General features: G+C 37.4%; 2 protein-coding genes across 3 annotated transcripts; both read left to right on the top strand.

Annotated features, from left to right (window-relative positions):
• Positions 1 to 751: 751 nt before the first annotated feature.
• On the top strand, positions 752 to 18,357 carry LOC127865904 (uncharacterized). Of its 2 annotated transcripts, XM_052405965.1 has the most exons (9): positions 752 to 813; positions 4,147 to 4,336; positions 5,245 to 5,355; positions 6,467 to 6,629; positions 9,429 to 9,566; positions 10,386 to 10,523; positions 11,444 to 11,494; positions 13,645 to 13,840; positions 14,793 to 18,357. In XM_052405965.1, exons 2-9 carry the CDS (start codon positions 4,200 to 4,202, stop codon positions 14,924 to 14,926), a joined length of 1,068 nt encoding a protein of 355 aa, XP_052261925.1. In that variant the 5' UTR covers positions 752 to 813; positions 4,147 to 4,199; the 3' UTR covers positions 14,927 to 18,357. The 2 variants fall into 2 exon arrangements, with proteins under 2 accessions (XP_052261925.1, XP_052261926.1); XM_052405966.1 differs by lacking the exon at positions 5,245 to 5,355.
• A 4,522-nt stretch (positions 18,358 to 22,879) lies between these two features.
• On the top strand, positions 22,880 to 54,987 carry LOC127866462 (uncharacterized). The gene is made up of 30 exons (XM_052406981.1): positions 22,880 to 23,194; positions 23,420 to 23,572; positions 24,018 to 24,180; positions 24,640 to 27,836; positions 31,367 to 31,417; positions 31,753 to 31,884; positions 33,045 to 33,135; positions 34,152 to 34,283; positions 34,592 to 34,784; positions 35,211 to 35,388; positions 35,808 to 35,958; positions 36,287 to 36,378; positions 37,148 to 37,304; positions 38,322 to 38,497; positions 39,327 to 39,507; positions 39,792 to 39,910; positions 40,186 to 40,416; positions 40,621 to 40,791; positions 41,370 to 41,530; positions 42,131 to 42,476; positions 43,671 to 43,875; positions 44,781 to 44,960; positions 47,640 to 47,779; positions 49,168 to 49,309; positions 50,235 to 50,473; positions 51,370 to 51,547; positions 52,136 to 52,313; positions 53,012 to 53,267; positions 53,557 to 53,815; positions 54,125 to 54,987. Exons 1-30 carry the CDS (start codon positions 22,880 to 22,882, stop codon positions 54,643 to 54,645), a joined length of 8,688 nt encoding a protein of 2,895 aa, XP_052262941.1. The 3' UTR covers positions 54,646 to 54,987.
• Positions 54,988 to 55,223: the final 236 nt, after the last annotated feature.

The following is a 55,223-nucleotide window of genomic DNA, read 5'->3' as shown; positions in this document are numbered from 1 at the left end:
CGTTCTGAGAAAACTGGGCATAATGACTGCGTAAAGTGTCGTCCCAGATTAGCCTGTGCAGTCCGCAATCAGGGACGACACTTTCCGCTTTTATGACATTTTTCGTTTAAATCAAGTCTCTTCTAAGCCAAAATCTAATTTAGGCGGAAAGTGTCGTCCCTGTTTAGCCTTTGCGGACTGCACAGGCTAATCTGGGATGACACTTTACGCACATGCATTATGCCCAGTTTTCTCAGAACACGACTCAATTATGGGCCAAGTGTGAGGTTTGGAGCACCTTACATTTGGCCGATCCAAGGCGGTTTACCGGTAGTTTTAGTTTAGTTTTAGTTTAAACTTATCGGCTAATTTATTTTAGGTCGATTGCATTTTAAGTTCTTGCTACTCATTTGAAACGCTCTCGGGTCAGTCTCATCGGACTACAACCAGTACTAGGTGTCTATCGGGGAGATCTAAAGAACGCTCCCACAGTGGGGATCGAATCCGTGACCTCGCTTGTCACTATGTGGACACCATATCCAAGGCGTAGACACCACATGTGTTCGTTTGTGTTTCTTGTGTAGAGCCGTGTGTATGTTTTGTGTAAATATTTGGTGTGCTTGGTTGTTTGGCAAATGGCTCCAGAGTACACATAAAGTCAATAATTGTATAATAAGGCGCTTTGATCCTCAGCTGGCGACGCTTAAAGTTTGTTATCAGGATCTTCAACAATTAGTATCATGTAACCATTATGCTTTTTGGTGAGAGTAACGTCCCCTAGTATTAACCTTCCATGATTTCAAAACTTGGCTAGTTACTAAATCTACTAAAAAAGTTAGTCTATTGTGTGATGTAAATTTTTTTGATTATCTTAATTAACTTTAAAATGCCAACATCTGGTCACATCCTTTTATATTCGGGCAATTTGTTTTGATCGTGCCAATCTGTTCTTAAACTAGACTAGTTCATTTTTAATTTGAGTAAATTAGACACTTTGTCAAATATTTATACTGATATATTTGTTGGTGAATTTGTTGTTAAAGTTTTCATGCGATAACCACTTGTTTTCTGTAAGCACAGGATTTAATTAAAACTTCTGTTTGGTTGATTATGCAGGATCTCTGACTGTGGTCCATTAATTTGACCTTATATTATAATTAGAGAAGAATTTCCCTCACTCTTACTAAAAAAAGTTCAGGTTTAAGTTTATTTTACTGAATTAGATCACAATTGCAGCTAAGGGTCTCGAGTTTAAATGGGATTGTTTTTAATGTGTCCTAAAGTTTAATAAAAGCAGTTATAATAATTTAAAGTCTAAGGAATTCCTTTACATACACAATGTTTGCATTTCGCATTTAGCATGTCAATGCATAGTATCGGCCCTCGTTATGAATACATTTAATTATTTGAGTCAAAAGACTTAACAATTTTTTTAATGTCAATCTGTAATTAAATGTGTATTCTTGGAAAATGGCAATATTTTGACAAAATACTGGCTAGGCTAAGCTCCCTTTAGTTATCTGTATCAAGTCATGTTTACAGTTTCTTGTAATATCGGCCTTTTTCATTGGTTGCTAAGGTTATATGCATTTTCCTGTTCTTGAAATAAACAGTTTCTTAAAGGAAAACTAAGCTCTCGCTCCTATTGTTCTTAAAATATGTTTACATTTTCTTCACATACATGTATACGCCCCTCATAAAATATTTGATAAACCAAGGACCTAGCCGGTATACATGTATAATGCATAAGTCCCTTGGTAAACCTACTAATATACCATAAACAAACTAACCCAATTATGTGTTACATAATTTTAAAATCATATCATGGAAATCATGAAAATGTTTATTAAAATTGTCATTAATTAACAGCAAATAATTTAACACTTCTAAAAGTTTAAATGTCTTGCACTTAAGTTTTTGAGGTTTTTTTCAAGTGGACTTGTTAAAGTAATGATACAATGAGGAGGGCTAATAATATGAGAATAAGGGATATGTTAACAAATTCATTGACACTTGGACAGCTAATTTAAAACACTCAGTTGGATGTTGTTATTGCAAAATTATCGAGTCCAACATGATTACTTTTCTGAAGTTTTAATTTTTAAAATACATTTGTACTACATAAGGATTATATATATATAGTTTAATTATAAGGACTCTTCCAAGCAAATATTCAAGTGTTTCACATCAAAGAATATTTTCTAATGAAATGATAAACACTTATAATTAAGCAAAAGAAGACAAATATAGGTTAGACTGGAAGCTATGACTTGACAATGACAATAAGTTTTAGCTCGATTATTATATATGAAATATATATATAGTGGAGCTATCCTACTCACCCCAGCGTCGGCGTTAGCGTCTGTGTAAGCGTGCAAATGTTAAAGTTTTTGTACTACCCCAATTATTTTCATTGTCCCCCGACATATTGCTTTCATATTTTGCATACTTGTTAACCAACATGACCTCAACCTATAAACAAGAGCAGACAACTCTATCAAGCATTTTGTCATAATTATGGCCCCTTTTCCACTTAAAATATGCAGCAAATGTTAAAGTTTACGTACTACCCAAAATATTTTCAATGTCCCTTGACATATTGCTTTCATTTGTTGCATACTTGTTTACCATCATGACCCCAACCTATAAACAAGAGCAGACAACTGTATCAAGCATTTTTGACAGAAATATTGCCCCTTTTTTACTTAGAATATGCATATTATTGATAAATCTATGTTAAAGTTTGCGTACTACCCCAAATATTTCCTATATCCTTTGACATATTGCTTTTATATTGTGCATACTTGTTTACCAACATGACCCCAACCTATAAACAAGAGCAGACCACTGTATCAAGCATTTCGACATAATTATGGCCCCTTTTACACTTAGATAATTGAACATTTTGCTTACATTGCCATTTATTTTTAAACATCATCTAATATAATAATTTACCCCACCCCACATCATACCCCCCTCTCACCCCCCCCCCCTATCCTCCCCCCCAATTTTTTTTTTTTACTTTTTTTTTTTTAAAGATCGTCTAATAAATTATTAAATATGAACAATTTACCCATGATGGCTTACGTTACTACTGTCAAGTACTCGAATAGTCGAGCGCGCTGTCCTCTGACAGCTCTTGTTAATTTAGATTTTATTGGCACCATTGTTAAAATGGGATAAGCACTTAATATTGCTTGATTGGTCATTGTCGGCTCGGGTACTACTTGCATGTACCCCGGGTACTCGTAAGTATACTTACATGTACCCCAGGTACGGTAAATATACTTAAACGTTCCCGGGAATTTTAACGCTTAATCGGTCGTTGTCGACTATTTTTGTTTAATTAATGATGTTAACATTCTTGTCAATTTTCTGTTAAATGGCATATATATTGTCGAAACTCATACTCAATAAGCATATATTGATGCAGTTTTTTAAAGAGAAGATAAACAATACCGCTTACGGTAATCGGTAGCGTGTTTTACGACATCGGATTTGAGCGGGAAAACAACTCTGGTACAGTCTAATATTGACCGTGTACGTTTAAGTATATTTACCGTACCCGGGGTACATGTAAGTATACTTAAGAGTACCCGGGGTACATGTTAGTAGTACCAAGCGGACAATGACCAATCGAGCCTTAATATTATCATCCAGAAAAGAATGTTTACATTCACTGTCATTCAGTTTTAGAACAACTAGGAGAGTATTGATAATTTTAAAAGGATACAGTTATAAAGTTTAAATGGTAGCATGTCAGTAATTTGGTACCTTTTAAATGTTTCCTTAAAAAAGAAAATGTGAGACCCTCAACTAGAGCTTCAAAATAATCTTCAGAGTCCTAGTTTTTGTACTAATCTTATATATGGTAACTTTCTGAAAATTTATAATATAACATACAAATGAAAAATATTTGAGCCCCTTTTCTTGAGCAAGTTCTTTATTACTAAGTTCATTTTGTACTTGTTTAAGGTAAATTGTTGAAAAAAAAAGTTATTTGTATATTGAATTAAAATTTAAACACACATTTTCATATTCGTTTATTATTAAAAAGTAATTCCATTGAAATAAATATAATTAAGTGGTGCCAATGTGCCTGTTTTACTATTTAATTGATGTTAGTTGTATGGATTTTATTATTTTGTTTTTACTTCCCATCATAAGCAAGGAAATACAAAGGCCAGGGATGACAAAAAGTGACTGACAATTTTTCAACAATGTTAATCAATGGATGGCCAATCAGGAAAGATGCCAAAATATTCCTAGCCGCTCTGCTGTTGGTGGTATTCATGAATGAATATATTGTATACAAAATACAAAGCTACAGGTGGCCTACATTTCCAGATATTGACAGGTATTAACAAGAATATTTAAAGCAAATTAAAGTAGACTCTAAATCCTTATAACTCTCTTGTCTTGAAGTTCAAATGTATCTTTGAGCGGCAATGCTTAATTTTTATACACATAACTGTATTCTGATTCGTACTGGTATAATTCCTTTGATTTTGCTGTATTTATGAAGATCAAAGCGTCACATTTCTGATAATTTTGCCTTATTTCAAATAACAGTGTTCAACTTGATTATTTCCTGAAAGTTGTTGACATAGATATTAAGTTTAAACCTATTTATTTTATCTCATTTGTATCGAAAGCTCAAGGCTTATTGAAACGCTCTCACGTCTTTCCAGGGTACATTGTAGAACCAGTTCTTTGTGTCATAAAGGTACAAGATAAGAATGCTTCCACAGTGGGGATGAAACCCATGACCTCCCAGTCCATAGGCGGACACCATTATCCACTACGCTACGGCAACCTATATTAAGAACAAATGTTCAACTATAAACATGTAAATACATGTTTAAATTGAACAAAATACATAATTAAAATCTATAGTTGTTTTCAGTAAATAGCAATTATCTAAATTCTCTGCAATTGTTATTTTTAAATAAAATCTAAAATACCGGTAAGCCAGATGGGCCTCTTACTGCCTGAACATGTTCAAATTCTGAAAAACTGTTATCATGGATTTTTTTCCTGCTCACTGTGAATTCAAGCCATTGAAGGTCCATTGTATCCTATAACTTAACATGTACCCATATTTTATTTGAAAACATGTATTTCATTATCATTACTTTTATAAGACCCATACATATATTTTTTTTAATGATTCAATTTAAAATTGATTTTAATAATATTGCACGTATACCTAATAACAATGTGATCAAATTGCTTAGTTTATAAGTAAATATTGTTATTGTTTAGGGACTTAAACAAATGCCAAGTGGCCTTGTTGATAGGAGATCCACAGCTGCAGGGCTATCAAGATGAGTCTTTCTTCCCTTTCGGCATGATCACGCGCTGGGATGTTGACAGGCATGCTTACTTCTCTATGATATGTACTGGTATTAAAGTATATAGGACGTATACAAAATGGAAGGCGCTGTGCATGTTTTGATTCTGTGTATTAGTCCTTCACTGGTTTAACACTGTTCGTTTGGTCTTTCGGTCAGTCGTTCTGGGCCAACATTTGGAGTTTAGGGGTTATTTTTCCTTTGAAAAAAGAAGGGATTTTGACATTTCACAAGTAAGGGAAGCCAGTATTGCTAGCAATACTTCTAAGCCTTGCTATGTACATGTTTAATTGTCATTCTTGATACTCAACTTACAATTTGCTTTTATGTGTCAATTGATCCTTGAACCTTTACCAATCAGAAGAAATGTAAAAATGGCTATATGCAATAAGCATAAAGCCAGACCTGCTTGCAATTTCATTGCAGTCTAAGGTTTCATGCTGTTTGGTACTCATCAGTATCATACTGTTGGAGATTAATTTAGTTAGAAAGGTCTTCCATTTAATTTGATTTGTTAAGGGACTACAAATGCATCAAAGTGCGTATCTAAGTGGTAATAGGTTAACCATAAATGCCTCTAATTGCATAGATGGATTCTTTATTTTTTTCTTTATTACAGATTCGTATTTTTCTTTTTTAATCTTCGCAGCCTTTTCTATTGCTACTTAATGAGTGTAATTTACTGATTTAGTATTATATTTTACCATGGTCCAGTAAATATGGAAAAAGAGTGAAGTTCATGCTGACGGCATATTTGTTTACTGGTATCGCCAGAAAATGCCAACTTCACTATTTTTATCCGAGGCTTACTGTATATGCATGTTTTAATACTGCACATTGGAGTAGGATGAAGCTAAAGCTTTGATAAAATTCAAAGCATGCATTTTTTGCTAGATTTGTGAATGTCGCTCTGCCTTCTTTTACTTCCTTCAAGATGAATTTTTTCTTCATTTTTGATAGAATGATACTTGTGATACGCCTTCAATAATGAGGGCCTCTATTTGTGTGTCCTGTATACGCAGCAAGCGGTGACCCTGATAAGCCTCTGCAGACTGCGCAGGCTAATCTGGGATGACACTTAAAGCAAATGCATCAAGCCTGTGAGTGAGATTAATTTGCCTGTTAAACTTCAGATACCTGTGGAAAACGTTTGCCCATGCATTTGACTACAGCCAGCCAGATGTCATCATCTTTCTGGGTGATTTGTTTGACGAGGGAAGTAAGGCCTTTCCAGAGGAGTATAAGTCCACTCTCGATAGATTTCAAAGCATCTTTCCACAAACTAGTTACATGAAGGTAAAGTCTAGATAGATTTCATAGCATCTTTTCACAAACTAGTTACATGAAGGTAAAGTCTAGATAGATTTCATAGCATCTTTCCACAAACTTGTTACATGAAGGTAAAGTCTAGATAGATTTCATACCATCTTTTCACAAATAAGTTTCATGAAGGTAAAGTCGAGATAGATTTCATAGCATCTTTTCACAAACTAGTTTCATGAAGGTAAAGTCTAGATAGATTTCATAGCATATTTCACAAATTAGTTTCATGAAGGTAAAGTCTAGATAGATTATATAGCATCTTTTCACAAATTAGTTTCATGAAGGTAAAATCTAGGTAGATTTTATAGCATTTATACACAAATTAGTTTCATAAAGGTTAAGTTTTTAACCCTTAACACTTTGGTTTACTGCGCATTATTGTATAACATTTCATTTATAATTTGTTTATTAAAGTTGTTCGATATATGCTTCAAGTTTACATGTTTTGGCCAATGTCTTTATAAGTAGTATGAATTATAATATAAAAGATGTCAAATTGTAAGGGTTATCACTTATTAAACAAAATGTATACTTTTTTGTTAATGAATGAAACTGGGTTCATTTTGGCCCATTTAATGTCATGTCCTTTGAATACAGAACAAAATATTTCTACTCAATAACTTAGGAATAAATGAAGCTGTTTTAATGAATGAAAACATATCAAGACTAATATCCATCCTAGCTGGGTTTGCATTCAGTATGCATGATGTAAAGGTCACTGCTACCCAAAGTAAAAAAAATGACTCTGCTTAGAAAGCAAGCTACTGCATTGTCATGTATTTAGTACTAGATACATAAATGCGTTCCAAAAATTCATTTGAGATTGCAGATGGAGTGAAGGTCACTGTTACTAAATACAGACAAATGGTATCTGCTCAATTACTCACTAAGAAATTGTGTCTGTGTATTGAAACTACGCACATAAGTTACATATATTTACCAGTAGATCTATCATTGGAATAAATATTGGTTGTGTTGGACAAAGGTCAAGGTAACAGTGAGCAAATATTTGAAAATTGTTTGTACATAATGACTTGAAAACTACATGTAATTAAGTTTTTGTAATCAAATTTGATTCATAGATGACCATTTATTTCATTTGGGATGGGTTAGATCAAAGTAAATTGAATCTTAATCAATCATTGTGGGATAAACCCGGATAATAATATTATCTCAAGAATTATTAAGCCCCTAGGATTCAAGCATTTATTATGCCCCCCTTCGAAGAAGAGGGGGTATATTGCTTTGCACATGTCGGTCTGTCGGTCGGTCCGTCCACCAGGTGGTTTCCGGATGATAACTAAAGAACGCTTGGGCCTAGGATTATGAAACTTCATAGGTACATTGATCATGACTCGCAGATGACCCCTATTGATTTTGAGGTCACTAGGTCAAAGTTCAAGGTCACAGTGACCTGAAATAGTAAAATGGTTTCAAGATGATAACTCAAGAACGCTTATGCCTAGGCTCATGAAACTTCATAGGTACATTGATCATGACTCGCAGATGACCCCTATTGATTTTCAGGTCACTAGGTCAAAGGTCAAGGTCACGGTTACCCGAAATAGTAAAATGGTTTCCGGATGATAACTCAAGAACGCTTATGCCTAGAATCATGAAACTTGATAGGTAAATTGATCATGACTCGCAGTTGACCCCTATTGATTTTCAGGTCACTATATCAAAGGTCAAGGTCACTGTGACCTAAAATAGTAAAATGGTTTCCGGATGATAACTCAAGAACGCTAATGGCTACAATCATGAAACTTCATAGGTACATTGATCATGACTTGCAGATGACCCCTATTGATTTTGAGGTCACTAGGTCAAAGGTCAAGGTCATGGTGATCGAAATAGTAAAATGGTTTCCAGATGATAACTCAATTACGCTTATGCCTAGGATCATGAAACTTCATAGGTACATTGATCATGACTCGCAGATGACCCTTATCGATTTTGAGGTCACTAGGTCAAAGGTCAAGTTCACGGTGACCCGAAATAGTAAAATGGTTTCCGGATGATAACTGAAGAACGCTTGTTCCTAAGATCATGAAACTTGATAGGTAGATTGATCATGACTTGCAGATGACCCCATTGATTTTCAGGTCACTAGGTCAAAGGTCAAGGTCACGGTGACCCGAAATAGTAAAATGGTTTCCGGATGATAACTCAAGAACGCTTATGGCTAGGATCATGAAACTTCATAGGTACATTGATCATGACTGGCAGATGACCCCTATTGATTTTCAGGTCACAAGGTCAAAGATCTAGGTCACAGTGACAAAAACATATTCACACAATGGCTGTCACTACAACGGAGAGCCCATATGGGGGGCATGCATGTTTTACAAACAGCCCTTGTTAATTATACAATAGCTTCCTTTTTGTTGTCATAAAAAAATAATATCTGCTAAAATCAAGGTTTTTTGTGTCTCATAAGATATTTTAAACATTAAGAAAGTACTAAAATTACTTAATGGCTAAAATAACTTGCCGACTGTACAATCAAACAGTTGGACATAATGAAACAATAAAGCGAGAAACTCAAACAACAAGTTAAGTCAAGCCTGGTGTCCTCCAACAGCTTTGTTGTGAGAAAAACTGCATGATTTTAAAGATTTTAATTTCAATATTAAGGCATGACACCTCATACGGGTTATTACAATATAATTAAACATAGTCCTGAGATTTAAACCCCGCACTGTTATGTTAAATGAATTGTTTAAGTATGTATTAACTGTGTCAAACACAAGGATGTTTTCCCATTTTCAGACAATATACATTCCTGGTGATAACGATATAGGTGGTGAAGACTATGACATTCCCTTCCAATGGAAAAGAGACCGCTATGAAAGGACCTTTGGAAATGTGTCAGACCTTATCAAGTTTGGATTTGTTGATTATGCAAAGGTAGGAGATGCGTTTTTGTACGTAAAAGTTCTTATAAGTATGTTGAAGTTTGGTTGTCAGTTGTTCAGAGCACATGTTAACCAGTATATGAAAATATTACCATAAAATAAATAATATTTATTGTCAAAACTGATTAAATAATTTTTTAATTATCACTTGATAGCATTTTGTAATTGATTTTTCTTTACACAGTTCCATAAAATGTTGAATGTCCTTAATCAATAGAATATTACATTTTACTCATAATACAGGGAAAGCTAAGTTTGGCCCTGTTGTATAGGAAACATATTCAGACTGGTACACAATGCCTGAATTCTTGTTTTACTATAAAAAAATAACAAAAAAACAGCATATTCTCATCCCTTTTAAGATGTCTGTTATTAATATAAATTCAGCAATCAATGGGAATGCAAACTATAAAGTGGCTCAGTTTAATTGGATATAGTAATTTACCAGTTGCAGGTGTCATAAAGGTTCTTAGCTAAGCTATAGCATGTTTGTTCCTTTTCTATTTGTATAAAAAACTATGAGAGAGGGTAATAGCTATAACATGTCTTCTTCACATTTCATTTGCACCTTCTATCAAATTAGCTGTCAGAGTGGGTAATGCTACAGCATGTTTTTTTCCTCTTTTATCTGAAAATAACATCATACGAGCTTTGAGAGTTGGTAATAGCTAAAGCATGTTTTCTTCCTTGTTGATGTGTAAATAATAACATGCCAGCTGTGAGAGTTGTAGTAAATACGTTACATAATATCATAGCAGCCATGAGAGTTGGCAATAGCTGAAGCATGTTGCAAGTTTTCTTTCTATTCTAGCTTGACATTGTATCATACCAGCTGTCGGAGAGGAAACTCAAAGATGCCCAAGATCTTCAGAAGAAGATCACATCTCCGATCACAGTTATGCTGAACCACAACCTCATGTCTGTGAATGTCAAGCATTTTGTGTATCCAGTCAGTATACATATCATTGATTTAATGTGTCTCCTTTCCTGGCATGTACATTTAACACCTCTAGAAATTGTGCAATGTGCCTTGCATTGGTTGGAAGGTTGAAGGATACTATATTATTGCTTGTAATTTAAGATCTATAACTCAAGTTTATTTTATGCTTTCCGGTGGTTTATAGAGAAATATCAGTGAATTAAAACTGATAATTTCACTGTTTCAAACAATGAAAATTATCAGTGAAAATTATCGATAATTTTCACTGTTTATGTTAAATGACGTCATTTTTTTGACGAAATGACGTCATGTTCCCAACGAAATTCTTTAGTTAAACTCTTTAACAATGTATATAAACTGTGAAATAAAGCATAAAATAAAAAGAAAATTTGTTGGATTCGATGGATTATCGATTTTAATTCACTCGTGATCATAGAAAATATATATTTTCACTCGTGGCTGCGCCACTCGTGAAAATATTATTTTCTATGATCACTCGTGAATTAAAATCGATAATCCACCGAATCCAACAAATATCCTCTATGTTATCTCCACTGGCTAAAGGCAAGCATGTTAAGTGTGGAATCATCAATTTTTGTGGAGTTCAAATGTTAGCGCCTTTTTACTTAGTGCAATTTATGACAACTGAGAATTTTGTTTAATTATAGATGTGACCTTTTTAAATCGGAAGTAAATGAGAGATCAGATGTTCTTAAAATTTTACCATTGAATGGTATGGTTCATTTGTTCTGACAGTCCTTATTTCTTAAGCCAGTTGGGTATGACAGGCACTCATATGCATCTTGGTCTCATGTTACTCAACTTCTTTTTTTCCCCGGCATTTCTCTCTAAAACATCATACTTAACAAACCTATTATAAATGATAAGTTATTGCATGACTTATGCGGAATAATTGGATTTTATTGTAGATCACACGAAGATTGCGACCGAAATTGATATTTTCTGCACATTTTCATACGGTAATGTATTATATATTTGCATATAATTAGATGTTCTAATCGATTCTGTGCTCAGTTCAGCTTACTATTCCTTGGACAAAACATCGCTACCATACCATCATTCACTGCTGCTTTTTGATGATGCTTAGATATCATTTTATCATACCACCGCATTGATATCTGACTGATATAACGTTGCCTCATATATTTTTTTATATCATGGTCAACAGGAAGTTCTTATATCAGTCAATATTTGAAGTTACGTGGGATTTGCAATAAAGTCAAAAATTTCTATCAACATGAATCAGGTTCAACAAAACAAACAATTTGATACCAAGAATGTACATATTTTATTCTAGTTTAAGATCATAAATCATAAAAACCATTTATTTTTAAAAAAATCACAACAGCCCGCACTACAGAAGTTAAATGACGTCATCAATGGGACAATAAATCTTAAATATCGATATAGACATTGCACTCACAAGTGTTGCACAGAAAGTCAAAACAAATGATTACTGTATGCTAATCCTCAACTATTTAAACAAACGATTTAGCACGCTTATGTCAATATTGACACCATCATCAAAATGTTACATTCAATACACATCTCCAAAATGGCGTCTCCAAACTTTTCGATGAAGAGTGTTATTCGATTAGATTTGTCGCTGCAGTCCATTCCTGATCTCCAATTCATGACAGTTTATAATTAAAGCGGGTGTACTCTTCCAATTCGTAGTGCAAAGAACTTGTTTTCTCTATACATGTACAATGTATAAAATAAGCGATTATTCGTGTCGTCTTTTCGAACGCCGTTGCTACATTTATGTCAACGTGTAAAAGCCGGATCAGCAATAATCAGCGGGGATCAGTACATTTTATATATAAAAAATGGATTGTCGTGCAGATTTTTAGGAATATGTGGTATGATAAACAGAAAAACAGGTTACTGTCCCATCGTTTTGTAATATATCAGGCTTGGCATGAATAAAATAACTTAAAATATTATTCTAAGCCACGCCTGATATATTACAAAACAATGGGGCAGTTACCTGTTATTCTCTATATCTTGAATGTATTATAATAATAAACTGTCCAAACATATAGACTTAAAACATAAAATGAACTTAATATATATGTAAAGATAATTGCGTATCCCAAAGATCTTGGTGCATAGCCTGTTTGAATTATATTAAAAAAACAACTTTCTAACCATTGCACTATTTAAGATCAAATTCATATGACTTGTGTGAAAATTATGATTTCAAAAGGATTTATCTACAATCATGTTTGCATTTAAGGAAAAACTTTATGGTGTACATTTACGGATTTCCAATTAATGATGTGCCTAATCATAAGCAAATAATTATGTTTTTGCATTCTTTAAAAAGCAACTAAAAAATACTGATTCATAAACCTATGTGTACAATGTCACTAAAAAGATTATTTCCAAAAAGAAATACATCCTACTTACCTAGGAATTTCTAGAATTTATCAGTGTATAATTTACGCAATCTTTTGAAACTGAATACAAATTATTCTTTAAGTATATAGATTTGTAAAGAAAAATATGCAAGCGCCTTTTTACTTTTTTATGATTTATACCAACAGTTTTGTTAGGGCCTGCTTTTTTTTCCATTGAAATGGAATTTATTTTAATGAATGCATAAAATGCAATTTATTTGTATACATGTCTATTATGGTTTATATTTATAATGTAAATTCTAATGAAGCAGTTAAGCGTGTTTTAAAAAGTATCCATTTTTTGTAAACATAATTCAGATATTTATTGAACATTTAGATTTTTACATATAGTTTATAAAATGTTAATATTTTTTAAATAACCTTTTATACAGAGTACAAATACTCCCTCATAATGCCCCTTTAAACGCACCCTCCCCAATTTTGTTTTAAATAAAATGCAATTTCTGTCAGATATTGCCTCTTTAAAGAGCTTGTGTTGAATAGAGTCTTGCTCTATTAATGCATGTGCCTTAAATGTGTAACACTTTTACCTCCTTATTGCCTAAACTGGAATGTTCACTCAGAAAAGACTTCATTAAAAAAATACAAAAACAGTGAAAAGTGTCGTCCCTGATTAGCCTGTGCTGACTGCACATGCTAATCTGGGATGACACTTTACACACATGCACTGACGTTTCTGTTGTTAGGCATGGCTTCACTCGTGCACCGACTGTCTCCGTGACGATGAGTATAGCTGGGACATAAGCAAGCAGGAGCTGACCTATCTGGACTCCTACCTCACCCTGGACATGACTGCAACCAACTCCATGTTTGAGATCACCGTGCCCACTGCCAGCTACAGAATGGGCACCCCAAATATTGGATACGGTTTGGCAATAATAAGTATGCGATATTAGCCATGGTTCAGCTATATTGTCTGTGATATTGTTAATGTTCTGGCAATATATTAATGGGTCTGTGCTATTAGCCATATTTGGGCTATATAGTCTGTGATATTGTGAAAGTTCTGGAAATAATTGGTCTGTGTTATTGAAGAGTCTGGCAATAAATAGTCAATGGTGAAAGGTATCTATGATATTTAATGCAAGTTGGAAATCAACTATATGTGATATTGTATAGAGTAATGCAGAAATAGGTGTGTGATAGAAGTACATGATATTTGATATAATATGGGATCAATAGGTCTTTGATATTGTTCTGTTATATTTAATGCTGTTTGGCATAAATAGTACTGTGCTATTAGTCTGTGATATTGGATACTGGAAATGCCATGTTTCAGACTAACTTTATTGCCAGTGAGTCTTTTAACAATGCTGAGCATTACTTGTTTATTTTCATTCAATAAATGACTTTAATATATGCATTTCATTTAACTTTAGCAAATTTATTGGGTTTCTATAAATAGTTTTCCTTATGATATCGTTATTTTGGAGATCATGTAAATGCATGATAAATTTATCATATTAATAACTTTATATATACAAATATATTTGGCCTTAAATTGTTTTAACTTTTTTGTGTTGACTTATTATTTATGTTTATTTCTAACTGGAAAATAGAAAAGATGATGTGTTCTAAACTCACATTATTGTATGTGATTGGAAGAGAATCCAAAGGTTGCTGTGGTGTGGTGAATGTGGTGTCCACCCAGCAATGAGGAGGTCATGGGTTTGATCCCCATTGTGGAAGCATTCTTTAGATCTCCTCAAGAGACACCAAGTACACAGGAAATGGACTTAAGAGTTTTAAATAGTCTTAAGCTTCTAATGCAATCAAGCTTAAATAAAAAGGTTTAAACTTAAACTAAGAGAAGATAACCTGTCATATCCTACAGGTGCAGACAAAACAGTGCAGTTCACAGTGCTATGGTCTCCCAGACGATACACGATGTTGATAGCATACCTTATAGTGCTGGCGCTGGGGTCCCTACTGATGTGCCTAACACGATGTTCACGACGTCCCAGATAGCAATTACAGAAGGGCGACTGAATGCCCACATGCTTAGATTTAGGTTGTTTGATCCCATGATATCAATGCATTTCTATTAATGATAATAAATTATCTTGTTGATGGTAAACTTGGATAAGACTTGATTTTATTGTATGAAGTGATGGCTTCATCTTAAAAGTGAAAGTAAAGGTTTCAATTTACACTTAAACTATTATATGAAGGATATTTGTTGATAAAAGGTAGAGATACCTGAATGAAAAAAATGGTGCTACCGGTATACTTAAGTTTTTCTAAATTGTTATCATATTTTTTTAGGAAAATATGCATTTGACTGAATATGTAGATAATTTTTTATAAAAGTGTGAAACAACTATTTGTATTCTAAATCTTTATTAACAATTTGCAAAAATCATTTGTTGTAGTTAAATTGTCTCTGCAGTTAATACTTTAAATTGTATATATTTGATGTTCAACTGAAAATATATACATGTAAAGTATTTGACATTCCTTAAATATGATGACATGAGTTAAATTATTAATATTGTAATTAATAGTTCCAGACAGTTTTTGAAGGTATTAGCCATATTGTCTTTGTGTAACCCAATCTTCTTTATTTTATTTTTGGGTGAAATGTTGGATTTTTAGAGCTTTTTCCAATTAAGTATCGTTTTGACTGAGTATATAATTGTCATCAATTCAATTATTATGATGATAGTTGATGGTGTATAATTGTATCTACATTGTTATGTTTGAAACTAATAATTCCATAGTAATCATCATTTAATTTTTTTATTAATTATCGTACAATTAAAATGAATGGTAGAATATGTTTTATTATGCAGTTTGAAAAGGTCAATGCCAGAAATAACAAGTTAAATATTTGTTGTTGATTCCTTGAAATTATTTATATTGATAAAATCATTAATCAACATTCAATTCAGGAAAGAAAATTGCATTTTATGATGTACAAGCAGTATGTGTATTTTTACCCAGTTAGCTGACCACTGCTTTACAGGTTAATATGGGACAACACTTTCACCTAGACTGTATTGACAACACTTTTACCTAGACTGTATTGACAACACTTTCACCTAGACTGGATTTTTTTTAGAAGGAACTTCCTTTAAAAAATAAACTGAACCATAGTGAAAACTGTTTGCCTTGACTACAGTGTGCGGACTGCAGAGGCTAATATGTTAAGATACTAACGCACAAGAGTTACTGCAAGGTTTGCCCAAGAGGGCTTCTTGTATTGTTTTGCTCACATAGGCCTGTTAGAGGTCTGCATTAATATTTGTTGTTCTTTCTACATTCCCGTATGTTTAAATTGTCATTAGTTCATATTTGTCCTTTCTGTGAAATGTTATGTGAAATATTCACTGGATTGTAGATTGATATTGCATACAATCTTGTGTCTACAGACTCGGGGAATGCATTCATTGCAACGATGCTGTCTGGTAATAAATTGCTGTGGATCAGCATTATTAAAGTTGGCGCAATCATTGTGTTCAATAAAATCCTTATATAGAGTTGATTAGCTCTTTCAATGAAAATCTCAGATTTACTGAGGGTTATTATTTATTTTCAATCTCAACAAGATGTAAAGTACTTGCTTCCTATAATTAATAATCATTGTGTATTCCTTCCTTTTTTATGGTGGGTGACGCTTGTGTGTGTGTTTTTTTTTACATTGATCGCTTTTCAGAGTTGTTATTTTAGTACATATCAATTTTGTATTTTAGTAAAAGTTTGAGAGAACAATTTTCACCATGAATATTAACTTTGTGAGCATCACATGTATTTAATCCCATCAAAGAGGCAAATGTATGTTTTTAAACAAGATTTGTCATTTGGTGATTTATATTTCATGATCTTTTAATGCTTATTTGTACGTTGTAGAATTCTCATATTTTGTGTACGCAGTTGTCGGTATATTTTCTTCACAACCTTATAATCATTTATCGATGTAAACAATATGAGCCTTGTTCTGAGAAAACTGGGCTTAATGCATGTGCGTAAAGTGGCATACCAGATTAGCCTGTGCACAGGCTAATCAGGGACAACACTTTCCGCCTAAACTTAATCAGTAAGGAGGGACTTCCTTGAAACTAAAAATACCATAAAAGCGGAAAGTGTCGGCCCTGATTAGCCTGTGCGGACTGTACAGGCTAATCAGGGACGACATTTTCCACCTAAACGTGATTTTCGATAAGGAGGGACTTCCTTGAACTAAAAAATACCATAAAACCTAAAAGTGTCGTCCCTGATTAGCCTGTGCAGACTGCACAGGCTGATCTTCTGGAGACACTTTACGCACATGCATTATGCCCGTTTTTCTCAGAACGAGACTTATTTAATTTACAGGTGTGTTTTTGCTTAACCAAGCACAACCTGCTGTTGTTAGGCGGGTGATCGCCTTTTGTCCGTCGTTCTTCCTGCATGATTAACCTTTACACTGTTAATGCTGTAGAGTCTTTATTGATTGTACTATCTTCATGGAACTTGCTGAGAACATTTGTTGCTAATTATATCTCAGTGGAGTAAGAAAATATTGCCACCTGGGAGCGAGGAAGTTTTCCACAAAAGGTTATAGTTCAACCTTGTAAACACTCTAGAAATCCAATTTCGTCCAAATAGCCAAGAAACTTGCTCAGGAACATTTTTTTCTATTGAATGATAAACATGCTGAATTAGAAAATGGTTATCTTCGCTGAATTAGAAAATGGTTCTTATTGTTTGAAAACATAGCTGCCTGGGGCCCATCCGATTTCCTATTATGGTTATAATTCAATCAAGTTAACACGCTCTTAGTCACACTGTTTGCCCAATCTTTATGAAATTTGCTCAGAACATTGGTTCTCATTTTATCTCTGCCTAGTTTGAACATCGGGCAGTTTTCCATACAGGGCTATAGTAAACATTTTAATGCTACAAAAGTAATATTTTCTGTGGAATCTCCATACAACTTGCTCCAAATTGTTGTTCAAATAAAAGTTTATAGGTCAAAACAGTCCTGAACATAACTAAGATTGTGAAGGTGGCAGAAGCCAAAAGCATTCAGAGATGGATTGGCGCACATACAAATAATGCCCCTAGTTGGAAGGTCAAGGTCGCAAGTGAAGGTCAAAGATAAACTAAATATTCAGCTGATACTTTCACAAATTTTCGCATAAAAATAGAGTATGTCGGTTTGTATCTTTGTGACAATAGCGCTTTTGTTACTTTTTAAATAAAAATACGCGCTAATATGTGTATACAGTATTTGACGGCATTTTCTACTTGATAGTACCCAGTTGTCTTCAGCATCAAATGTTTTTTCCCGCTTCTTGTATAAGAATAGTAATGTTCCTATGTGGAATGTACACTTTACGAATACCGTACTATACTGTTACATTGACCATGTATGTAAATGTGTATATGAAAGTTAAAGAATTCCATACTTTTGTGTATGCGGTTATTGATATAATTATATTTATTCTACAACATAATAAACCTAAATTAATGTAAATAATAGGAATAATAGTTATTTTTGCTAATCTGAGTACAACCTGCTCATGACGAGCTTGCGATACCGCCTCTTGTCCGTCTTTTGTGTTCGTCGTCAACATTTACTTTGTAAACGCTTTAGTGGTCACATTCTTTGTTGTCTTAACTTCACTAAACTTGCTCAGAACATTTGTTCAAATTATATCTCTGACCATTTGAAAATGGTTCCGGTCCGTTGAACAATTTAGCCGTTAGCGGCGGGGCAATTTTCCTTGCTTGACTTTAGTGAAGCCTTGTTTACATGTATACTATAGGAGCCACTTTTTAGGTCCAATCTTCATGACGCTTGCTCTAGCAGATTTTATTTTGTCCCACACAGACTCGCGTGAACGCCATGCAAAGAAATCCCTAAATCTGTATGTGCATTTTTTTAACGGACATTGGAACAAGCACGATACGATTAATTAAATTGTTGAAGAAAACATGCATTACGAGGTAGCAATTATTTCATTTTATAGATTCTACTTTTTGTGATTAAAAAATAGTTTTTCACTTTGGATTAAAGTGTCAAATCTTTTTTAATTTGAACATTTATGTTCAATGATATTGGCAAATATATAATGCTATTATAAGCCACCTTATTTCAATGCGAGATTACCGGTAAATGACTGATTTTAATTTCAAAAGTTCCCTCTATGTAACGCAGAATGCAGAAGAAACCTAGAAGTATTGTTATGGATAAAAGGCACGATTGACGTGCAGACGCGATATGTATTTGGCAAAAGTCTTCATACAACCCACAAGAACACACCGCGAGCTCGCACATATAAATGAACACATGCACGCGCTTGATCATACGCGCACACCCGAGTTTCGCGCACTAACCACGTACGTTCAAGTGTCTGTATGTTTGTTTTTTTAAATTGTAAGATTAATCTCATTATTCGTTTATTACAATTCTAAACGAATACAGATCCTTGCGGAACGAAATGCTCTGAAAAGTCGCTTACCCTTTGTTCTTAATCAACCATCCTCCGAGGGACTACTTTGACGTCATATAGTCTTGCCTAACAGTGATTGTATCGAATTCTTGGCAGGTGTTTATAGGCATGTTGTTGCTCCTACGATAGTAAAAATCTTGTTTTTAATGCATAATATAGTTTGGTAGAAGTTAGATATCGTTGCTGATGATAAATTAAAATAGGGTTATCTTAGAAATAAACAGCGTTGAAGTGAATATCAAAAACCAAATGACCGTATTTCGCTTTATATATCGCTTTTAGCGAGGCGTGGAACTTTTAAGAAGCTACTTTATAATTATGGTCAGATATCACGCAGGAATTAAAGTTTCGATTGTGCAATCTGTCGATTGAACGGTAATTGAATGACCGTTAGTTTAGGACGAATATTAACTTTGGAAATTTCCCATATGGATCTATTTTTCACTTTAAATCAAGTCTTAACTCTGGTCCTATTTCTTCACAATGTATATCATCGTTTTGCGACAACGACATATTGTGCAGAATCTTCGACACTCTTGTGGCAAAATCGCGCTCGTTATTGGAAATATAGCACGCTAACAGTTGCAGAATCGTTTAAAATCGTATACTTTGCTCTACAATTCTAATGAGATCTCACAACCTTAAACGGCAATTGTTCTTGCTTGAATCAACGGCTTAAGATGTTAAGGGGTAATGCACTGCGTTATGTGATCTGTAACCCACTTAAGACAGTTGAACGATTATCTTATTCATTTGAAGTTTGTGTTTAGCTGGAACTTTGGGACCTTTGTTTTTCATTTGACTACTTCATTGCCCGAATGATTGTATACGAAATTACCTCCGTGCGTGACCAAGGTGAAACAACGTCTTTATTGCCAAAAGCGTTGCTTGGATTTATCGATGCGCGGACCGGTCATAAAATATTCATTACCTATGGATTTTGGACCTGTAATGAGATACTCGACTTATTGCTATTGCTTTCCCATCTCGGTCCCGAAAAAGCATTCCTTATTTGAAGCGGATAGATGTAGAGACGTTAATTAATCAAATCAAGGTAGCTTATTAAACATTTATGACCCCATGGACGTTGCTAAACCCTGGTCCCATTTTGAACGCTTTATACTTCGAAAATAAGCTACTTTCAGAATATTCGAGAAATAGACATGACTTGTGAAAGTGACTTTATTTATAAAAAGTTTTGTTATAATTGATTAAAAATACGGATTTATTATAAATGGAACATTGGATTTACGCTATTTACGCGTTGGCATGTATGTGTCACGGGTATTTACATACTAATTAAGTCACTATTTTGTCATATTGTATATTGCAGATGTTTATATTGATAATCATAATCAGCATCATGAATCGTGGCAGTAGTAGAAGTAAAAGCAGAGGTAGAAATGGAAGTAATGTTAGTAGTAGACGTATTTTATTGTTGTTTGTGTTAATATTTATAATTGCTGATATAATAACGTCTGTAAATAACAAGACAATACATAATTATCATATATAATGGAATAGTAAATTCCGCCATAGTTAAATTATAATGCATCATATAGTGCGTTGGTTTAGTTGGTTTCAACCAACTGAGCTTAAAGTTCCGGTAAGCAATCATATAAAATAAATAATTTCGCTCATAATTCATATAGGATAAATAATTTCGCTCATAATAATATATCGGCTTATTATTTATTCAATCTTTTTGAGTCATAAGCATATATTAATCTCAAACAAATTGTCGATAGAGCGTAAAAGTAAACGCCCTAACATAATATTTACGAGTAATCATATAAACAAATCGGGAGTTCAAAAATTATATCTACTAGTACTATAATGAATAATGTAATGTGTCCTATTTTTTATAACCGTCCAAAGAACAATAGGAAGACAAACTAAACTCATGGAAACGTGGATATATTTATCATTGTGGCGTCATGAATGCTGATTTAATGCAATTAATGGTGTTTAAGCTACGTGTATTCCACTACCTAACATGTCCCCTGTTTACCGGTAGGTAACACTCGAACCTTCAGCAAAGTGACATGTTGCCAACATACGTTGACATGTTTTTTTCAATATAATTTGAATTTGGTATAAAACTTATTTTTCGCCTGAGCACGGGATTTTTGTTTTTAAATATTATTGGTTTAATAACATGAGCTTAGCTCACAAAACTCAAATATATCTTAGACGACCAGATGGAATACAATGCACGTTGGAATTATACCTGATAATTTTATATATTCATCTTTAAAATTGATCGAATCGAATTTAATATCATAAAAATGGCATTTCAATGTAAAAAACTCATTTTTGTTTTTTAGGCATCACTGTTTATAATGTATTTAATAATAGTTCGATTTAGCATGTAAATTCATTATATAAAACTAAATTTTAAATACCCATAGTAAAGTACCGGTAGGTTAGTTGTGTTTATTCAAACAATGAAAGGAATGGTCGTTCTATGGATATAACATTCGTATTGCTTTTTAGTTTTAAACGCATCTATTCTTTACCTAGTTGAATTTGTTTTTTAAGCGATATTAAAAAAAAACACCACACAATAGAATACAATTAGTGTAATTGTTATATGATTGCACCCAAGGATAAAATCCTCCGTTGAAAGTAAAAGAGACATACAAGCGTATGTTTGACAAGATTTACTCTTCTGCGTATTAAAGGGATCTTTTCACGGTTTGGTAAATTGACAAAATTGAAAAAAGTTGTTACAGATTCGCAATTTTTCGTTATAGTTATGATATTAGTGAGAAAACAGTAGTACTGAACATTTACCATAGTCCAATATAGCCATTATACGTATCTTTTGACGATTTGAAAACCTAAAAATTATAAAGCGTTGCAACGCGAAACGATTGAATAATCTGGAGAGTTCTGTTGTCGTTTAAATTTACGAAACTACGAAGATTGCTTATATAAGGTATAAAATACTTAAACTGTGTATTACCGGCGGAATAGCCGATTTAACTTCAGACTAACTCCAGGATTCCGGGGGTCACTGGCTCGAGCCCTGGTACCGGCTACTTTTTTTCCCTTTTTTTAATTTTATTCTTGATTTTTTACTGGAGCTTTTAAGATCCAATGTTTACATTTATCAATATAAAGCATTTATGACACACTTCAAAATATGCCAAAATCTGTGAAAAAGGAATAATAGACCGATAAACACTTCTGTCTAAAATGAAAGCGAACATTAAACAGTCATAAACCATTCTTGCTATGAAGGGATCATACGTTTAAAAACAGTAATGAACACGTCTGTGTACAAAGAAACCGTATGAAAATCGGATAAACTCATTGGGTTATACGTTTATGGGACCTACGAGGCTACGTGCAAACGTCTGCTAAGCCGTTCTGGCTGTTTATGGATCGTGCGTATGAAATGTCTGATACACGCTTCTGGCTAGATATGGATTGTGCGTATAAAAACGTCTGATAAACCCTTTTGTCAACAAAGGTGACGATGTATTCCTTCATGTCTCTGTGCTCTGCAGGTATTTTGGCGCTCAATGGCGAGGGAAAAGCGTTCGAGTTCGCGTACCTGGAGAACGAGCAGGACCCAGTCGCCGTCGCTGACGTTAACGCCTCTCTCGACGGCTCTTACATCAGTCTGGGGGAATGGCCGCACTGGTGCCTTGGAAACATGTCGCTCTGTCTCGATGGGGTGACGGTTGATATGTGGTTTAAATTCGCGGATATTCCCGAGGACTCACCGGAAATGATCGTGTTCAGTACCGGCGGACACAGCTGGTACTCCAACGGCATCTATCTGCTGCAGGTGGGAGTTTCGTTTATGCAACATACAATATAATCCATTCAAGCTCCGCTAGGACTGTTAACTGTGTTAACGATTTCTTTAAAAGAAGACTTATGTGTAAAGACTATATCGTTGATTTACAGAGTAGATATGTTTTTCAGGATCGGTTTCTTTATAATAATGGTAAGAAATTATCGAATTATGATCCACGTAACATTATAACACGTATAATCATATTCACCACAGCGTTACGGCGACGAACTCGAGTTAGGCATTGCCTTCAACGAAGACCTATGGGCGGTGAAGTTTCGCGTGGAGCCGGAAGTCTGGGTCAACATACACGCCTTCTGGGACGTATTTTCCGGCCTCACCCTCCTCACACCTAAGTACGAACAACAGGTACGGCGGAAACGTAGTATGCCTTTTCGCGCGTTTTTATCAACAATGCTAAATAAATATGTTATTTAGGTAAACTGTTAGACTTATTGGCGAAAATTGGCAAATTGATGTCGATTTTGACTCAACGAGCGAAGAAATTTAGTTATTTTAATTGCCATGAATTAAAACGACAAATAATAGCATAATGACCGATAGACAATCATGAAGCGAATGCTTTTTAATTTCCTACATTACCGACAAAATAGACTTTAAATAATTAGTCCAGAACAGGGCATCTGTGTGTATTCTTTATCTAGAAGTTTAACACCGGTGATTTTGTGTTCTGTTTATACAATAAAAACATGTGCATGTTTCATGGGTAAAGGGGCATTAATGCGATATTGTTTTAAACAACAAAAAAAGATTGCTCCATTTACACGGAACTGAACGCGTTCTTGTACCACAGGATACCACAGCGCGAAACTATCAGGAGCTGACGTACACCGCCTTCCCGGAAGTCGTTGTTGGTCTGAGCCTTGACGGCTCCCCGGTGACGGACACCGCGAGGTTTGAAGTCTCCACCTTGCGGGTATACAGCTGGATATCACAGACTCCGTCCGACGGCATAGGTAAGATAGTGTCGCCGTCTCATTATATGTACAATAGTACAATCTTATCGCTTATCATTGAAACTGTAAAATAAAGGGACTCTCACTTTCCTGTGTGGCGAAACGACGGGAGGACCGGGATGGACGATATCTGCATCGCCAAACATCAGAGCATTTGCGAGGAAATAGGCCATGCATTGTTATACCTTGTTCACCAAGCATCTTGATAACTGTATTCCTGCTGAAAATAGTTACATATATAGGTTTTTGTATCAATATATTATCTAATAATATTTAAGAGTTTATTTTCTTATGTCAATTCGATGTGGAATGTTATTTATTTCGCGTTTGAAACACTTTATTTAGAATTTAATTGTATTTTTTTAAATAAGCAATCATTTGACACTGTTCTTCAACTGCATGGTACTTGAATTGTATCATTTTTGTTACTGGTTTTAATTTTTTGTTATTTGAACCCAGACGAGAACAAACTATGGCTCGCTTGCGGGGCTTCCCTTTCCAAAGCGAACGCGGTACCAGTACCGCAAATGGCGGCCGTGGAGCGTTGCAGAGAAATATGTTCCGCCTCAACGGTGGCCGGCGTCAGCGGTGGTTTTGAGTGCATATGTACTTCAATGAGCGCTGTTGCAAATCTGCATAAAGATATCTTGCTCTGCAACAACGCCACGGACTGGCATTTTTACACAGTCTCAGGCTTAGCGGAAAGCGACATTGATTATTCGATTTCTGTGTCAGTACAAAAACTGGGCGTCAAAGAATACGTGAAACCATTCGAGGCTGTTGAAATCCATATCTCCACCGACTTTGCCGTCAACGTTCCACTTTTCGTAGACTTTGGGGACGGGAACACAGAAACAATAACAGATAAGACGATATCGTATTACTGGAGAAATGCAGGCAAATACGACATCACCGTTTCAGCGGCTGTCGGCATCACGCAGATAACCGGAAGTGTCGATTTTGTTGTTGAAAGTAGAAACGAAGGGTATGCGGGTGATTATGCGATGCTGATTCCTAATCACGGATCTGAAAGTCGCCTTTCCGTCGTTGACTTTATTAACATAGATAATGAGACGGCAATGTGTGATATTCTTTACGGCGACGTCAACGCTTCAGCTGAGAGACGCGCGGGGCTGTCAAAGTTCGTTGAAACGGCCGAGCTTCAGCATCGGTATGGACTTCCAGGCCGGTACCGCATGAATATCGAGTGTCATAACCCGTTCGGATCCATTTCCAATGAAACCCACTTCATTGCACGGAAATTCGAGCAAACAGAGCATTTTCTGAAACAAGGTCTCTCATTTAGAACAAACGTCAGCGGAGACTCGAGTTTTTTCCAGAACGTGATGGCTGCTCACCAAGATCCAACGTTCGGAATATCTGCTCGAGTGGAGAACCAGTCTCAACTTGTACTAGATCAAGATGATCTGAGAATACAAGAAAACTTCGTTACTTTTTCGTTTAAAGATGTAATTATTGACAAACGAATAATAAGCGTTCAAAATGAACTCAAAAAGCCAATTATCACGTCGCCGAAAGCCGACGGCGCTTGGAACCTCACAACCGCAATCACTGTGACAATCCCGCCCGGTAACAACATCTTTGTTAACGTTAGTTTCGGCGTCGGCGTCGGTGAAATTTTCTACATCCATTACCAGCCAAATGTCACCGCCATAGAATTCATGGTCAACTTTACTGACCTTGGCTACTACGACGTCAGCGCTAATATATCCAACGACGTGAGTTACAGCACAGCCAGCCTGCTGGTGTCCGTAGAGGTGCCACTGACGACGATCTCACTCTCCATCAGTGACGTGGTTGACAAGGAGAGCCCGGTGGCGCTCATGATTGACGTTAACGGCGGGGAGCGAGGACCGATGAAGATCAATTTTGAGATCGACCACGGTAATGGGTTCATCGATACCTATGCTCACGATAGCAATACGTTTTTTTTCCCTACTTACCGACATGAATACGTATATCCAGAATGGGGTGACTACATGGTCTGCGTTCGAGCCTTCAACAACTTGGGCTCTGTGCTTGATTGCATACAAGTGCAAGTCGGAGAGAGAATTACGTATGTCGATGTAACGACGCCGACGGCGGGCCGGTTTAAACCGGAAGAGACCGTGACGACACTGGTAAGGTGCCCTCGAGGCTCCGATAAGACGTTCCGCGTGGACTTTGGAGACGGAGAGACATTTGTGTTCTCTGACAGGTACCTTAAGGAGACAGAGAACTTCCTGGATACGACGACGACCACAGTGGACGGAACTACCATGTCGCCGTTCTCTACAAAATTTTCTTCGACCGCAAACTCTGTTGGAACTGAAATATCTACAATGCAGCAAATTATTCACAATCGCCGACGAAGAGACGACAATAAAACAGATATTGCTCAAGGAAATACGTTTGTGATGTTAGATATGAGTACGATTTATCATAATGAAACGTCGGCATCGCTCAGTGCTATAACTACAACAGAGGTCCCAACAACGACTACAATGATTGTAACCACGACAACCCCGCCTGCAACCATGGAACCGCTTCCGGTGGACGTAGTGTATCCGCACATGACCAACGACTCCACCGCTAAAAGCCTGAGGGACGGTGTTATCGTCGTCACGCACAAATACAATAGAACGGGAACATTTAGTGTCAGAGTGACGGCATTCAACGCGTTCAACTGGGCTCAGGACGAGCTCTGTCCTGATATAATTGTTGCAACGGCACCTTCAAACGACAATTGTCAGACTCCAACACTTACTGTCTTAAGTAAACTGGAGTCTGCCATCACAAGGCCGCTTCATTTTTTACGGTCAGAGCAGATCAATCTCACGGCTACCGTTGCTTTAGACGGATGCGGCGCAGTTCAACCAACGTTTTCTTGGAGAACCGACGTCATTGTCGAAGAGAACGGTAAAATCATTCAGCGCCCATATCACGATACCGGGATATGTGTGCTGGAAACAGTTGACAAAATCTTCAAGTACCCGCGCTCTTCTTTACCTTTTGGAAAATACGTTGCAACACTCGTAGTGTCCCCAGTGGGCAGGCCGCTGAAGTTTGCAACTCTTGAATTCTACTTTGTAGTTAACCCATCACCACCGTACGCTATCATAGAAAACAACGCCGAGCACCTGTGGTTTCTTGTATACGGTACGACAATGATCAAATTTCATCGTTCCGTCGATCCAGATTTTAACTCTACAGAAGGCATCGATTATGACCTTGTACTTTTACCAGAGAAAAACCTTCCAGAATTAAAGCTCATGACTAATGCGAAGGCCAAGTCACTTTCTACATTGGTAACGGAGAGCGTTACGAACAAATACACGTCAAAAAACCGCATACGTCTCTACGAGTACACGCGTTGCTTCAAGTCTCTGACTGCCGACGTCATAAACGACATCCGGTTTCCGACCGGGCAGTTCTACGTACCGTCTGAACATTTTTCCGAGAAAGTGCCGTCATTTGCGCTGATGCTGTACGTCTCGAAGAACAGCTACACTACGTCCGCATACGTGACGTTCGAGATCCGCCTCAGTAACGCATCGAACCTGCTGGACCAGTTGGATGACCTCCTTGCATCTAAGGACACCTCGGGCGTCATGCGCGCTGTCACGGCTCTGGCGGACGGTCTTATCGTGCAGCCGGTGAGGACTAATTGATTCTGTTTTGTTTGAAAGAAGTCTGTTCTTAACAAATCCGGTTCAGGCGGGAAGTGTCGTCCCTGATTAGCCTGTGCGGACTACACCGGCAAATCCGTGACGACCCTTTACGCAAATACATTACACAAATGTAAATCCATGTGTTAGTAAATTTCGGGGTTCGTGCTCTGTAAGTAGTAGATTATCCAACGGAGAAGAAATGCTGATAAATTGTATTGTAATTAGACCGTTTTTCGATCTTATGGAATGGAATTTCTTAATCAAATATTAAATAAAACATACAAATGAACAAGAATATATCCCCAGAGAGCGATGCAAAAATACACATACACGAATAGGAGGTATACGGCGAGTCGTCTATATAAAATAATATACAATAAACGCATTATTTATAACGACTGTGAACAATGCAAAATAGTACATCCATCTCACAATAAAACGGTATTTAATGGCAAATTAAAGTAAAATTTTACCCGAGAAAAAAATGTTAGTTATCCATGCATACAGTTTAACTGTTTGGGTAGCTTCCCGTTCCCAATGAAATGTGTTTAAATTTATATTGCGAATCTAAGATAAAACTACATAGTCAGGATTTGATGCGAATTATTTGTACTCGTTTGTATTAACAAATAAAGTTTGATAACAACCACAAATAGACACTGAACACAGTATGGTCAATTTATTCTAGAGGACATACATGACATAGGCGGATCCTGGGGGACGGACGCGGCGTACGCACCCCTAAAATCGCCAAAGTAAAGTGATTCATTTGATGTTTCACACTTAACTAGATCTAAATCACCTATTTAAACTTGTCAAGGCCTTTAAAGTCACTAAAATCGTGGAGCTTCCGGGGGCTTCGACCCCTCCCCCTCTGGACCCCCAAAACTATAAACGATGCATTTTTGGGCATTATAAGAAGGTACTTTGATGAAAGTATATAAGGCGTGACATGCTCGAGAAGTGTTTGTCAAAGCCTTGAAAATCACTAAAATCGTGGATCTTACATGGGGCTTCGCCCTCCTGAACTCCCTAGCAGGTCTTTGCACCCACCAGGGTCCCTAGCGGACCTCTGTACCCCCAGCAAATCTTTCAATATCCCACCCCCTCTAAACAGAAATTCTGGATCCGCCCCTGCATGATAATTGATGAGAATTTATTCAGATTCGTTTGTGTAAAAAGTGTACAAGATAAGTATTGATGCAAAGCATCAAAGGGCGTCGGGAATTTCAGTGTAAAAGGCACTCAATGAAGTTACGTGGAACGATATTTTTTTTACTGTAAATATTAATATATTGGCCGATTATTTTAAACAAAATAGAAAAAGATACTGGCATTACCATTATCTATGATTTTGTGTTATAACCCCCAAATAACCATTATTTATGATGTTGTGTTATAACCCCCAAATAACCATTATCTATGATTTTGTGTTGTAACCCCCAAATATTTCATAGTTCATTTTATTTACCGTACATTGGTTTCCTTTTTTTACTGGTATCCGTGTGCAGTTTTCATTAATGGAACAGAACTGTGTAGGTTTTAAAAAATCTGCTTCATCTTGTAAGCGTAATTTCATATTTTTCTTAACTTCAAGGGGAGATGATTCTGAACTTATTCTTACGTTGCTCATTTACGATAGGGGTTGAGTACTCATTGATATGAAAACACTAAAAAAGTTTGAAAAAAAATGAATGAAAACTGTAAATTGTATAAAGAAGCTGCATTTCATAATACTTTGAAATTCAGTAAAAGATCATAATAGATTTATTGCTCCGATATTCATCATTTTCAATAGGGTTCGAGTAATACTGATATAAAAACACTTAACAAGTTTGGAAAGATTCAGACGAAAGTTGTGAACTCTTTTTAACAAGTGGACATTGTTTATTTTGTCAAATTTAATCTGATGAAAAATGTTGGCATAATCACCTAACCAAGCAGTTTTTCACTTTTATTTTTAAATTCAAAGAGACATAATTCTGGACTTATGGTCCTATTTTGCTCATATAGAGTCTGGGTTGCGTCTTCATTGATAAAAAAACATGTGAAAGTTTGGGAACAATCGGATGAAAATTTTGGACTTTGAACAAGGATTTCAAAATTTCTCAACTTCTAAGGAAGATAACTATGGACGTAATGGTCGGATAATGATAAAGGGCCCATACCACCTGGATAGTAATACGTGTCGCGCTTCGCGCTCTATATGTGGTTCTTAAAAAAAACTCCGAGGAGTGCTTGACTCTAGGGAAACGGGTTGCTGGGACACAGCTCCTCCTTGATAAGCGGCTGCTTCCTTTGTCGCAACTCATTGTTACAATCAATAATACGTGTCGCGCTTCGCGCTCTATATGTGGTAGGGATAGGCCTTTGATAGACAACCATAAAAATACATGGATAATAGATGTGTTGTTTGCCTTTATTTGTTAGTATAAAACCACGTGAATTTTTAATAAGATATTTAAGTGATGTAAGAAATTTTAATAAACGTTGTCACCACGTTGCATCCATTAATTTTAATAAAAATGTCCAACTGTAGTCAATGGATTTTAAAATGTCTACATAAAATAAAGCTTTATTTTATTTATTAACCTGACTGAAAAAATTGTCAGCCGCCAAACTGTTCCGTTCGTGCCGGAACCCGGGATTGAATTGGGGGGGGGGGGGCCTTTAGATGACTGTTGCGGAAACAACTTCAGTCTAACGCTCTCCCAACTGAGCTAATCCGGCTGACATTCACTTATGTACTGCTATTTGGTGAAGTTGTGTATAGCGATCATTATTTTATGTCTATTAATAAACTAAAACATTGTACGTTTTCGTACCACTACGCCTTGCAATAAACTTGCTTGTTCGACAGGTCGTCAAATATCGTACTACATTGATTCTCCACTAAATAAGCAAATCAGAAGAACCAAAAAATTAATATATTTTGATTATATTTTGTTTTTTTATACAAAACATCATTTGTTTTTATACAAAACCAGAAAGTTTCGCGTATTTGCCCAGTCCCTGTGATCTTTCCCCTGTGATCAGTTGTGGATCAGTTATTAATTAAAACAACTTGCTTTGCATTATTGGCAATAAATGTTGTAATTAATGTAATAGGCACAAAGGCAGTACTTATTTACACTAATTGACACAGAAAATCACCACTATGCAAGATATTCTTAAAACAAAAATATATACATTGATCCGTAAAATAACTTCTTCTCCCATAAGCGAAAAAAATCAGTACATACTAGTCGCCGCCCTCCAGGGCGACGCCAATAAACAAAAAGTTTATTTATACAAAAATAATATGAACTTTGATTATAAAATTGTAAATAATATGGTAAGACATTTTGATAATGCAATGCGGCGACGTGTCATATATATGATTTTTTATGCAAATAATAGCATATGGTTCGCAGTAATTCCCCGTATAACCTTATCTTTAGTTATTCCCTTACAATACGATATTTTGTTGTGTACGGTGTTAACTTAGTTCGTGTCCCCTATAATTTCTCTTTCAGACGAACGCCTCTGAAGAAGCCAACTTTGAGGCGCAAGCAGCGATGACAGAGGTAAAAGAGTCGAATCATTGGCGAATATATCATAAATTTTGCAAACAGTGTTATAATGTTCAACGCCAAAAAAAAAAAAAAAATATTTCCACTTGTAACTATTGAATATACTTTGCTTTTAGACCCAGGTACATAAACCTTCATAAACATGTGTTTGTGGTATTTCGCAACTCTTGTCCATAAATTTTGATCGCAAATGCCTGGGACTGATCAGAACACATCGCTGCTGAACACATACACAATTACATGTGCATTTTTATGTACATGCATGAACGAAATATCGATGATTTTATTCTCTAGCGTTAAGTTACATGTATAGCATGTGTCATCTGCAGCTGAAGGCGAAGCTGATTGGGGCGCTTGACTCCGTGTCGGAGGGCGTGGCGGATATCGGGCAGGCGAGCGGCATGATCGGGTTGGTCGGGGATCTAACTAAGGACTCGTCCAGTGTCTCAGACAGCGCCCGGGTGAGTGGCGCACCACGGTGGCGCCTTGATATGCATTATTGTTGTTGAAGACACCGGATCTTTTAAAACTTTTTTTTCGATTTGCTGTACATCGCGAATAACGCGTCCTTGAAATCAGAAGTTTATTCTTTCTTGTTAGGAAATAAGCTTTTTTCAATCCCTGATATATATTTGTTTATAAATGAAATCATCTTATAGAGAGCGATTATTTCAAACACCGTTTTCAAACTAATCAATTAACATCAACATCTAAACACTAATAATATTATTACTCTAACTTTATCTGACTACCGTATATATTTTGCAACAGCTTTGCGAAACTGTGTGTTTTGTTGTTAATTGGATATGTAGGAACGGAAGACAAAATAGCCCGGTAGTTTACGAACTAATTTGTCTTGTTTAACTTAGAAATAAAGAAAATGGGCCGTGCTCTGTAGAAAGAGGGTTTGATGAATGTGGGTAAATTGTCATCCCAGATTAGCCTGTGCAGTGGAGGACACTTTCCGCCTAATCTGGATTTTCGCTAAGAAGAGATTTCTTTAAACAGAAAATATCATAAAAGTGTGAAGTGTCGTCCCTTACTAGCCTGTGCAAACTGTCCAGGTTAATCTTGGACGACACTTTACGCACATGCATTAAACCCCCTTTTCACAGAACGCGGCTCAAATACATCGTTCGTGAGCCCTCAAAACTGCTTGAATATTAAAACAATTGTATTATAAGCCGTTCAAAATCACGTTTATTCAAGACTGGTTAAATTTAAAAACAACAGCTATTCGCACAAATGTTGCCTTTTTAATAGACAAGCTATCGTATATTTTTTTACCCTTCTGTTATAAGTCTAGGAACAAAACGTGTTATAGTTGTCGTTGGACTTCAGTGTGCTTGTAGAAAATAACTAATTTTACACATATATCTGGTGTTCATTCATTCATTTCGTGTCAATACATGTAAACGTATTTTCACTTTACGAGTTGAAACTTGTGAACAATTTATTAACAATTCAATTAAGGCATAAGTAACATATAACATATAAATGCGTATCCATGTACCTTTCATGTGCTCAACAACAATTAATTTGGAATGTTGGATTTTCTGCGCATACAACCATAATAGAGCATGTTAGCATATTTGACGTTATTTCATGTTATGTAATACAGGTGGGAGCCACTTCGGCGATTAAAAACTCGGCCTTGGTGACAGAGCAGTTCGCAGACGAGCCGATGGATACTTTGACAAACGTCGGAAGCCGTGCGTAACACCCTCGTGTTCAAAAAGAAAGAGCGCGTTAAAAGAAACCTGTACACAGGGCTCATTGAATGATATCTGTAAACAGGGCTAAATAAATATCTTCTACACACCGAGCGCATTGAATGATATTTGTATACAAAGCTCTCTAAATTATATTTGTATACAAAGCTCACTGAATTATGTTTGTATACAAAGATCTTTGAATGATATTTGTATACAAAGCGCCTTGAATGATATTTGTATACAAAACTCTACAAATGATATTTGTATACAAAGCTCTTTGAATGATATTTGTATACAAAGCTCTTTGAATGGTATTTTTATGCAAAGTTCTTTGAATGATATTTGTTTACAAAGCTCTTTTAATGATATTTGTTTACAAAGCTCTTTGAATGACTTTTGTATACACAGCTCTTTGAATGATATTTGTATACAAACTTTTTGAATGATATTTTTATACAAAGCTCTTTGAATAATATTTGTTTACAAAGCTCTTTGAATGATATTTGTTTACAAAGCTCTTTGAATGATATTTGTTTACAAAGCTCTTTGAATGACTTTTGTATACACAGCTCTTTGAATGATATGTGTATACAGAGCTCTTTGAATGATATTTGTATACAAAGCGCATTGAATGATATATGTACACAGAGCACATTGAATGATATTTGTACATGAAGTATAGTTCTCGTGTTGCTTAACTCTCAAATGACCAGCTTATTAGCGTAAGTCTTTAAATAAATAATATAACAAGAAACATAATTATTATTCATATGAGCACACCTAGTTGTTTACAAAAATAGGGTCAACTATCTATCTTCTAAAATTGACCTCAAGACAACGAACTTTAGCTTAATTTGACATTAAAGCTTTGAGCAAGTCTGATTTACTTAAACGGTCGCAATTATTTTGACGTTTGCAACCATGTACATGACCGTGAGTTCTTGTTATTGATGTCTTCATGTTTCTGATATGGCGAAAAAATATGTTGATTGAGTGTCTGTTTCTTGCTATAGAGGTAGTATCCAGTGTAAGCAACGTGCTGCCCAAACCGGATGCGACGGCTCTTAAGCTGGCGGAGCACGAGAAGGCGCTGCATATGGCGGAAGCGGACGCCAAGGCCGCGCAGGGACCAACTGACGAGGAGAGTTAGTGATATTTTTAATAGACCATGGTTCCGCATGTTTCTGGTTATCAAATGCAGAAGTCCTTTCAGACATTTTAATTATTTTGAGTAAAAAATAACCCTTTTTGATTTATATTACATTCGGAAAGAAAATGCATGTTGAAAATACAAATTGGATGATATTTCCACAATCAGTGCCGTACGCCTGAATACGATGCACATGAAGCATACAGCAAAGACACCCATTATATCGACATCTAGCTGATAACCGTAGTCATGTCTTATAACGTTTTGTCTACAAGTATTCCGTACGCTTTATTAAAACATCAGTTGCCAATGGCGAGGACAGCGCGGACATCAAGCTTCAGGATGACCCAGAGGAGCTGACTGCACTTACGGAGGAGGATATGGCAACCAGCGCGCCGCTCCCGTACAACAAGCTCCTCAAGAAGTGCGACCTCCTGCACAGCGCGCCGCTAGACAAGCTCTACAAGTATCTCTTCTTCTACGAGTCCATATTCAGGTGTTGAGAGTTTACAGTTAGTTAAACAACGTAAAAACGCCGTAGATCATTCTCTATAAGCTAATACTTTTTCATAACGTCATTTTAGTGAATTCCTGTCAACTTTTCACGCGTTTTCAGCAATGTTATGTCCGTATTTTAAGCAAAGTGCCCCAACAAAAAAAGAGTTAATGCATTCAATTATAAAAAAACAAACTCTATTGCGTTCCTGTTAACTTTTATAAGGCAATATTTCTAGCGTGAGAAGCATATGCCTTCATACTTTGAGGTAAACTTGCAAAACAATCCTCAACAAACTTCCTTTTCATATTGGTCTTTAGAAGCATGAAAATATATTTACTACTCGTATTATAGCATTAAACGGTCTTAATGAGCATTCATTTTCATACATTCGATTTTGTATAATCATTATTAAATCTTTTCCAGGCAAGTGTTGAAGAACGTCAGTGAAGAGATCATGGTGAGCGAGGACATTCTCAAGTTGCCACGCAACGACATCTTCTGCTACATCGGTATCCTCGAGGAGCCTGGTGACGTCGAGTGGTACTACAACCGCTACTTTGACGCAGAAAAGCGACGCCGTGACCTCGTTAAAAAGAATGCGGTGAGTGTCGATAAGACAAGGCAGTGGTCTTTTGTTGATGACTTGCACAATCATAATTGTTAACACTTCAACTGCTTGTTCTCATAACAAATGTTTGGATTATGCTTAACAAAGAAATATGCCTGAAAGCATGTGATTTTGCTACCGTTGTTGATGCATGATCTTTTATGAATATAAAAGCATGGATTGTCACAGGGTAACATTTATTACAAACTCATACAATTTACGCAATATAATGTTTTGCTATTTTGTGATCGTTGATCTCGCTGTCTGTAGAATCCAAAATAAATTTTAATATGTCTGACACATAATGTGAAAATACAGAAGAAACAAATGCACGTGTGTTTAGTTTTTACCTTTTTATTGAAACAACAACAATATTAAACCTCAATGAGAATACCATGCGTCTCGTGTTTCAGGACCGCGGTGTTAGCAATTCGTTTCTGGCAGCTATTGACTCCGTGTCGAGCGTCCTACTGAACAAGACGGAGGCCAACCAGACCGTGGAACTCAGCGCCCCTGGTCTCAAGGTCGCTATGAAGAGGGCGTCCGCTAACGGATCCAGCGAAGGTGTGTCCATTTTGACCCATGACTACGAAATGTATTCAACACAATTTTATAAATAAATGTATTAGTCATAACATATATCCAAGGAGAATTAAAGCTCAAATGTAATACCAATCGTCATTGGTAAATGTTTTTAATTTAATCTCCATTTGAGATTGAGTGGCTTCGTAGGCTCAACAGCCTAAACTAAATTTTGTTTACATGTATGTTTAAAATAATTTCACAAAGCCGGTAAATACTCCCTTAAAACTGAAGCCGCTACGCTGCTTAATGTGCGGTTGCTATGTGTGAAAGAAAACAGCAAAACACGTGTGTTTGTTTAAATTTGTAGACGAGGGTCCGATTGGCGGTGGCGGTGCGGGGGTCAAGATGCCCCTAGGAGTTCTGTCCGGATCCGGAAATGACTCCGAAGTGGGACAAACCGTAAGTCATTAAGAGAAGGGGTCTTGTGACTTGATTGTTCATAAAGATCACTATGTTAGTCCCGTCAGTAGCATACCACACGAGTCGCATCGTGCGAAAATGGGTGTTATGCCATATGTGGCAATCGTCGCTCAAGTATAGCCTGGGCAGTCGCGCAGTCTGTTTTGGAGCTACCATGTCTGCTATGAAGATGCGGCAGGTTTCGTGGTGTATTATGTGCGCAGCCTAGCTCCTGATCAGACCGTTCCAAGGCAGATGCTGGTCGGGAGTTACGCTTGCCGCTATGGCATAACACCAATTTAAACATGACGCGGGTCATACGAAAACATTATTGGTAAATCTATCTGGCTTTTTACGTTGAACTTTTAGTATCGTACTCTGTTTGACCACGAATCAAATTGCATGACATATAGAAAATTATGCTAATTATAGATAAATCGAGGTTAATATTTATTTACATTTATGGGTCCTTTCACCATTTCTGGCTATGTGTGTGGTTCGGATGGCCATTCGACCGTTTGAAGCCCCCTAATGCTTAGCAATGACCGTTCCAAGGCGGTGATCCCGGCTTTAATCATATTTTCATATTTAGCATTGTATTGTATGTATAGGTAATGGGTCTAACACAACAAATAAAGGACTTCAGTATGGAAGGAAGACTTACCATCCTGAAGGTTTAATTATTCGTATATGTATACTAATAGTGTTCTTGTAGGACAGCTAGTTCGTGTACAAATGCAAATTAATGAAAGTTTTTTCCGCCTCGTAGTTGATCATGAATGACGACAACCCGTTCACGTACGGTAACGAAAACGACACGACCTCTATCGGCACGGGCGTGGTGACATTTAAACTGTCCACGCCGGGAACCAAGAATGCGGTGCCCGTCTCAAACACTACGGAGCCCATAGAAATATACCTTGCAAGTATGTGCAACAGTACTTACAATTTATGTAAAACGCGTGTTATTCATTATGTACTATTAATGTCCTATTTTTCCCACATGGGGATGGAGTCAAAAGCTACATGTTTGCATTACAATGTAGAAATGCATTATACACACCATAGTTGTTTGAAGGCCTCATTGAAAATAAGATTGCCATTGTTAAGCTGTTTGCATGACTTTGTATCAATGTGTTGTCTTAATGAGTTACCTTCGGAAAATAAATAAAGAGATTATTATTATTATTATTATTATTATTATTATTATTATGATGATGATGATGATGATGATGATGATGATTATTATTATTATTATTATTATTATTATTATTATTATTATTATTATTATTATTATTATTATTATAGTAACTGAGAAATCCTCAATCGGACACAAATGATCAAATCTGTAGTTGTAACGGTGTGCGGCATTGGTTCGTATGCCATATGCGGCCAGCTAAGCTATTGACTAGAATGTGTTAATGAGATAAACCTTGCTTGATTTTATTACGGACAGAGTAGCTCCAGTCTGCGCGAATAGACGGGCTTCTCTGCAGCTACGCTGTCCGTATTTGGCATAAAAACCATTTTTGCATGTTGTGGCTAAAAGAGGTACAATACCAACCACGACGATTAATCGATTGCGAACAGGCTATGACTTTTATTTGCCATTTTCACGTATTTATACTCAAGAAAGATGCAACCTCAACGCGACCACAGTTAGCATAATGCAAGCTATTTCGATCAACATGTCATTTGACATGATATGTGTTAGTTTGTATCTGGAAACATATTTACTAATATGCCTCGACCAAAGCTTATTGTATTCAGTATGTTACTGTATTCAATTTGCAAGTATCGTAAATATTTGATGGTTCTTCGGTTAAATGTATATCTTATATTTATATATGTTATATTTTCATAGCATCATATTTCAAGTCAATCGTTAATGAAAGTATGGTTTGTTTGTACACCCTACATCTTATTTCTCCCCGCCACCGTAGCAAACCCGTCGCTGATGCAGCGCCCGCTACTATATACGCTGATCCTGAAGAAGGGCGACAGCCAGAGCTCCATGGTCTACCATCCGCTCAACGTGACCGGAAACGACACCACCCTGCACATGATCATCAGACCCGAAGTCACCCATTCCACGGACCTCTTTGACGTCTTCATACAGGTAGGGATCGGTAGGAAATACAGTATCCAAATCTTTTAACAAAAGGACCACAGTTTCGCCGGTGTGATGATTTATAATGTAAATTACATAACATGTCACATACTTGAACTGTTAAATTGAGCGTTATTTCGCTGAAATTCGAATCGAAGACCGATACATAAACTTGTTTTTTTTTCAAAATTAACGTAAGATAATGATGGACTAACAAGACCTTTTGAACATATACTATTGTGTGCATTTTCCTTAATATTAAATTATTTTTGCGCTTCGAGCTTTTTCATGCGATGTCATATTAATATATTGTCCTCGTCATGTGTTCCTTACTATTCTGTTCTCACATCTCCGTTCGAGACCAATGCAATGCTGGACTCTAATCAATTCAAACACGTGCGAAGATATGGTCCTAGACAGCGTTTTAACAAAGAATTAGAATTTGAGCCTTGTTCTGAAATAACTGGGCTTAATGCATGTCCGTAAAGTGTCATCCCAGATTAGCCTGTGTAGTCCGCACAGGCTAATCAGCGACGACACTTTCCGCCTAAACTTGATTTTCGGTAAGGAGGGACTTCCTTAAAACTAAAAATACCATAAAAGCGGAAAGTGTCGTCCCTGATTAGCATGTGCGGACTGCACAGGCTAATCTGAGACGACACTTTACGCACATGCATTAAGCCCAGTTTTCTCAGAACGCGGATCAATTTATGTTCCTTGTTTGTGACAGAACGTCTAATATTCAGGCATTTTATATTGCGTATGCTTTCAAATACTTGCAAGTTATATGTTGGTACGTCCGATTTAATTATTGCATTCAACACTGTATTGCGTTCAGTACGAGACACGCCCGAACGAGACGCACTTTTTGGCGAGGACAAAGCTGCCTCACGCAGAAGACGCGTTCTCGCTATATAACATCACCTGGGAGACAGAGGACACGGTGCGGCACACGTTCTACCCCGACCCTGAACTCACGCGCAAAGCGGGCATGTACTACATCGGTGTGCGACTTCGATGTAAGTGCGTGTGTGTATCATGTCGAAATTCGCTGACAAAATTTAATTGCTTATTTTTATCTTCTTCCCATTGTTGAGATAACACTCATGCTGTTGTTGATGATATAAGCAAAGATATATTTTATAATTATACTTATACTAATATTATATATAATGCATTAAGAAAAATGTTAAACTAAACATTTTGACATTTAGTTTAGTTAGATCTTACTTCAATAGATATCTACGGATTATTGCCGGTTTGGCTGGTATGGCTTACTGAACCCCTTTCCCGTGTTTTGCAGCGGGCAAGGTAGACTTGATGCAATCGGAGACGATGTTCAACTATACGTACCAGCACTTTCTGGGTGGCTGCCGTTTCTGGAACCACGAGAACGAGACGTGGGACTCAGACGGATGTGTGGTAAAGTAACAGTGGCATTCCAAATCAATGTGTCACAATTCAAAGTTTTAAATTGCGTTTCGTGCAACGCTATGTTATGTGACATAGAATTGCGGTTGACACGTTAAGCTTTAGGATACCACATTAGTATAGGGCATTATTAGCTGTATCGATAATCTTCGCGTACCTTTTTGATAAATGACTATATATAGCACATGAATTGCATAATATATATTTTTTAAATGATTCTCAGTCATTTTTAGTTGTTGGTCTTTATTATCACCTCTACGCACTAGGTTGGAAACTTGACGACGCCTAACGCCACACAGTGCTTGTGCAACCATCTGACGTCATTTGGCGGGAATATGGTGGTTCCGCCGAACACTATCGACTTCAACAATGTGTGGGCAAAGTTTAAGAACCTCAACGAGAATGCGGCGGTGTTTAGCACAATCGTCTCCCTTCTAGGCATCTACGTCATTGGCCTAATATGGGCTCGTCATATGGACAAGAAGGACTTGATAAAGGTACGGTTTGCGTTTTTGGTTTTTCGAAGTTATACATGCCAATTATTACAATGTTTATTAGAATGTATATGATAATCGTCTCGCGCATGCTATTACCTGTGCTTGGCGGTAAGACGGACACACACTTGCATGTGTAATAGGACTTATGAGATAGCCCGCCTCGTCCCCTTTGTAAGTACTACGGAGAATTTTGTACGTTTTCAGTGGGGTGCTACTCCACTGGAAGACAATTTGCCGACGGACAACTACCACTACCAGCTGTCCGTGTATACCGGCATGAAGAAGGACGCGGCAACCAAGTCCAACGTCAGCTTCATCATTTCCGGTGAGGAACGGGACACCGGCGTCCGGCGACTCTTCGATGGCAAAAGACTGGTGAGTACAGGTGGTTCTGTTTAATGTTGGCCAAATAAAGCGTTGTGCAGTCGAAAGGAACCTGGTTGGTGGGAAATCTGCTGTGGGTAATGTCCATAACGCTATTACACCAATATATGCATACCAGGTAATAAGCATTTAATTAAATACTATTGTTCATTAGACTTTGTACACATGGAGCTTATAGCAATACAAGTATTGGATAACAGTTAACTACGAATTCGTGTAGGGTTAATGCATGCGTACTGGTTTAAGTGCATATAAAGGAAGACCTGTGCACAGGGGCTGTTCTGAACGGTGCAGCCTGTCGATTGATGAAAACTTCTCATAAACAAATTAGCCTCGTTCTGTTATAACGGGGTTTGATGCATGTGCGTTACGCGTCGTCCCAGATTTGCGTGTGAAGTCCACACAGGACGACTATTTCCACATATACTTAAATTTCGTTAAGAGGAGACCTCTTATAAGTGAAAATTTCATAAATATGGACGACACTGAACGCAAAAGCATTAGTCCCGTTGTCTTTGATCGCGACTCAAATACATTCCAACCACACGTCTCGTTGTTTCAATGGGAAGGCGCATGACACAGGCAGCATCATGAACTACGTATTGAGCGTGGAGGAGAAGCTGGGTCCGCTGAGCTTCTGTCGCATCTGGCATGACAACTCCGCCGACGGGAAGTTCCGCTCCTGGTACCTCGAGCAGATTGAGGTGTCCGATCTTCAGACCGGCGAAAAGTGAGTGACGAAACTTATCACTTCGTGTAGCTTAGGGATGTAATATATTCTAGACAGATTAACCTAAAAAATATGCTTATAAATAACGTTATTCCATGAAGTATTATTGGAACGTTCTTTCGTTTTATTATCTATTGTTAATATGTTTATAATTTTCTGCGCAACTGCTAGGAATTAAACGCACTATATTCACCAGAATAGCATAAACCGTTTTCTTCAAACGAAATTGATATTTTTTTATTTAAAGCCCCTGCTTAATTTGAATTGTGGTAAATCAGATCACCAATAGTTGTGTAGTTGTCCATGTTGAGTTTGAAAGTAACATCTCAATGAACAGAAACTGGTTTAAAAATTCGTTCGAATATTACATCGACTGTAGGGAATCTCGACATCCGGAAAATACAATAATTGGATACATAACGCAAAACCCTTATATAGAGAGTTTTCGGTTTTAAACCTTGCATTCTTGATGACCCTACTGTACTTACCCTATTTTATACACGAGACATGTCCAAACTTTAAAGGGTTGCACCTCGATATACCGCACAAAAAATCTTATTGCCCACATCAATAGCGCTTTACATATACCTACGTCACCAGATACTTCTTCCTCTGCAACCGCTGGCTAGCCTGTGAGGAAGACGACGGCATGGTTGACCGCATACTTCCGGTGGCCAGCATCGAGGACCTGGTCGCCTTTAAGCAGCTCTTCTCCTCCTCCATACGGAAAAAGATCACGAGCGACCACCTCTGGGTGTCCGTGTTCAGCCGGCCTACGCGCTCCTCCTTCACCCGCGTGCAGCGAATCTCGTGCTGCATGAGCCTGCTCTTCCTCACCATGATCACGAACGCCATGTGGTTCAAGTCAGACGGCGAAAAGGGGGAGCAGCAGAATCAGCAGACGGTCTCCATCACCATAGGACCCATTTCAGTCACGCTTCAACAGGTAGGGGTATAGGTCCCATCTCATTCACTCTTCAACAGGTAGGGGTATAGGTCCCATCTCATGCACTCTTCAACAGGTAGGGGTATAGGTCCCATCTCAGTCACGCTTCAACAGGTAGGGGTATAGGTCCCATCTCATGCACTCTTCAACAGGTAGGGGTATAGGTCCCATCTTATGCACTCTTCAACAGGTAGGGGTATAGGTCCCATCTCAGTCACGCTTCAACAGGTAGGGGTATAGGTCCCATCTCATGCACTCTTCAACAGGTAGGGGCATAGGTCCCATCTCATTCAGTCTTCAACAGGTAGGGGTATAGGTCCCATCTCATGCACTCTTCAACAGGTAGGGGTATAGGTCCCATCTCATGCAGTTGCACTCTTCAACAGGTAGGGGTATAGGTCCCAACTCATTCAGTCTTCAACAGGTAGGGGTATAGGTCCCATCTCATTCACTCTCCAACAGGTAGGGGTATAGGTCCCATCTCATTCAGTCTTCAACAGGTAGGGGTATAGGTCCCATCTCATTCACTCTTCAACAGGTAGGGGTATAGGTCCCATCTCATTCAGTCTTCAACAGGTAGGGGAATAGGTCCCATCTCATTCAGTCTTCAACAGGTAGGGGCATGTTTTCCTTACCCATTACCACTCAGCTACGCACTTTGACGCGCTTGTAGTACCTTAGAAAATCACATTAGTTTTAAAAACATGTTTACTTGATTTAAGTTTTAAATCTTTCATCTCTAACTCTAATATACTGATGAGCCGCAAACAGCACAAAACCTTAACAGACTGCGAGTTACTCAGTTTTCTGAAATGGTGTAATTTCATTTAATATATTAAATATATTTATTTTTGATAAACGAAGGTTATTTTCTACATGGTTTTCGTCGTCTGTATACTTAATTTCGTAAGTTATGAAATATGTGATGTGCAACGCCAATATTGGTATACATGTAGTTGACATTATTTCCTATCTTTGGCTAAATTATTTGTTTTCATTCACCGACAATAACAAACATTAACACTTCAATAGCATCAATATCCGTATCCTGCTCTTTTGTATGAAATATATTACCACCAAAACGTTATATCTAAACATAATCACCCTATGATGAATTACCCGGAAGTACGTGAATATGTTTTACATTCGTGGAAGCGTATTTTACATTTAAGATGCTAATTCGTTCGGTTTCAGATATTCATCAGTTTGATGAGTACAATCATCGTGTTCCCGCCGAGTTTCCTGCTGATAACGCTGTTCCGCCGGACGAAGCAGAAGACGAACACAGTGATGCAAGCGAACCAGAGCAAACCGAAACGCGGCAGGTGGAAGAACTTGGGAACGGCGTCTAGTGTGTGGGAAGACGCGCCGACAAAGTCCAAGCTGACCAAATTTAAAGGTAAGAATCAATGTCATCACGAAAAGATTTCACATTTGTATTTTTTTAAAATTATTATTTAGAATCTTGATGATTTCGTAAAAAGAATTTCTATACTGTTTATTTTTATCGAGGTGTATAGCTGCCCTATAGAATATCATAGTTAGTTAAGATTACCCGTATGAAATTCTTGGCAATTCTTAAGTTTGGAAATGATGTTTGCTAGTTATTCTTTGTTAAAGAATTAGTTACGATTATTTGTATTACGTATTCGTATTTATTACCTTTTGCTGTAACAGCTAATCTGATGCATTATTATTATAATCATACAGTCATTAGTTCCCTTAACTGCAGTCCAGGTTCATTCAGTTATCACTTGCACCAGTCAGTATCATAGAAACTGTGTTATGCGAAAATGATCATTATGCCATATGGGACCAGCGTAGCTCCGAACCAGTATGTGCAATCGTGCAAGCATTTCATTAGCTTCTTTTTGTGTTTGAAACCCACGCCAGCTTTCGTGGTCTGATAAGCGGATAGTGTAGCTCATGAAGAGACTGCACGAATGCGACTGTCTGGAGCTGCGCAAGTGACAATATGTGTCTTGTTCTGTGAAAACTGGGCATAATGCATGTGCGTAAAGTGTCGTCCCAGACTAGCATGTGCAGTCCGCACAGGCTAATCAGGGACGACACTTTCCGCTTTCATGGTATTTTTCGTTTAAAGGAAGTCCCTTATTACCGAAAATCAAGTTTAAGCGGAAAGTGTCGTCCCTGATTAGCCTGTGCGGACTGCACAGGCTAATCTGGGACGACACTTGATGCACATGCATTATGCCCAGTTTTTTCAGAACAAGACACATATATGCATATGACAAGATAACCTTTTTTACCTGACGCGGCTGAAATGATGTCTGGTAATCACAGAGAGTATCAGCGAGCTGGTGAAGGGCAACAGCAAGACAAAGTACGACACGCAGGAGGAGGAAGAGGATAACATCCCCGTCCCCACCATTGCGGGGGACCCGAACGCCAAGGCGAATGCGCAGAAAAAGAAGAAGAAACCGTTCATGTTCCCGTACTGGTGCAACTACATCGCGTGGATATGTATGTATAAACGTACCGGTATATAATTATTTTTATTTTGTACAAAACTTATACGATTAATAAATCTGTATAATACGTTTGTTTTGCCTGGACAAGGCAAATTCTTGTCGCGAACTCAGGTATGTTTTGTGTCACTAATGTGTTAAATTAGATTACAAGATAAGTATTGATGCCAAGCATCAAAGGGCGTCGGGAATTTCAGTGTAAAAGGCACTCAATGAAGTTACATGGAACGATTTTTTTCTACGAAAAATATTAATATATTGGCCGATTATTTTAAACAAAATAGAAAAAGATACTGGTATAACCATTATCTATAATTTTGTGTTATAACCACCAAATAACCATTATTTATGATGTTGTGTTATAACCTCCAAATAACCATTATCTATGATTTTTTACTGTAAACCGCAAATATTTCATTGTTCATTTTATTTGGTTGGTTTCCTTTTTTAACTGGCATCCGTGTGCAGTTTTCATTAATGGAACAGAACTGTGTAGGTTTAAAAAAATCTGCTTCATCTTGTAAGCGTAATTTCATATTTTTCTCAACTTCAAGGGGAGATGATTCTGAACTTATTCTTACGTTGCTCATTTACGATAGTTTAGTACTCATTAATATGAAAACACTGTAAAAGTTTGAAAAAAGTGAATGAAAACTGTAAATTGCATAAAGAAGCTGCATTTCAAAATATTTTGAAATTCAGTAAAAGATCATAATAGATTTATTGCTCCGATATTCATCATTTTCAATAGGGTTCGAGTAATACTGATATAAAAACATTTAACAAGCTTGGAAAGATTCAGACGAAAGTTGTGAAATCTTTTAAGCAAGTGGAAATCGTTTATTTTGTAAAATTTAATAGAAAAATTGAATTATTGTCCCGATGTTTCTCATTTTAAATAAGGTAAAAATGCTCATTGATATGAAGACACTGTAAGTTTGGGAAGAATCAGATGAAAAATGTTGACATAATCACTTAACCAAGCAGTTTTTTCACTTTTGTTTTTTAATTCAAAGAGACATAATTCTGGTCTTATGGGTCCGATAGTGCGCATATAGAGTTTGGGTTCGGTCCTCATTGATATAACAAAACCTGTGCAAGTTTGGGAACAAGCGGATGAAAATTTTGCACTTCGAACAACGATTTCAAAATTTCTCAAATTCTAAGGAAGATAACTATGGGCGTAATGGTAGGATAATGCTAAAGAGCCCAAACCACCTGGATAGTAATACGTGTCGCGCTCTTTATGTGGTTCTTAAAAAAAACTCCGAGGAGTGCTTGACTCTAGGGGAACGGTTTGCTGGGACACAGCTCCTCCGTGATAAGCGGCTGCTTCCTTTATCGCAACTCATTGTTACAATCAATAATACGTGTCGCGCTTGCGCTCTATATGTGGAAGGGATAGTACTTAGGGCCTATGATAGACAACCATAAAAATACATGGATAATAGATGTGTTGTTTGCATTTATTTGTTAATATAAAAACACGTGTATTTTTTATAAGATATTTAAGTGATGTGAGAAATCCATTAATTTTAATAAAAATGTCCATTTGTTGTAAAATGGATGTTAAAATGTCTACATAAATAAAGCTTTATTATATTTATTAACCTGACTGAAAAAATTGTCAGCCGCCGAACTGTTCCGTTCGTGCCGGAACCGGGGATGGAACCGGGGGCCTTTAGATGATTGTTGCGTAAACAACTTCAGTCTTACGCTCTCCATAATGAGCTATTCCGGCTGATATCATTTATGTTCTGCTATTTGGTAAAGTTGTGTATAGCGATCGTTATTATATGTCTATTAATAAACTAATACACTGTAAGTTTTCGTACCACTACGCCTTCCAATAAACTTGCTTTCGTGATAGGTCGTCAAATATCGTGCTACATTGATTCTCCACTAAATAAGCAAATTAGAAAAACCACAAATTAAATATACTTTGATTATGTTTTGTTTTTATACAAAAGCAGAAAGTTTCGCGTATTTACCCAGTCCCTGTGATCTTTACCCTGTGATCAGTTGTGGATCAGTTATTAATTAAAACAATTAGCTTTGCATTATTGGCAATAAATGTTGTAATAAATGTAATAGGCACAAATGCAGTACTTATTAACACTAATTTACACAAAAAATCACCACTATGCAAGATTCTTTAAACAAAAATATATACATTGATCCGTAAAATAACTTCTCCCATAAGCGAAAAAAAAAAAATGCATTACATACTAGTCGCCGCTCTCCAGAGCGACGCCAATAATCGTGAATGTTAGTGCCATTAGGGTCGTCCTCAATGTCCATGTAAATTCTAAATATGTACCAATGAAAACAATTAAGTTGACGTGTTTTATCATTCTTAACTAAATTACAGACTTTCCTTCATCTCTAAACAGTCAGAAGAGCTTATCAATCTTATTTGCACAAACGGTGATAAGCCATTTTGACTTTCAAGTGACGTTATTATTAGTATAGCGACAATTCCCGCTTTGATGGGGTTTCTCGCTGAAAGGAAGTCTCTTCTAAACGAAACTCCAATTGAGGCGGAAAGTGGTATCCCTTGATTAGTATGCGTAGACTGCACAGGCTATACCGGAATGACCATTTGCGCATGCGCATCAAGACCAGTTTTCCCACAACACGGCCGATTTATAATGCGCCGATGTGCATGTTACAGTATGCTTTTTGAGCGTGATCACGCCCGCGTTCTTCACCATTCTGTACAGCATGGAGTGGGGCAAGACCAAGGCAAACGAGTGGCTCGTCACATTCGTCCTCTCCTTCTTCCAGTCAGTAATCGTTGTACAGCCCATCAAGGTAAAGCATCCTCTTCGTTTTGTATTCTTGATAGTAGAATTTCAATCACAATCTTTTATTTACAAGAGACATGCTTATTGTATTTTTAGGTTAACTTTCTTTCTTTATTCTAATAAAACTTTATAGATCAAAGCCATTGCTTCTTTATGGAACACGTATGGTTAGCATTATGTATTACAAACACGTTCGAAAAGAAAAATGAATGGATAACAAGTTTTTACTTTATTATTAATCTCATACATTTAAATTGTATGTATTTAACATTTGTTCGAAAAGCGAAATGGTTGGGTTTCATTTCGTCATGACGTGTTTACCCTCCGGAAAGAATCTCTGGACATCCTTTTGTATAAATGGTTTCAGAACTTTATTGATATAGTATTCTTAGTTTAATTTGGTCCATTCGGGAATATTCTGATCTCTGATTAACCTCTGGACGATACAGAAGCCCACGCCATGAAGCCACGGGCACACGCATCACGTTTTACAAATTTCAGTTAATCGCAAACGTTTTCTCCCATTCTGACATAACATACTCTTCTTCTTCCATAACTTCCACCAAAATAAAACATCACCCCATCAGATGTAACAAAATCTCTCCACTTGCCATATTTAAGCTTTAGATATACGACGTCATATGTGACCTTGAATTTGTAGCACCACCAGGCATTGTACTGCGCTGTAAAGTAGCGTCATGTCGAATATTCGTATACTTCCTATCTTCCTATTTGTTTTCTCGAAAGAAATTCAGAAATTGAAGTATAGCATATTACACAACTGCTAAAACAACAATGGTTCGAGAAAATTGTGCATGTACTTTAAACAAACACGCTTTCCTTTTGTTCATTTTTAAATTTGGCAACTCTTGTACATGACTGCTATGCCCCGCTGTGGCCATGTATACATGACTGCTATTCCCCGCTGTGGCTGTGTATACATTACTGACCCGCTGTGGCCGTGTACACATGAATGCTATGCCACGCTGTGGCCGTGTATACATGACTGCTTTGCGCCGCTGTAACCGTGTATACATGACTGCAATGCCCGGGCCCCCGCTGTGGCCATGTATATATGTCTGCTATAACCCGCTGCGGCCGTGTATTCATTACTGCTTTGCCCCGCTGTGGCCGTGTATACATAACTGCTATGCCTCGCTGTGGCCGTGTATACATTACTGCTATGCCCCGCTGTGGACGTGTATACATTACTGCTATGCCCCGCTGTGGCCGTGTATACATTACTGCTATGCCCCGCTGTGGCCGTGTATACATTACTGCTGTGCCCCGCTGTGGCCGTGTATACATTACTGCTGCGCCCCGCTGTGGCCGTGTTTACATGACTGCTATGCCCCGCTGTGGCCGTGTATACATTACTGCTATGCCCCGCTGCAGGTTCTGTGCCTGGTCACGTTTATCGCGTGCGTTCTAAAGAAACCAGATCTGGACGAGGAGAGCGACTGCACGAACGAGCTCAACCAGGCTATCGCTACACACGAGGCGGCGGTCACCGCCAAGGGATCAGACGCACTCGACGGTAACCGTTTACTTATGTTGAGTTTCTTTAACTAGCTTTTGAATATATTTTTTGAATTGTATCCGTGTTTACAATATTTTAGTCATATCACATCAAAATCTAATGAATGAGATGTTCTATTCGATATAAGTACTCTTTTATATAGGGCTTAACTTACTGGGACTAAATGTATATATATATTAAAATGCTCTTTAATGTTGTCGACCATAGCGCTGGGTACTAGTAGTTCTAGTTGCGGCGATCAGAAAACATATTTACACTTTTCACGGAGAAAGCAGGATAAATCTGCTATTGACATGGTAAATACTTCGATGTCATTGTTTTTTTCCTGCTTATGATTATCCTACGACAAGGTGTGAAATTGAAATGGCTTAATGATAATTGAAGACGCTCGTGTGATGCAGTTGCTTTGCATTTTGTTACGTAATGCACGGTTTTATGCATAATGGAATTTAAAAGGAATTCAAAAGTGATTCTGAACCTTAAAAATGCAGGTGGATCCATTTGTTTCAAATACAAAAATGTACACTACATTATATGGATCTTGTAAGCAAAATACTGATATTCAACAATCCTTTGTATCAGATGAAAACACTTTATCAAGATGCCCGTAATTAGTTTTGATGTATAACCCGCATTAACTATGAAGTAGAGATAAATATATCCTAAATTAATTGAGCTTTGCTCTGGAAAACGGGGCCTTAATGCATGTGCGTAAAGTGAAGTCTCAGATTAGCCTGTGCAGTCAGAACTTTGCGCTTATATTGAATTTTTTGCTAAAAGGAGGTATTTTATTGGTAAATGGGGTCCCTTAGCTTAGCTGATTAGCTTGTGCGTTTTACGACACTAAAATGAGACGACACTATACGCAGATGCATAGCGCCCCTTTTCCCTGAGGGATACACACGTTGTTTCACGTACACAGAGATAGCCAGACGCCGACGGGAGGCGAACGAGGCTCTGGACCCACCGGACAGCGAGAAGTTGGAGGAGCAGCGGGTACAGCGCGTGCGCGAGATGAAGATGGAGGCGATTCTGAAGGAGATAATGGTCTACGGCTTCTTCGTTCTCGTCCTTTTCTTCCTGTCCTACCAGCAGCGCGACGTACAGTCGTTCTACTACACCGAGAATATGAAGAACATGTTCGTCGAAGGGTTTGAAGAGGTAAACACTTCAAACGTGTACTCATTTTTATTGTTTTGTATTAAATTTTACTGTTTATTTTTTCCTCCTCCTCCTCCTCCTCCTCCTCCTCCTCCTCCTCCTTCTCCTCCTCCTCATAAGCATCATCATCATCATTATCAACAACATGATTTTTTGTATTTTTATGAAATTATTCCAGCGAATTCTCCAGTTAAACTCATTTAATGCTAATAGTGGATGTGATGAAGATGATTATGATGTCTGTGATGAGGATGAGGATCATAAGTATGAGGAGATATGAGGGGAGAATGGAGATAATGCTTTTATTTTTCCGACATCTATATTATCATCACTGACAACAAACAAACGCATTATGGTGTTCAATAAAAAAAGTTTGCTTGACAACAACGTTCGTTCGTGGGGTAACGGACTTTGTTTTTCAGCACCATGAGCAGCGCACTAAGGTGTTGAACGCCGATGCTTGTTGACACCAAATTGTGGTGAAACACAGTGCGAACAGTTTAACGCTTGCATAAGCGCAAGTCATTGACGAGATCAAATAAAAGAAGACACGTCGCAACATTATTCCAATAGCATTTTACCTAAGATATGAATGAAACTAAAACATAATATCTAGCGATCTTTTCCAGAAAATGAATGGACATACTATTATTTTATGATGATGATGATGACTAGCCACGGTATTATAAAATTTGTCATGATGTGCATATACAATATTAAGCAATACCAACATGTCACGTTTTGGTTTTATGTACCATATTCGATTGAGGCCAATGGCATTTTCGCCAAAAGTATCACACGTGTGACATATTCGGTCGAAGGAACAATCGTGTTACATATTTGATCCATGACATATACGGTGCAACAATGTCCCACTGCCCGCTGCTACTATTCAGATCTCCACGATGAACGACTACTGGGTCTGGCTAGAGGGGACGCTTATGCCCACGCTCTATGCATCACAGTTCCATAACGGTACGAACCTCACAAACTGGTGGGACAAGCGCTGCGTTGGTGATTTCCAGTCGCGACGTATGGGCATAGCGCGGCTGAGGCAGTTCAGAATCAAGGAAGGTAATGGACAACGTGGTAGCTTTAACATTGGGTAGGTTGTCTTGCGTTAAAAAACGTTTCCGGGGCATTATGATACGCATTTTGTTGTTCGATATTATTTCATTATCAATCACTTACAAGACTGTTCACTGTGACGTCACCGTAGCTGTCTCAGAAACTTTAAGAACCTTACTGTATATACCGGTAATTATAAAATCTTTTTTTTTTTAAAGAATACTTTAATACAAGAAAAAAATAAATGCATCATAGTCAGTTTTATTCACTGTTGTCTATTTTATGTCATTTTTGTCCCGTATTAGTCTGTGTAGTCCACACAAATTAATCAGAGAAGATACTAAACGCTTTTATTGAAATTTCGTTTATAAATGTCCCTCTTCGATACGAAAATCCAGTTTATGATGAAAGAGTCGTCGTTGATAAGCCTGTGCATACTGCACAGCTTAGCCTGTGACGACACTTCACGCACATTCCTTCAGCTAAGTTTTCTCAGAACTAACCTAAATTTATCAAGTCTTAAAGCAGTCTTATAATCATACATATTTTTGTAATTAGCAATATTCACACAAATCAGACCGCACTACATTTTAGACTCGTGCAATATTCTGGGTGTCATGGAGCCGGTGATAAACCACTGCCGCACTGACTACAACTGGCTTGACGATGACACTGCGCCCTACCTACCCGCCTGGCGGCCCGTCAACGAGAAGGACTGGGCCTCACTGGAAGAGCGCACTGACGACCCCTTCGTGTACCAGAACTCGATACGGTACGGAGGATGAACTTTGGAAAGAATTGGGCTTGACGTATTTACACTATCCTAAATTGAGCCTCGTTTGGGGACCACTGTGCAGTCCGCACAGACTTATGACGATGACACATCTTGCTTTTATGGAATTTGTCGTTTAAAGGAATTCTCTTCTAAACGAAAATCCAGTTTAAGTGGAAATGCCATCCATGATTATCTTGTGCGCACTGCACAGCCCACACTTAACGCACATCCCACACTTAACGCACATCACACACTTAACGCACAGCCCACACTAAACGCACATCCCTTAAGCCCCTTTTGCCAGAACGGGCTAAATTGTTCTGTTAAATTTAAAAGAGAAACTCATTGCGGTACTCATAGGTTTTGTACTGAATAACGCAATAACTTTACCTGACATCCTTATCCTTATTTGAAAGTAACCTTGAAATGAAATAGGAACTCATATGCTCAGCGTTAATGATGTGGTTTGTTCCGGTCTTAGCAATTACGAGTTGAGGCTTGAGATAAGTAAAGAATATTTGAGTAAATAGTATTTTAAAATAAAGCGATAGTATTCGTACTAAAGATTCAATCCGTTTATTGTCAACGCGTTCCACCTGTTTATTTATGTAACCCTTAATCGTTTAATTCCGTTTTAATTTCGACACATACATGCTTACGGCTATCCGTAATGTTCGTCTGAACGTATGTTTCAGACTAAAGAGCATGCCATACATGGCCACACTTCGCACCTACAAGGGTGGTGGTTACGTGGTGAACTTTGAGCGTAGCTTCCGGCGCACCGCCCGCAATCTGACTCGCCTCCGCGAACAAGACTGGCTGGATTTGCGCACCCGAGCTATCATCCTGGAGTTCACCGTGTACAACCCAAACGCCAACCTGTTCGCCTCGGCAATCATGACCACTGAGTTCCCCGCAACAGGTGCGGCCGTTCCGAGGTCGGAGTTCAAGGTGAATATATCTTCTGTAATTTAAGTTACTGCTTTTATTCCTTAACACTCTGTGTATTGGGTTTTTATTAATTATAAGAACAACTTTAGTATTATTTTACCAGTGCTATCAATACATGTTGTTCAATGCACTATTTGTAAGCAATTTTATTCAGAATTGTTTGATTTTAAAAGATTGCTTAAGATGGCATTTTCATAGTACACGTATAATTCTGATCGTCATCTAACTGTATCAGAAGCATGATGACTTTACGACGATCAAGTATCATTCTTGTTGTTCTGGAATTTAGATATTCCGTCTACAAAATTACGTGGGTGGATTCGGGATCGTCGTCATTTTCTTTGAAGTCCTGTACTGCTGCTTCGCGCTCCTCTTCTTCTACCGCTGCATCAAGAAGGTCCGCCAGCTAAAGTGCATGTACTTCCAGACGTTTTGGGAGATCATGGAGTTCATCATGCTCTGCTTCGCCGTCGCCTGCATCGTCATGTACGTGTTCAAGTACACGCTTACCAAAGTGGCATTCCATTATCTGAAGAAACAGTCACAACGTATGTATTCATATGTTTCTTTGTGATCATCTGATTGTATTTGTCATAAAAGTATATGATTTGTAAGTCTAGATTGGCTGTAATCGATTGTGAATGTTCATATTTTGTTCGATTATTCTGCTTACACATAATATTTACAAGATTTTCTTCCGCTTATGTATATACATTTTGTCATTCCGTATTATAAACGTATTGTTCGTCTTCAAATAAGAAGTATAGTTGAAATGTTATTTATGGATAAAAATAAATGAAATGACGTAAGTATCATGAAATCAGATTCTCTGACGTACTTAACTTTTTGTTTTCCAGCGGAGTTCATAAACTTCCAGTCGCTGGCCATGTATGACGAGTTCTACGGCTTTATGACGGCCTGTGTCGTCTTCCTTGCCTCCCTCCAATTCTTGAAGCTTCTCTCGTTCAACAAGAAGATGAACATGCTCGGCGAGACCGTGAAGCTCGCCACCAAGGACCTTAAGGTCTTCTCGATCGCGTTCCTGCTCTACTTCATGTCGTTTGTCCTCACCTCTTACCTGCTCTTTGGAAAGTACATGGCGGGCTACAGCGGGTTCGTGCAGTCCGTTGAGTCCACGTTCGCCTTCACGCTCGGCACGTTCGACTTCGACGCGATGTCTGGGGCGCATAAGTTCCTGGGGCCGGTGTTTTTCTTCACGTTCATCATGGTGATCTACGTTGGTCTCATGAGCATCTTCCTCACCATCATCGGCGATGCGTTCAGCACCGTCAAGGAGCAGACAAAGAACGCAGAGAACGAGTACGAGATGGTGGACTTCATCTGGAGGAAGTTTAAGGGCATCATTGGTGTGAAGTAGTCCCCGGACGTCCTGGCATCATTTGTGAGAAGTCGTCCCCGGATATCCTCTTCAAGAATACAAGGGGAATATTTGTGTAAATGAATCCCGGATGCTGGTCAACTACAAACACTAGATAGAAATCGGTTCACTGTTAAAATTTCACTAAGATGTTAAAATGTTGAACCCCCAACGAATTCAACGAACATATTGTTTTTACAGTCTCACATCGTTTCCTATGAGTGTTTCTTTTATGTCTAATATTTAGAAAATGAATTGCTATTCTCTTCTCACCGACAAAATGAAATCCGGATAACACATCGCCAATCAAATTCGACACCTCTTGATTACACTTAATTTAACAAACGTTTTTAGCTCCACTGGCCAGAGGCCAGCGGGGCTTATGTCATGGTCCTGTGTCCGTCGTGCGTGCTTGCGTCCGTCCGTCCGTCCGTGCGTTAACTTTTTTCTTAAAACATCTTCTTCTCCTAAACTACTGGTCCAATTCTGATGAAATTTCTCAGGAATGTTCCTGGGGTGAACCTCTTCCAAATTTGTTCAAATTATGCTCCTGGGGTCAAATTTGACCCTGCCCTGGG

The sequence above is a fragment of the Dreissena polymorpha genome, chromosome 2, assembly GCF_020536995.1.
Source record: "Dreissena polymorpha isolate Duluth1 chromosome 2, UMN_Dpol_1.0, whole genome shotgun sequence".
In the NCBI taxonomy this organism is placed as follows: Eukaryota; Metazoa; Mollusca; class Bivalvia; order Myida; family Dreissenidae; genus Dreissena; species Dreissena polymorpha.
The sequence above is the reverse complement of the archived record's forward strand: the minus strand, read 5'-3'. Positions and strand labels throughout refer to the sequence as shown.

What these genes read in the sequence shown, in the direction of transcription:
- LOC127865904 (XM_052405965.1), top strand. Translation starts at nt 4,200, where the DNA reads ATGTTAATCAATGGATGGCCAATCAGGAAAGATGCCAAAATATTCCTA. An exon ending in ACATTTCCAGATATTGACAG is followed by an intron (nt 4,337 to 5,244) that starts GTATTAACAAGA and finishes GTTATTGTTTAG; the next exon opens with GGACTTAAACAAATGCCAAG. An exon ending in CACAAACTAGTTACATGAAG is followed by an intron (nt 6,630 to 9,428) that starts GTAAAGTCTAGA and finishes TCCCATTTTCAG; the next exon opens with ACAATATACATTCCTGGTGA.
- LOC127866462 (XM_052406981.1), top strand. Translation starts at nt 22,880, where the DNA reads ATGTATTCCTTCATGTCTCTGTGCTCTGCAGGTATTTTGGCGCTCAAT. An exon ending in ACGGCATCTATCTGCTGCAG is followed by an intron (nt 23,195 to 23,419) that starts GTGGGAGTTTCG and finishes TATTCACCACAG; the next exon opens with CGTTACGGCGACGAACTCGA. An exon ending in TCTTCGATGGCAAAAGACTG is followed by an intron (nt 40,792 to 41,369) that starts GTGAGTACAGGT and finishes TTCAATGGGAAG; the next exon opens with GCGCATGACACAGGCAGCAT.